The following is a 72,089-nucleotide window of genomic DNA, read 5'->3' as shown; positions in this document are numbered from 1 at the left end:
TTTTTGGTTGATTTATATTGATTTTGTCGTAGATGGAGATATTACATGCATATTTCTACAGTAATAATACGTAGATAAGACATTGAAAATTATGCATGTTTTGAACCGTTTTTGTGGAATAACAATTTTCTGGAGATGCTTAACTGATTATTATGGTTATCACTAGCTTGATCTAAATAAATGCTTTAATTTGATATGTCATTCATGCATATCCGGTTTTGGAGACCAAAGTTATAGCTGTTTTAAGATTGTAACAGAGGTTAACTATAACAGATATTGTATAATTAATGCATAAGTACAGTAAGTTGTTGTACTCGTGAGGCTTTGCCGATGATCTGTTGAAATACGGCGCCCACGGGGTGCATTGCACGTAAAGTATGCAGATCGATTTGGATTCGCTATCCAATAAATAAAGTTGGTGGATGCGATCGAAATGATTTATATGATCGTTCGCATGTCTTTCCACGGGGAAACCTAGAATCCTAGGCGACGACTGTGGTTAGATTTCCTTGTATGTTGGGTCTTTTGCACGCCAGCAAGAGACTATACCAGGGCTTGCTCTTTTGGTAGTCTGGTTGGTCTGGAAGCGGACGGCTGGTGGTCCGGAGCAGACGGGTTGGTCTGAAGCGGATAGTTGCTGGTCTGGAAGCAGACGGTCGGAGGTCCGGAGCAGACAACGGGGAAAACTACAAGTAGAGCAGAGCCAATGGGTGTGGTCGTGGGAGCCTGACTGCAGAAGGACCCATACATATGGTCGAAGAACCAGACGTAGTTTCCGGTACTGAACAGAGGTTCCTGGTTGCAGTACGGTAACAGACGTGGTTGCGGTACTGAACAGACGTGGTTGCAGTACGGAATCAGACGTGCTTGGTTGCAGTACTGAACAGATGTCAGTGGTTGCAGTACGGACTCAGACGTGGTCGTGGTACTGAACAGATGTGGTTGCAGTACTGAACAGATGTCAGTGGTTGCAGTACGGACTCAGACGTGGTCGTGGTACTGAACAGACGTGGTTGCAGTACTGAACAGATGTCGGTGGTTGCAGTACGGACTCAGACGTGGTCGTGGTACTGAACAGACGTGGTTGCAGTGCTGAACAGACGTTGTTGCAGTACGGTATCAGACGTGGTCGTGTACTGAACAGACGTGGTTGCAGTACGGAAATTCAGACGTGGTTGCAGTACGGAGCAGACGTGGTTGCTGTACTGAACAGACGTAGTAGCTGGTCGTAAGCAGACGACAGAGGAAATTACCATAGTCCATACCTATGGTCGAGAGAGCTTAACTACAGGAATCAGATGCATATGGTCGTAGGAGCTTAACTACAGGAATCAGATGCATATGGTCGTAGGAAATTAACTACAGGAATCAGATGCATATGGTCGGGTGAGCTGTTGGAGCTGACAACAAAGAGTGTAGCCGTCTGGAGGTTGCCTGGTTGTGGTACTGACAGGATCGAGGCGTGTGCAAGTGTCAACTGCGGCAGTATATCTCTGCCAAACGGATCCACGACTAAAAGTTTGGAAATCGACGTGGCGACACACCCGCCGGCGGCAGGCATCCTGACAAGAGCGAGCTGCCGGCGGACCGAACCCACGCCGCCGCCCAGCGGTTCCGTCACAATATTTACAAGAATAAATAATCAGTATCACTTTTGTTGGTATTATTTTTATCATTGCCATCATCATTACTATTGATATTAAGCGTTTGTTTCCTCATTTAAATTGCAAATTATGAACATCCTTACTTAAGGTTCACAAATAGTTTCTCTTTCAGGATACAACATTTCTGCTGTTTTGAAACAATCTAAAAGTGAGTGAAAGAAAACACGAAAGGGAGAAGGAGGATAGGAAGTGGTAAAAAAGCCATCCTAACATTTTATTTTGAACTCACCTTTTTTGACATCCGTGAACTTGGCAGTCATCTTGCGTTGGTACACTTGTGGATGTGGACGGCGCAATTACGGGTTCGCTCGTTGACTTTCCGTAAGACAGTGCTAAAAAGAAGAGAAGATGGCCAGCATTACATATCGTAGTTAAGGGGCTACATGCCGCAAGTCTCCCCTCTCCCCCCCCCCCTCCCAAACGAAAAAAAGGCCCAGATTAATCGATGATTTATCATAACCTAATTATAAATACGATAGCCAAATGACCCACCAATGTAAAGCTGGGCATATCCTACTTCTGAAATTACTTAGATTATTCCTCAGCCATCCCGAAATCTTAGATCAAGCTCAAAAGCATTATTTGTTGTTCCCTCTGTCTTTACAAAGTCATGTGGTGAGCGTGCTTTTACTCATGCCTCTGCTGTCCTCTGGAATGCTTTACCTAATTCAATGAGATATCAAAGTGATTTATGTACATTCAGGAGATCCCTCAAAACATATCTTTTCAATGCATAAAAAAACTAACTTTGAACTTATGGTCCAATCTAAATATCTCGATTACTTTATTCTTATATACCTTTCACTATTTCTTCTTTAAGCACATAGGGACATGCTTTGCTATGTGTGATGCGCTATACAAGAATTGAGCATTATTATTATTATTATTATTCATGCATGAGTGAGCAAAAAAAATTGAAGGATACAAAAACTAATTTGATGGGAGTATCTGAATTTGAGAAAGAAAATCACATGCCTAAAAGGTTCAATTATGCTCTATCTTAAAGGGAAATGAAACCTTTGACACAAGTAGGTCTGTGCCGAAACAGAAAAATCAAAGAATAAGTTCAAAGAAACTTTGAAAAAATCTGAAAAATAATGAGAAAGTTATGAGCATTTGAATATTGCATATTGCAATCACTAATGCCATAGAGATCCTTCCATTGGCAATGTGACAAGGATGTGTGATGTCATATGTGAACGACTTTCCCTCTGTTGGACTACCCGCGTCGTTTGATGGGGAAATACCCACAACATTTCCTCTTGTTTCTTTTTATATGGTGATACAAACTTTTTGTAGATGGTGTATTCTTTGAAAATCTGTATTACTTGCATTCTTACTGACAGAAGCAGTTTAAGTGAAATGTATACCAAAGTAGTGGGGAAAGTTGTTCACAAGTGACATCACACACTTTTGTCGCATTGCCAATATGAGTATGTTCATAGCATTAGTGATCGCATTAGTCAAATGCTCATATATTTCTCATTATCTGTCCAAGTTTTCTTAACCTTTCGTTGAGCTGTTTCTTTATTTTTTCTGTTTTCACACAAGCTTTCTTGTTCCAAAGGTTTCATTCTCCTTTAATCACAGACAATGGGCAAGACAATACAATGCTTGTATTTCCATAATTTTCTTAAATAAATGCGTTTTCACTGGTTTCACACAAGGTAATAATGCGTGAACGATCGTAGAAAAAGAAAAAAAAAACGAAAAAAAAACGTGTCAAGTGAGTCAGGAATCTAGCCCGTAAAACCTCTTCATCTATGAAATTATTAAAATTCAAGTCTTATTTCAAATAACCAGAACTTATTTTATTTACAGACCATTTTCTGTAATTGAGTTATCAAATTATAAAGCAGTTATTGAACTTTTTGAAAATGTGGTTTTCTTTTTAAAACCCATATGAAGCCCGCCACGTGATTTTTTGTATCTCCTCTTGAAATTGTGTTGGCTTACTCATGCGTGAATGAAAAATGAGCGTAGTAATTTCCGATAAAAGAGGAGATTTCAAGATTGACAATGAAAGGTCATCGTCTATTGTAAAACTTATGATAAATCATAGATAACTCTCGGTTTCGTTTTTTGGTGGGATGCTTGTATATGTATACATGATATATATATATATATATATATATATATATATATATATATTTATTTATATTGTCACGAAATGGGTTTTATTTCGTGTTAGGAAATTATTTTTGGTTGATTTATAATGATTTTGTAGTAGCTGGCGATATTACATGCATGTTTCTACACTAATAATGATATAGACAAGACATGTTATGCATGTTTTGAACCGTTTTTGTGGAATAACAATCTTGGAGATGTTTAACTGATTATTATGGTTATCACTAGCTTGATCTTAATGAAAGCTTTAATTTGATATGTCATTCATGCATATCCGGTTTTGGAGACCAAAGTTATAGCTGTTTTAAGATTGTAACAGAGTTCAACTATAACAGATGTTGCATAATTATTGCATAAGTACAGTAAGTTGGTGCACTCGTGAGGCTTTGCCGATGATCTGTTGAAATACTTTTTTTTCGTTTGCATCTGTAACGGAAAGATTCAATATGCATTTCGTGTGCAAGGTTCTGGTTGCTATTATGGTAACAGCGATATACCCGATTGAGGACGACTTTTTAAAGCAACATTTGACTCCTCCTAGAGCTCGAGAGGCCGCCCAGGGGCCCACTTCCATTGATCAATGGATACCAGGAGCGACAACGCGTAAAAGGGGACAGAGTGGACAAGTACGTTACGTATAGTCCTGTGTAACATTACAAGGGTGTCAAAATTATGTTTAAAATGCTGAAAAAGGGATACTGACATATCCAATACTTGTAGTGTGTCACAATCCAAATACTTAAGAGATGAATTTTCATAATTTGGAAAAGACTTATTTCCATTATTTAGGGTGCTTTTCGAAACCCCATGGTCGCGCCTGGTATCCAGTCATCCATGGAAAAGGTTACCCCGGAATTCGAATCTAATCCCCATTTGTGGGGAAAGTAAAACATAATGCCCATTATATCGTGTGCTAGAGGCATATCGTTTGTGTAGAAGGCGTAAACAATAGAACAAAAGAAACCCGTTAGCTCAAACCATGGACCCTAGGGTCCATGCTCAAACGTATTGTATATGCTGTGTACAGAAATGGTTTCGGCTCGAGGGGTTGATCTGACCCATGAAATCAATTGCCAGTGATCCACCAATAATCCACATTAAATTCAATATCTATTCGATGGACTGTAATGATATATATCTAAGCCTTCATTCAGTAAGTTTTTCATTATTGAATATGTACTCGATTTGTTTGAAAAACAACTTTCTTATCCATGTCATAATCTATTTTAGGTCCAGCATTTCGAATATCTCCAGCCATCAGTCGTAATATACCTGTATGCATGGTGCGGGTGTCGCGGGAAAGGATTTGCACACGAAAAGCAGATGTAGGGCCTGTAAACCCCATGTAACACAAAGCTTAGCATTGATTGTACAGCAGTTTTCTACGGTTGATTCTATTGACTATAATGTACAATCAATCTTAAAAATCAAGTGTATGATTAAGCGTTATCTATTGTGTTAGGGGACCCTAATATTAGCGTCGGTGAAGATTACGCAAAGGTCCCAACTTAGTGTTGCGTGTGCGATGTCACCACTATGTTTATCCCTTAGCTACGACGGGCTTCTACAGAAGCCGATATTTTTTTGGTCTAATTTGATGAAGTTTTCAGCTTTTTCGTAATTGTTATGTACTAAAACCTCTGCCACTATTTCCTTTATAAACCTATTTCGATAACAGAATGAAAAAATATACAGCAATGTGGGGAAAAATCCCGAAAATAGGAAATCATTTCAACTTTACCAGATTTTGTCGTTGGAGTCAGACGGGGACGAATAAATTTCGTGACGAGCACGTACGCGCCCGCAAAAAGCCTGATCACGTGATTTGTTCTGACACGTGATTTGATCCATATCGTACACTAACATCTTTTCTGCAAGATCGTCACGTAATAAGCTCCGCGTTTATCCACCATTTTCGTCTTATTATTTATTTCATCAAGGATATTTCACTCTAGAGTGATATGTCCTCGGTTTTATCGATCGACTGTACTTTCAGAAAAACAAAAAAGCTTGTACAAGAGTAATGTTTTGGCACTTTGAGCTGATCTCGGTGCACTTTTGAACTTTTTCACACCCCATAGTATAATCATCTCTCTTCTAATTATTATTTTTGTCTACTATTCTGTTTGAAAAAAATAAAAGAACGTAGTTTAGCGCACCATTCATCTTATGCTCTTTTCAAAAGGGAAACGTCCATGTATTTCATGATATCCACACTACCCGAACAAAAGAATGTCAGGGAGGCCACTCAAACAAATTCCTTCTGAAAAGAGCAGGATACAGATGATCAACGACCCGAACAAAAGGAAGATTAGTGTTTATCGAGAGGATGACTTATTGGGTTACACTTCGTATTTCCGAAGTTTCGTAATTCCGAAGGTTCGTAATTCCGAAACACGTAAATTGCCTATACCTCGATGTTCGTTAATCCGAAAACGAAAAAGGGTTCGTTAATCCGAACATTTGTGGCGTAATTCCGACGATTCGTTATTCCGAAGGTTCGATAATCCGAAAACGAAATAAGGTTCGTTGTTCCGAAGGTTCGTTAATCCGAAAACGAAATAAGGTTCGTTGTTCCGAAGGTTCGTTAAACCGAAAACGAAAAAAAGGTTCGTTGATCCGAAAACGAAATAAGGTTCGTTTTTCCGAAGGTTCGTTAATCCGAAAACGAAATAAGGTTCGTTAATCCGAAAACAAAATAAGGTTCGTTTTTCCGAAGGTTCGTTAATCCGAAAACGAAATAAGGTTCGTTAATCCGAAAACAAAATAAGGTTCGTTAATCCGAAAAATGAAAACCGTGAAAGCAGAGGCAAGGGGAGGGGGCGGGGGACACTGTTGCCGTTCAATTATCATATGAGGATGGGAAGGCAAGGGCGGCCGAACGAATTTTCGTTGGGGGTAAAGCCAAAAAATGAAACTCATACGTCAAAATTGGGACTGTGGTGATATTTTCACCTTAAGATTATCATCTGCTTGAAGTCATTGTCTGTTTGATAGTGATTAAGTAGAGAATAACTTTTTGGAAGTGACTTCTTATTATGGCAAAATGTATATTTAGGCTTTATTTTTCGGGAGAGAGTATAATGAGCGAGCGGCTTGGTAAAACAAATTCAAAGGTGAAGTTGTATAACGTTTTTTGTGGTCAGTTATTCTTAAAATGGCATTATTGCGAAGTGTTGCGAGCGTGAATCACAAGCTAAACTTTAGGTTATTTCAATAAAAAATGAAAATTAGTTTTTAAAAATCCGAGCAGATTTCTGCTGTCATTAAAAAGAAAAACATGTGCATCTAACTAAAGAATTAACACGAGCGCAAAACGCGAGCTTAAACATACTGACCAGAAAAGGAACCTGTTAAAGAAAGCATTTAGTGACCTCTCTAGGATGCATATTTCACCAATCGAATGAGAGTGCGAAGCGCAAGCTGAAAATTTTCAATATTCCAGCCTGAAAACTTAACTTAACTTGTATACTTTAAAAAGAGTATTTTATTTCGAAAAAACATGAAAAACGGCATATTTATTTTTGAAAAAGGAACTTTCCCATTTTGGAAAATATTAATTCCCTTGTTTTTTATTCCATTTTTGATGCCCCCTGCCTCCCTCCCGGCGGATCCAACTTTCGTCAAATAGAGGGGGGGGGGGGGTAGCCATATTTTCCTTGATCGGCAGTTTAAAGTTGATTTTTGTTTGTTTCTTTGAAAGGGTAGTCCTAACAGTCAATAATTAGCTTTATCCTTATAAAATAAAGTAAATATGTAATAACATGATAAACCCTTTTTAAATAATGCGAGCGCGAGCTATATTTTTGTTAATATGATGGGCAATATGTTTGTGATCTTCAAAGCGAGATGCCTATGTAACTAAATTTAGATAATAACTGCTAGCAAGAAGCGCGAACAGAATTTTTAAATATATAAGCTCTGATCTGATCTAAAGGGGACATTTTAATAACTTTTTGCAGTTAGCCATGAAGACGATGCGTGTTTTAGCCAATGGCGGCGGAACGTATTTTTTGGGGGGTTGGGGGCAAAGTAAAAAAAGGGGCCAATAGGGGCAATTTGGTGCAAACGGATATTTTCACCATGAGATTATCATCTGTGTAAAGAAGTTGTGTGTTTTTGTAGTAACTAAATTGAACACAATTTTTTAAGTGATCACTAAACATGCTAAAATTATATATTTACGTTTCATTTCTGCGAGCGTAGAGAGCAAGCGGTTTGGGGGAAAAAGTCAAATCTGAAGATGTAAACTTCACCTTTTTGGTCAATACTGTGAAAAGGGCATCCTTGTGAGATGTTGCGAGCGAATCACGTGCTCAAATTTTTGGAAATTTCATGTGGGCCTAGAATGATGATATTGATATAGATATCATTTACCCAGGGAAGCCACTTCAGTTCTGAAAACTATTCTCCCAGCTATTATTTTTTTTTTTACAAGAATGCTATAGAATGTCCGATTTTCAGGTTGGAAAATCGGAAAAATTTGGCTCACGTTTCTTACTCGCATCAAGTATTGTTTATTGAGGAACTCATTCTATTCCTGGTTACTAAAAAGAAGTATGAAATGTCCAGTTTTCAGGTTGGAATATCACAAATTTTAAGCTTGCGGTTCGCGCTCTCATTATTTAGTTCGTGAGATATATATTCTATTCATGAGTCACTAAATGCAGTCCTTAAAAGATTACTTTCTGAAGCCTGTTGCATAAAACTTTTTACCTGAGAAAACTCTGGTAAAAACTGAAAACTAAGGTTAGTCTGATTTCCGCCAATTACTTTAGCACAGGGCAAAAACTCCTGTAAAAACAACCTGAGTTTTCTCAGGTAAAAAGTTTCATGCAACGGGCCCCAGGTCAGTATATAAACAAATTACAACTCGCCCTCGCATTAATTCTTTAGAAAGATACACATCTTTCTCACGATTACAAAAAATGCTCCGAATGCTCACTTCACGTCTTGTTACATGAAATGTCTACTAGTTTCAGCTTGCGATTCGCGCTTTCAACATCTCACAAGGATCATTACATCCCCTCCAATACAAATCTTATTATCTAGAGGTTGCTCGCACGCTTCCAACACACTTGATCCCCTGCATCTTTAATTAAACCATTTGCTTATAGGCAGCAATTGCTCAGATAAAATCGAAATTAGCCTATGCTTGATTAGGGCGCCATTCTTAATGAAATACATGCTTTGGCCCCAACACACGCATGTATCATCGATCGTTATTACTATCATTGCATAATATCGTGTAATCTTGTAATGACAACATCGTTTTTGTTACCAAAATGAATTATTTTCATTTTCGGAAATACGAACCTTATTTAATTTTCGGATTAACGAACCTTATTTCGTTTTCGGATTAACGAACCTTATTTCGTTTTCGGATTAACGAACCTACAGAATTACGAACCTTATTCGGTTTTCGGATTAACGAACCTTCGGAATTACTAACCTTATTTTGTTTTCGGATTAACGAACCTTCGGAATTACGAACCTTATTTCGTTTTCGGATTGACGAACCTTCGGAATTACGAACCTTATTTCGTTTTCGGATTGACGAACCTTCGGAATTACGAACCTTCGGAAATACGAACCTTCAGAATAACCGAACCTTCGGAATAACAAAGCTTCAGAATTACGAATGTATGCGGACTTATTGAATGCTTTTCGTATTTAGCAATAAAAAAACTTTTTAGGAATCCTTTTTTTTTCATTTCGCCCAACATACCGGAACTAAAAACAACAAACTTTGTCTCATTTACCAACAACACGTAGGTGCTTATGACATCCGTCAGTGATTCATATTAATTGCATAAAAGCGCTTCCCCTTGGTGATGATGCATATAAGGATGAAAGAAGAACCATTTAGGGAAATTATATAAAAAAAAAGTTCAGATGTCCCGGAGAACAAAGAGAATGAGAGACAGAGATAAAAGGGTTAATAGACCAGCACGCTTTTGCTATAAAAATTCCGTGAATATCCACAAAAACAACATGACTTTATGTTTGGTTATAGATTACTAAAAATAAATCCAACAAAGTTTGTTTGTCGCAACTCGGTCCTCAGACCCTTGTCAAACTGATGACTTTTTATTAATATTCTTGTTTGACCTACCCCCCCCCCCCCCAGATAGAAATGTTCTGACCTGCACTCTAATATTGCTTGCTTGTCTCCTCTCTCCGATTTGCTGCTTCTTTTTTGCCAATTTCTTCTTATTTAACCGGTAAATAGCGTGGTAGAAAATATTCATTTAGAAAAAAAATCCGCCCCACCCGTTTTTGTTCCCGTTACTGAAAAACAACAACATTTGGGTCGCTTACCTTGTTTAGCATCAAAACCAAAATATCTGATTTCCTATATAAAAAACAGGGGCCGCTGAGCGTTTTTGATAATGGAGGGGTTGGGCTGATAGTTGGAGGGAGTGAACCAGCCAAAATAAATATTACAAATTTATATAGACTTCGGATTTGTGTACATGTTTGCTGAAGGGGAGAGGACTGAAACTTCCTACCAACTCCGCCGACTCTGTACTCTATTAGATTGAACGATTGCAACGAAAGTGGCAAAAATGAATTTAAACTATTATGATTGTTTCAATGATTTATTTATTACCATGATTACTTCATGTGTTTTGGTTGTGAAATCAAGCAGACACATCACAAATAAAACAAAACGAAAGAACAAATAAAAAAAAAAAATAACTGCGGATGTTATAATGTATTCAAGAAAAAAATAATTTCTCTTACTTTTGGTAGTTGCTAGCATGGCTCTTTTTGAGGGAAAAGTAAGATAAAGAAATAAACGTATAAAGTGACAAAGAGAGAGTCGGGAAGTGTGATTTCAGACTTACAATTTTAGTCACTCTTACTGGTGTAACTCTTTGAAATATTTTCAGGATATTACAAATCGAATACTGATGCGCAAACTTAAGGAAGAAAATTATTTTTCTATCACAATAGCTACGTGGCAAGTCGAATTAAATGAGACATACATGTATAATTTACGAAAAAAAATCTTTAAAAAATGACTTTTAGTGAAAGATTGAGGCCTCTGTATTGCATAACCCTAAGCCCCAATTTCACAAAAATAGATTAGTCGTGCATTTTTATACGATGATCATTATCATAATCTCTTTTGCGATAAATACCTAACCACGTTATTGAAAATGGAAGATGATATAGAATTTATTGTGAAAAGACAGTTACAATAGCTGTTTTACAAGGTTTTTCGGGACTTTATTTGAGAATCTGGGAGAACAACCTCCCCCCTCCCCCTAAATTTTCGACATGACGGCCACGATGCAATATGATGAGAGGCTCACAAATGCAACAATCTCCGATCAATACAAGTAGGCGAAATCGAGGCATACTCTCGGAACGATTTCCGATGAAGAGAGAAAGAGAGAGAGAGAGGGGGGGGGAATTAGATGTAAAATGACAGGTACTGAGAATAAAACAATCAGAGAGAATGGATAGAAGGGGATGGGGCGGGTATATACCTCACTATCCAAATCGGGGTTAAGGAAGACGATACAGATATAATTTAAATGAGAAGAACTAAGAGGGAAAAAGGTGTAGATGTGAGGGGATATAGGAATACTATAGATATAGGAAAGGGAATGAAAGCGGTAGATAAAACATTCAGTTACAGGTTAGAAACCAGGGAAAGGGAAAACGAAAAAAAATCCCTTAGTACCGTTTTTAAATGCATGTAGCCTACACTTTTTTACAAATACGCAATAAGAAAAAAATACCATCCGCCAGTAACATAGAATGATTTCAGTAGCTTTCCAGTGTTATTGGAAATGTGTAAACAAATTTTCTATAAAACGGGCCCCTGATGCACTTTGAAGCCCCCCCCACCCCCGCTTTTTTTCATTCTCTCATCTTATTGCTATTATTTTGTCTTCTTTATATTTCAAAGGAAATAAACAGGAAATAAAGCAGTTTAGAACACCGTTTATCCTCTGCTCTTTCGAAAATGAAAACGTCCTTGACGTTCTTGATCTCGGCACTCCCTAAACAAAAGAAAGTCATGGCGGACGCTCAAACAAATCCCTTATAAAAAGACCAGGGAACAAATATAGCCAACGCCCTGAATAAAGTGAAGATTGCTGATTTCGTCAGGATGACTACTGCTTTTCGTATTTAGCAGTACAAAAAAGCTCTGAGGAATACTGCTTTTTATATTACGACAGTAACATTTCAACAATGTCTATTCGTTAATTGACAAAACATGCAGGCGCTTAAAGGACAAGTCCGCCTCAACAAAAAGTTGATTTGAATAAAAAGAGACAAATTCAACAAGCATATCACTGAAAATTTCATCAAAATCGGATGTAAAAGTTATGGCATTTTAAAGTTTCGCTTATTTTCCAAAAAATAGTTATGTGAACGAGCCAGTTACATCCAAATGAGAGAGTTGATGACATCACTCACTCACTATTTCTTTTGTATTTTATCATATGAACTATTTTTATTTTCTCGTCATTGTCATGTGAAATGAAGTCTCATTCCTCCCTGAACACGTGGAATTCCATTATTTTAACGTTTTGTGTCTCAGGCAAAGAGGTCCTTATCGTCAAATTCGTAAAAATTGAAATATGGTACAAAAAAAAAAAATAGTGAGTGAGTGACATCATCGACTCTCTCATTTGGATGTTACTGGCTCGTTCATATAACTATTTTGTTTAAAATAAGCGAAACTTTGAAATGTCATAACTTTCTTATTTCACATCCGATTTTGATGAAATTTTCAGCATTGTGCTTGTCTGATTTTTTTCTATTGATTCAAATCAACGTTTTTCTGAGATGGACTTGACCTTAAAGAAATGGCGAGAACGCTTTTTTCTTGAGCATTACAGCACTATATCCCCCCAAAAATACTTAGCGTTTTTGTATACGTTTCTTGAAGGGGTGGGGGTGGACTGTCGCCTCCTAGCTACTCCAACACATCTGTACTGTTTTAATTGAACGATTAAAAAGATATAGACAAAACGGGATACAAACCTTTCATGATTTATTTATTGATTTCGGTTTCGGTTGTAAAAAACCAAACGGTTAAAAAATGAATAAAATGGAGGAACATGATAAAACACTTAATTTAGATGTTACAATTTCATTAGATGAAAATAATTTACTTTCTGTCATTGTGACGAACAGTAGTCGGTAGCATGGTTATTTTGGAGGGAAAAAAGAGGATAAAGACAAATGAAACGTACAAGGAGACGAGGAGAGCGTTGAGAGGTATGATTTCAGATCCACGATATAATTTGGGCCTTATTTGCACCCTTCACTCTTTGAAATTGCCACGGAAAACATATCGAATACTGGTATGTAATCTTCAGGAACATTATTTTTTTAATTTTATAACATATCATAATTTATGAAAAGAAGATTCCAAAGACGATATTTAGTGAAACGTTGAGGCCACCGTCTTGAAGCCCCCCAAAATTACAAAATAGTTTCGGACTTTCGTTGTGCGGTGTTAAATAGTCATCATCGAACTTGCAAGGGAAAATTCGCGCTTTTTTATTCAATCTGGAAAATAAAGGAACTTGGTATGATGTGATTTCACCAAAAACGAATTATCGTTGTAATTACACACTTTGCAAATGATCTCTCTACAAGGAGGTAAAGGGACAGTTCATATGTAGCGGGTCAATAGGCAATGGAAAAAGCACTAGAGCAGACAACAAAGCGGTATCGATCGAACCCGACCTGTCCGCGCGTGCTGATTGCCCTTACGCATTTTTGTACACAGTGCCTATTGACTTGGGGAAAAGCGAAGATTTTACAAAATAACACGACTTTTTCCTCACAAATTTCTGAACTATTCTGTTGATTTGAGAAGCAAAACCTGTATTTCTAAAAAAAAATGTCTGATCTTTCATCTTTCCATTTACTGAAAATCCTGAAAATACATCAGTTTGGGGCAATTAGAAATAGATTGGGAAAACACCGCCACAGATCCAAATACCAGCAATGTACCAAAACGGCTCCGCCGCAGGGAGAGGTATCGGGATTCGCGGGTAAACACAAAAATGGTTAAGCTGCGTCGAAACGGTTCCTACTACTAGGAGGTTCCGACTACACCCAGCAGATTGCACGACTTGTATCTTGACCAGTATATATTACTTTACTGGGAACGCGCAATGGTGGATCCAAGGATTATCATCTCATCCTTGTTTACATTGAGGTAAATTTATACGTTTTATATGGTGAGGGTTTTAGAGATCCGATTTGAACCAAAATGAAAAGAATATCCTCATTTATTGTTGTTAACGCATCAACAAATTAATCCCCCCCCCCCATTTCTATGAACATCCTGTCATAAATTGAAAAGCGGATATGATCAAAGGAGATCAAAGGTGTGGGCGGGGAGCAAAGCCCTCCCAGACTGTTGACAGTAACAAACGAACCACATAAAAATCGATGAGCACAACCAATTTTGCTGGTGTTCGCTATTTGCACGTCTACTTTGAATGATCTTGGTTATACTACTATTCGTTTCAACGTACTTTTCATTCCCTTGATTAGAGTTTGAAATATCTGACCGCACGTTTGTTTTAACATTATGAGAATCGCAAATGCCCTTGATATTCATGATTCTGTTTTATTTTAAAGGTCAAGTCCACCTCAGAAAAATGTTGATTTGTATCAACATAGAAATATCAGACAAGCACGATGCTGAAAGTTTCATCAAAATAGAATGTAAAAAAAGAAAGTTATGACATTTATTAGTTTCGCTTATTTTTATCAAAATAGTTAACTGAACGAGCCAGTGACATCAACATGAGAGAATCGATGATGTCACTCACTATTTTTTTTTTATTGTTTCAATTATACAATATTTCTAATTTTACGAATTTGACGGGTAGGACCACCTTGCCTGAAGCAAAAACTGTTAAAATAATGGAATTCCACGTGCTCAGGGAGGAATGAAACTTCATTTCACATGACAATGACGAGAAAATAAAATATGTTATGTTTCGTATAATGAAATACAAACAAAATAGTGAGTGAGTGATGTCATCAGTTCCTTATTTGCATACCGACCGAGATATGCATATAACTGCTCTCTAAAATGAAGCGAAACTTTAAGCTGCCATACATTTCTTATTTTACATCGCGATTTTAATAAAATTTTCAGTATTATGCTTGTTTAATTTTTGTCTTTTTAACCAAATCAAGTTTTCGTTGGGGTGAACTTGTCCTTTAAGTTTGTCATTATTTTTTTTTATTGATATGAGATGTTTTCAATTGGTGGTGGGTGGACCTCTGTTAATAACTTGTCAATTTTGATTTAAAGAAAAAAAATCAACTCTGCTTATTAATTTCTTTAATCTATGTTAATTCTTTTATTTGTTGTTGATATGCCTTTCTTTCTTCTTTCCTAATTCCACCCTGCGCAACCCGTTAAAACTCAATGAAGAATATTTCAAATGTTTTCTAGTTCTTACACTGTTCATAAGGAGATGGATTAAGTGTATAGTTCACGCTGAAGGGAGAGGAATGGGTACGTATGGAGAAAAAAAAAATTATCCCAGAATTGATTTCCATTACATTGAATCACATTTGTGTCCTATCTTTTTAATACAAGTTTGTATGATACATGTATGTTTCCCACGTAAGGCGTGAGGAAAAAGTTTACCTCATGCATTAAATTAGATCAATTGATTAGATTCATTGCCGTAAACGAAAAAATAATAAGTTCGATGTTCCAGTCAGGGCGACCAGTTTTCACAAAATTAAATATGGGTCAATCGACAAAGCACTATGTACCATGGGATCGACTGAGCCAAGCCAAAATATCAACAAAACAGGCTACACAATGTTAGACTTGCCAACAAAATATGTTGAGAAAGGGGAAGGAAGGGTAAGCGGAAGAAAGAAAAGAGAAAGAAATGAGGAAGCAAGAAACGAATAGAGAGGGAAAAAAAACTGATGAAAAATGAAAAGGACAGAAAGTTTGAATAAAAGGATGAAAGAAAGAATAAAAAACAGATTACGGTTCCTGTCATTACTTGAAATGAATAAAGAAAGAATTAAAATAAAGGAATGGAAGATTAATAAATGTGTGAAAGAAAAAAAAACATGAGAGAAAAGTAAGATAATTGGAGGAAAAGAGAAAGAAGGAAAGAAAGAAAAATAATTCCTTCATTATTTTAAAGAAGCAAAGACAAAAGAAAAACAGGAAGGAAGCAAGGAAGGAAGAAAGGGAAAGAAGGAATAAGGGAAAATAATGAAAAGGAAAACAGAAATTAAAGAATGAAAGAAGGATGAAAGAAAAGAAAACAAATAACATCTAAAATCAAAAGTTTAATGTACAATAGATTCCGATCACGCTATTTTAAAAACATAATGGTCTATCACAAGATAACCAAAGTACATGCACATGTAAACATAATGCAAGGGTACCCTAAGAAGAGTGCGGGCACGGCCAATATTATAGAGCGCATACATCCGTAATTCAGAAGCTTCGTTATTCCGAAGGTTCGGATATTCCGAAGGTTTGTTAATCCAAAAACGAAATAAGGTTCGTTGTTCCGAAGGTTCGTTTATCCGAAAACGATATGAGGTTCGTTGTTCATTTCGTTTTTGCACTAACGAACCTTCGGAATTACGACTCTCATTTCGTTTTCGTATTAACGAACCTTCGGAATTACGCCACAAATGTTCAGATTAACGAACCCTTTGTCGTTTTCGGATTAACGAACATCGAGGTATAGGCAATATACGTGTTTCGGATTTACAAACCTTCGGAATTACGAAGTGTAACCATTATAGAGCATGCGGGAAACTACAGGCGCTGCTAAACACCCTAGTCTGATACCCTTGAATACCCTTGGTTAGACGCGAAAGCACCCTAGTGTGTTTGCGTGCTCGGGCGTGACGTTTACTGCAGCCGGCACTGTATAATGACACAATACTACGTTCATTGAGATTTGACCTTGATCATGTGACCTAAAACTTGTCAGTGATACTTGATTAGCCCTATATCTACATTTTATACACTATATCTTTAAACGTTGAAAGTTAAGGCAGCAATCTAATAATTACCTCTAAAATGGCAAAAGTTTAATGACTTTAAGTGACCTATGACTTTGGTCATGTAACTTGAAATTCGCATGAGATTTTTAGTAATAATTGATGTTCAAGTTTTATGAACTAGACTAATAAACTTTCAAAGTTAAGATGGTAATTCAACAAATACCCCCAACTTGGTCAAAGTTAATTGACCTTTGACCTTGGTCATGTGAAACTCGGACGGGATGTTCAAAGATACTTAATTATTCTTATGTCCAAGTTTCATGAATCAGATTTATAAATTTTCAAATTTATGATAATTCAACAGATACCCCAACACGGCCAAAGTTCATTGACCTTTGACGTTGGTCATGTGACCTGAAATTGCACAGGATGTTTAGTGATACTTGATTACTCTTTTGTCCAAATTTCATGAATCAGATCCATAAAATAATATTTAAAGTTATGATGGTAATTCAACAGATATCCTCAATATGGCCAAAATTCTTTGACCCTAATTGACCCTTGACCTAGGTGATGTTACGTAAAACTCAATTGGATCTTTAGTAATACTTGATTAATCTTATCCAGTCAAGGAAACTCCCGCTTTTGTGAGAGCGACAGAATCTCGAATAAAAGGGATTTGTGGTCTCATGACGTAATCTTTTAGGATCTCACCAAATACCTTTCCTGTACAAAGTGAATGGTTTCTTTTTGACATACCCTCACTAAAAAAATCATATAAAAAAGCATAACGGTGGCGGATTTTTATTTTCAAATATGTATAAAAGAAAACTAAATTTCTCATCTATATTCGAAAAAAGAGAAGTTTATGATGAAAAAATGCAAGCAAAAGTTCTCGTAAGAGGACGATAGTCTCTGCGTTCAGCCTTTGTGCCGCGATACTCCGCTGCATGTTGTAGCCGAACGTGTGGTGTGTGTGTGTGTACTGCGTGTACAAAGTGTGCATAGAGCTATGGTACTACCATGGACCTTCCATGATCATGCTGAAAGTTATTTTGGGTACGGCATTACGTAATATCTGATAAGAAAGACTTGGAAAATATATTTGTTCTCATGGTAATTACTCTAACCAGCTCTCCGGCGGTTAGTGCTATCATATCATGGGCTAAATGGAAAATGGACATGCAGTTCTCGATAATGTTCATAATCTAAACCATTGATCTCACACCTGTTCACTGCTAGCATGGATCATGTCGAATGGAGAATGGTCATGATCATAATGACATGACATCATGATATCGCTTTTAACTCATCTGGGCTGGACGTTTGGGGGAAGTTTGGACATGGATCGAGCTGACAGGCAGACTTTTATAATGCACTTGATTCGGTGACCGCTAGCCCCAATACTTTGCATTATGTTTGTTTTGAAGGTGAATACAGTATACTTTTTTTCCAATTCGTTTGCTTCGTGAACCAGCCAATGATTGTTCTAGGACAGACCTGTATTCGGCATGTTTTGAAATTGCATAACGACTTAATTTCCATGACTTCCGCCGGCACTAGTAGTGGAAATACTATTATTTGTATTGATCATGGATTGTGCCCTTGTGCAGCAGATCATAAGCTGAAGATGAATGCTCAGGAATTTACATGAAAGTTGGATATTACGGATATACATGACGGTGGATCCAAAAATATGGTCTAATTACGGCACATTTAACGTCCGGATTAAGGGTAAGTGATGAACGAAAATCAAATTGAATGCTTGCTTAATAAGAGAGAGAGAAAGAGAGAAACACAAGTTTTACAAATAAGAATGTCCCGAACAATGCACGGTTGTATACACGCGTACACATTTTCACCGCTCTTACCGAGTGTTTCGCACACATACATAAGGGTCTGAAAACAGCCGAGAAAGACTACACAGGGCGAAGTTTTCCAGCGGTGATTCACGCTTCGGTGAACGCAACTATCTCGAAAAAGAGACTTTTCAAACGATCTTGGAAAATCGGGAGTTTCCCTGACTGTTATATGTAAGGTTCATGAACTAGGTTCATATATGTTCGAAGTTATGATGACCTTTCAAAAACTTAACCTTAGGTTAAGATTTTGATGTTGATACCCCCAACAAGATCAAGTTCATTGACCCTAAATGACCTTTGACAATGGTCATGTGACCTGAAACTCAAGCAGAAGGTTGAATAATACTTGATTAACCTTTGGCCAAGTTTCATGGACTGGGTCTATATACTTTCTAGGTTATGCTTTCATTTCAAAAACTTAACCTTCGGTTAAGTTTTGGTGTTGACGCCGCCGCCTCAGTCGGAAAAGCAGCGACTATAGTCTTACTCTGTTCTGCAGTCTCATTCTGCTATGCAGGTGAGACAAAATCTATCACAAAAGTTGATATTTTACTCGCTCGCTCGCTCACAATTCATTTCATCCGATCTACCATATCTAGCTCCTTCAAAATTTATTCAATACACCACTGCAATTGAAAGACATAAATCCTTTCCTGTTTGTCCTGTCAAGCAAGCAATTGAACTTGGTCAATGAATCAATAACCCCTTGAAAATAGGATTTATGTTTTTAAAGGTACCATAACATAATTTGCTCTACATAATAAAATACAATTTGAATAATTACGAGTTCTCCAAACCAATAATGCAAATCTTCTTGCTTGGGTTGACAAAATGTCTTCTCCAATTTTTTTTTTTACTTAGGAAGGAAAATTGGAAGGCTAAACAAATATTTTAGTGAAAAAACAACATAATAATTCAAATAAATGAATACATTTGTAAATGAGATTTAAGAGTATGATTCGAAAAACATGGCAAAGATAATGAAAAGGTTGAAAGGTCTGCTGATTAGCAAGACGTCTGATTATCAAATTTCTCATTCTGCAATTTTGGCGAAAACCTCTTTTTGAACCCCCGACAAAAACGTCCCGTGTTTGCTTAAGCATGAATTTTTTTTTGAATGGCACTTCGAAGACAGGATTTGAGAGCATCTATTAACATCAAATTATGGATATCATGATTTGAAACAAATATTTTATGGACTTTTAAAAACTGTCTCGTTTTGTTTAATACACACTGTATAGGCCCTACCAATAGTCTCTACAATGTAAATGGGGACAGATTCCTTTGTAAGAATTTGGATTTGGTTGACTATGAAATCCATATTATCATCATGTATGATAAAATATTATCTGAACACATATTTTTTTATAAGGATAAACATATTCATTATAAACGCATGGCCTTATTATATATCAATGGAAAGGTAATGATGTGGGGATTATATTATCATTTAGTCATTTGAAAATATTGAAAATGACACATAAGATCGAAATCGCCTATTAAAAAGCGCTTAAATGCCTTTCCGAAAGATGCCTCGCATCGGTCTCTGAATTGACTCGAATTTGATGACGTGTATGTCTCTACGAGAGACGTGATTGGCTCTCACACGTCAAGCATGCAAAATGTACTGTGAATGCCAGTGCCCGTGCGATTTGAATGGGGACAAATAATTTTCACAAGAACGTAGAAATTGGGATGCGGTGATTCTCAGAGTATGGTGGTCTGTACAGATTAACTATTCTGAGTTTGCATGAACCAAAGGTAATGTTATTTACAGCAAATTCAAATAACTTCGTTTCGCCAGCCTTTACCTCATGAACATCGATGGTATCTTTGTAAAGGAGATCTTTTCCTCCTCCTCGACGACACGCCCGTGGAGGATGGTTGAATTTGTAACCTGAAGGGACGACGTCATTAATGACTGCTGCGTCGTTCTCGGTAAGCCATGTTTCGGTTATCACGTATAGATCGGCTTTACTGTCACGAACATAGACCAGTACTGCTGCTGACTTATTTCTTAATGACCTGAAATTGGCAGTGCAAAGTGTGAGTGACTCCTGTCCAGCAGAATTGATGTGTGATCGCAGTATCTCTACATGATTGCTGATACCTCTGCTATGACATCCTGAGTGTTCGATAGGCTGGTTATGCCTCGGCATAAATTCGACAACAGGAATATGGTATTCTGCAATGCCTGCTTCTGTTGCAGAAAGAGCAAGTGACTGTTGTGTATCATGGTCATAATGTGATGTCTGGAGAGGTGATGTACATGTTACTCTTTGTCTGCTGACCCCTCCGGTTCCTCTACGAGTTGTCCTCCGACGATTAAGTCAAAGGGACTTGATGATAGAATAAACATCGCGCGGTATCTTCTGGATAGAAATAGACTCTCACGACTGAGTGCGTACAGATTCTTTACTAACATTAGCAGTCGACCCAGGATTCCTATGAATATCTCCAGCTTTCAGTACTTCAATCTGGAAGGAAGCATAGCTATTGGAATTGTACAGAATTCTTCTCTTAAGAAAGTGCTTCCTAATGAGGGGCTGCTGAACAAAGTTAGGATTTAATGATAGATAATTTTATATCAAAATACTGCAATCCAAATACTGCAATTTCCCCATAAATGACGTATTGATAAGTTATATCTCGTTAGTATATAGGGATAATTTGCATTCAATACTTCGTTCATAGACCACAATTACTTGTAGTTTGATGCTTATTTTGGTAAAAAAGTGGTTTTTCCTGATATTATATATATATATATATATAATATATATAATTGGTGATGCCGAAAAACTGTCTCTGTCGAGAATCGAACCCGGGCCCCCAGCTTTGAACGCCGGTGCCTTAACAACTAGACCACAGACACGGGTTAGTGGACAGTGCAACCCTGATCCAATTGACCGTCAGATAGACAGAATTAAGGTTAAGGCACCGGCGTTCAAAGCTGGGGGCCCGGGTTCGATTCCTGGAAGAGACCTTTTTTCGGCATCACCAATTTTTCCAAAGGGTAGATAGCTCTGGGGAACCTTGATTTAAGGTACGCCTACCATTGTTCTCTTCATCCATTTCTTTGCACAATTTTTTTGAAATAAAAGAGTTGCCAAAGCTGTTGTACATGTATAACTTCTCACACATTTGTATGCTTTCTCCCATACGTGTACTGTATCAAAGCACTAGCTTTGTATCAAAGCAATAGCTTTGATCCAGCTGAGGCATGGCGGCTTGTCATTGTTCAAAACCTAACTTCACCCGACAAAATAAATTATAATTGGTATGGTGTCGGAAATCTGTCTATCTGACGGTCAATTGGATCAGGGTTGCACTATCCACTAACCCGTCTCTGTGGTCTAGTGGTTAAGGCACCGGCGCTCAAAGCTGGGGCCCGGATTCGATACCCGGCAGAGACATTTTTCCGGCATTACCAATTTTTCCAAAGGGTAGATAGCTCTTGGGAACCTTGATTTAAGCTACGCCTACCATTGTTCTCTTCCTCCATTTCTTTACACTATATATATATGTATATATATATACATATATATATATATATACAGTGCGTCCCAGAATAAACGAAACCGAGATTTAGCGATCATTTATCATAACTTAATCATAAATAGAATAGACAAATGACCTACCAATTTAAAGCTTAGAATCTCCTCTTTCATCTGATATTACTTAGGTTATTTCTTATTCACGCATGAGTGAGCAAAAACAATTTGAAGAAAGGATACCAAAAACTCATTTGGCGGGGGTTATCTGGGTTTCAAAAAGAAAACCACATTTCTGAAAAGTTCAATATCTGCTCTTTAATTTGGTACCAAAATTACAAAAAATGGTCAAGAAATAAAAAGTTCTGTTCATTTGAAATAAGGCTTGTATTTCCAAAATTTCATGAGATAAACGCGTTTTCACCGGTTTCCCACAGAAGCTTTCGCATGGGGAACAAAAGATTTAATGCATGGCTGATCGTCAACAAAACAGAGTGTCGAGAGAGTTTGAAAGCCATCCTGGAGAACCTCTTCATTTTTATGAAATTATTGAAATTCAAGCCTTATTTCAAATGACCAGAACTGACCATTTTCTGTAATTGAGGTATCAAATTAAAGAGGAGATATTGAACTTTTTAAAAATGTGGTTTTCTTTTTGAAACCCAGATACCCCACCCCAAATGAGTTTTTGATGTCCTTTTTTTTTTTTCTCGCGCAACGTCATGGAGGACGGCCGCAACCCGTTGTCTTCTGACTAGAAAATTTCGCCTAGGACCCAAATTCAGGATGTAATACACCTCAAACTTTGGAAACTAATCTAGTATGAGTGACTCTGCAAAGCATAATCCAGGACGTGACCCATATTTTCTTCGTCAAAAGAGAAAAAAAGGTGATAAAAGTGACTCAAATAGGGACTCAACTACTCGACCACGTGCACCCGCACCGCAACACACAGACGCCCCATCTACAGGCAGCATTACACCAGAAAACACCGCAGAAAAGGCGACGTTTGCTCATCCCATAACTTCACACACAGATACGCAAGAATCAAACATGGCGGACAAAAACGAACCGGTGAGTCATGCTGAATTTCTAAAGGTCACAAACACAATTATTGACAAAATTGATAATATGAACTCGAATGTTTCTTCTCTGAGAAAGGAGATCATAGACATCAAGAAATCAATAGCTGATTTAGAGAAATTTGCTACTGACTCTTCTGATAGGCTAACAAAAATTGAAAATGAATCATTGCCAAGCATGCGAAAGGAAACACAAAGAGTAGAGTCTGACTTGAATGTGAAGCTTAGTGCACTTGAAATCTACGATAGAAAAATGAATCTGTTGCTATATGGGGCAAAACGAGAAACTGATGAGAACATTGTCCATGTGGTGGGAAAGGTCTTCAAAGAAATGGGTATCCAGCAAGATATACTCCTCAGTAATGCTCACCGCCTACCCCGCCGTGCTCAAGGCGGCACCCAACAATCGCCAGAACCAGTCATCATCAGATTTGTCTCGATGATGGATCGAAACAAGGTCTTGAACGCCTACCAGCAGAGGACATCAAGAAGAGGAGACAAGACCCCTACGCAGTCACAACAATTCCCATGGAGATTCGTCGTAGATTTACCTCCTCAATTGAAAAAGCATCGATACCTACTCGAGAAAGAGGCCTACAGAATCCGTAAAGAGGAAAATAAGTCGACTAGAATCAGGCTGATTGGAGTCAAGTTGTATCTACAAACCAGAGAAAGGGGCTCAATCCACTCAGAATGGAAAACTGTGAATGGCTAGCTTTGCAGATTTACTCATCATCAAGTTTGGATCATTATACTTTTGACTTTCGGACTTTCCTGAAAAAAAAGAATCATCCCAAGCGGTTTATATTACCTTCATTTAACTTTGGACTACATCTATTCCATTTATAGTGCTTGGTTTTCATTTTTTGAGTTCTTAATACATTGCTTTTTCCATGTCATACTAAAGAAAGTAAGCACATGTTTTCAGATTTTTGCCTAAATGAACTGATGGGCAATGGAATGTTTTTGTTGTTGTTTATTACATGAAACAAAATGAATAGGCCTATTTTCCAGTACAAGATAACAATTTACCTGGATGATAACAAAACGTTTTGAAAAAATAGAAAAGAACTTGCAGGGGGTTTTTGTGCCAAAATGGAAAGGGCATAGAGAATACTTTAGTTTTTTATGAGACCCGGTATTAAAATTTAAAAAATCCTTTCTGCTTCTTTTGTACTGCTCAAATAAAGAAAATTGAGTGTTTTTATGTCATGGTTTTTATTCATAGCATGGATGATAAAGACTTAGTTGCTGCCTTTATACATGTAATATATATTTTTTATGCATCTCCAAAAAATAGAGATATCAAATAAGGAGGTGGTTAACCTTTGAAGGAAATTTTAATTTCATGTTTTTAAGGCCTTTAGAGTTGGTTAAACCTTTCAACATGTTCAAGACCTAATGATTTAAGGTTTTCAGTTATGTATTTGATATGAAAAAAATGTGGCTGTACTTTAAAATTTCTTTTATTTTTTTTTCTTTGTTTGTTTTTTTTTGTTATTATTGGGTACTTTGTAATAATATGAAAGAAGACAAAGGAAGGAAAGTAATATAAAAGAAAGAACGTGAATAACGTGTAGCTCAAGTAAACTGGTATAGTTTTCACCAATGTTATTTGTATATCTATGGAAAAGTAGTAAGTATGCGAGAAAATAAGGAATAAGTACATGTACCAACGGTTTCAGAAAGTTTGTTTTATTTATTGGATGATATTTTTAAAATGCTGTTAAAAAACAAAGGACTTTCATCTATATGCAAGGCTGTGCATTCAATTGACTAAATAATCTTTATAATTTTGATAATGCAGAATGAGCCGTGGCATTAACAACGCATACTTCTTTCACTTAGATACTGGTTGTTTTATGTAGATTATTTCTGGTTGCCTTGCGCACGAAATTTTTGCACGAAATGTACATAGACATTTTTACAGTGCCTAAAAAGTAGTGGATTTCAGTTTCTATTCTTGGCATAATATGGAAGGCCTGGATAAGGACCTAGGCGCGATGGTATGCGCCATGTCTTTCTTGTTCGTTTCGCGTGAAATTATGTTTAGTGTTGTCTTGTTTGTGTGTCAAGTGTTTATGTTTGTTTATGTTTGTTGTTTTGTGTTTGTGTTGTCAGTGTTAACAAAAAATAAAAAAGCCTCCACAGGAATTGTTATTCATAACTTAATGCTAGATTCAATGTATGATGGGTAGTTTCAGTATAATTTCTTTGAACTGTCGAGGTTTAGGAAATAGTAAAAAAAGAAATGATGTCTTAGAATATATTAAGGCAAAAAAGTTTCATATCTGCTGCTTGCAGGACACTCACTTTGTAAGTGAAGACGAAGTTTCAATAAAACGTATTTGGGGAGATAATTGTTTTTTTAGTCATAAAACGTCTAATGCTAGGGGTGTAGCCATTCTCTTTGCGGAGGGTGTTATTTTTAATATAAATCAAATTAAAAGGTCAACCGAAGGGAATTTTGTTGCTTTAGATCTCCAGATATATGATTATAATATAACATTGATATCTCTATACGGCCCTAACCAAGACAATGTTAACTTTTATTCAGATGTTGAAAATATTGCATTAGAATTTGAAAACCCTTTAACAATTTTTTGTGGTGATTGGAATTTGGTCCAAAATTTTGATAAAGACACATTTAATTATGTCCGTTTGAATAATCCAAACGCAAAGAAAAGAGTTGATGAAATGAAAACTAACTTAAGTTTGGTGGATCCATGGAGAGAATTACATGAACATGAAAAGATATTTACATGGCGCCAACCCACTCCATTTAAGGCAGCCAGATTGGATTATTTTCTTGTATCTCATGAATTAATGTCTCTTGTCAACAGAATAGAAATTCTACCGGATATAGAACTGATCATTCGTTGGTGAAGTTATCATTGAATCTAAATCATTGTAAGACAGGACCGAGTTACTGGAAATTTAACAATTCATTGTTAAAAGATGATATTTATATAGAACTGATTAAAGGTGTTATTCAACAAACAATTGATACCTACTCAACTCGACCGGTAAGATCCGGTGGAAATGTAGTCGATGGTCAAAATCCTTTGTATGAGTTTAATGTAAGTGATCAGCTGTTTTTTGATACGCTGTTAACAGTTGTTAGAGGTGAAACAATTTCATATGCTGCAGCAAAAAAGAAAAAAACCGTTAATCTAGAAAATGATTTAGAGAAAGAAATTGTAAATTTAGAAAAGAATCTGGTTTTAAATACAAGTATAGAAAGGGGGTTAACTGTTTTGAATGAGAAGAAAGCTCAGTTAGAGTCATTGAGAAAAGAAAATAATGAAGAAATAAAGATGAGATCCAGAACTAAATGGATGGAGTTCGGAGAGAAACCATCCAAATATTTCTTAAATTTAGAAAAGAAAAATGTTGTTAATAAAAGAATATGCAAATTGATTACCAATGAAAATAAGGAAGTAACAACACATGAGGATATTACATCAGAAATTGTTTCTTTTTATTCACAACTATATGAAAGGCACCCTGTTATAAATACTGATTTAAATGCAATGATAAACAATGATGAACTAAATAAATTAACAAATGCTATGTCACGGAATTTAGAAGGAGAGCTCTCCATCGACGAGGTTTATTACGCCCTAACAAATATGAAAAACAATAAATCTCCTGGTCTAGATGGATTCACTGTTGAATTTTTTAAACATTTTTGGAAGGAAATCCATATATTTTTAGTTAGATATTTAAACTCTTCATTTTTATCTGGTATGCCTTACATACAGAAGTTGGGAGTTATTACTTTAATCCCAAAAGGAAATAAAGATAGACACTATTTAAAAAATTGGAGACCCATATCATTATTAAATGTCGTATACAAAATAGGATCTACTTGTATAGCTAATAGATTGAAGAATGTACTCCCTCTTCTTATTCATGAAAATCAGAAAGGGTTTATGTCCGGACGCTTTATCGGAGAAAACATCCGCTTGTTATATGATATATTATTATATACTGAAATAACGCGTAGCACGATATTCCCGGTTTATTGTTACTTATAGATTTTGAGAAGGCATTCGATTCAATTTCTCATGACTTTATTCGCAATGTACTACACTTCTTTAAATTCGGTCCGACCATTGTTAAATGGTTTGATGTGTTTTATGAAAATGCTCAATCTTGTGTTTTAATCAATGGACACCTGTCTCCCAGATTTTCAATAGAGCGAGGCTGTCGCCAAGGAGATCCATTGTCTCCATATATTTTTCTATTATGTGCTGAAATACTTGGCGTTTTGTTTCGACAATCAATGTCAATAGATGGTTTGAGGATGCCCTCTGGTAAATGTCATAAAATATTACAGTATGCAGATGACACTCTTCTGACATTAAACGGTTCAGAAAGAGAATTGAGTAGTGCTTTTGACATCTTGGAAAAATATAAAACAATTTCAGGTTTGACTGTTAATATAACAAAGACACATGCAATATGGATTGGAGGATACAAGAACAAGAAAGACTGTATTCTTGCCAACAGGAATTTGAATTGGGTATTTGATGAATACTTCAGATATTTAGGTATAGATTTTTGTACAGATCTTCAGAAAATGACAGTGCATAATTACAATGAAAAGTTTAAAGAAATCAAAAGTCAAATGACTTCATGGTTGAGACGTTACCTGACGGTCCTTGGAAGAGTTACGGTTGTCAAGTCATTGTTTGTGTCTAAATTGAACTACTTAATTCTTTCTCTCCCGAATCCAAGTGAGTTATTTCTAAAAGATGTAAATTCCCAATTTCATAGATTCATATGGGGAGAGAAACCAGATAAAGTAAGTAGAAATCAAATGTCTCAGAGTTATTCTGAAGGTGGAGTAAAAATGATAGACATAAATCTGCATTGCCAGTCATTGAAAATTTCTTGGATGAAAAAAATGATAAACGGTTCCATTGACGGTAATATTATTTGTCTTCTCCACTCTTTTTTGCATAAAACTAAAAACTTGGATCTTTATATGGGAAATAGCTATTTTTTTAGACTGGCACACGAAATTAAAAATACTTTTTGGAAAGAAATGTTCTTAGCGTATAGCACACTGTTATCTATGCACTGTAATGATATACCTTGCCAACCCTTATGGAACAATGATTTTATCAAAATAGGTAATAGCTCAATTCACAGTAGATCTCTAAATAATAGGGGTGTTCGTTTTGTTAATGATATTTTAGATGTACATGGCAATTTCCTCTCTTTGAATGACCTTCAGGAAAAATACAATGTTCAAATAAATTTTCTTTTTTACCGTGGATTATGTGATGCTATAAGAGACGGTTTTAGCAATGGCACACACTTTAGCAAGTTCCAAGAACCTATTATCCCTGATACAATAGCACTTGTTATGAAATATGATAAAGGTTGTTCACACATCTATACGATTCTTAAAAAGAAAAGAAAAGTGGAGTGTAAAAGTTTTCTTAAGTGGAAGTGTATATTCGATATGAATGACAAGCAATGGCAGTCGTATTGCTCTATTGGATTCAGTTGTACTACCGATGTGAATTTACGTTGGTTTCAGTTCAAAATAATGCAACGCATTTTATATACAAATGAAATATTGTTTAAAATTAATTTAGCTCAACAAAAAGAATGTACTTTTTGTAATGTACACCGTGAAACAGTCACTCATCTACTTTGTGAATGTACATGTATTAAACATATATGGGACAAGTTTGAACAATGGATATTTCTTAAAACTGGAAATAGAATATTTTTCTCTAATAAAGAAAAATTATTTGGCTTAAGAGGTTCAAGTAATCATGCATTAAATTGTTTATTGATAGTGATACGGCAAATGATTTACACTTCCAGAGTAAAACATCAATTACCTGTTTTTGATAATATCAAATTTGCACTTCAGAACTATTTCAAGAATGAAAAATATATCGCAGAGTCAAATTGTAAAATGGTAAAGTTTACAAAGAAATGGTTTCAATTACGTGCCATGTTTACATGAGGTGATCTGTTCAGTTCCCTTTCCATGTACAATTATACATATGAATATTATTGTTCATTTACTCCTCGCTTGTTTCTTAAATTGTTTACTATTATGTGAACCTGACAGTTCAATTTATATATTTGTTGCAATTACTGTTGTACTGTATTTCGTTGTTATTAATTTGATTTGTCATTGAGATGATATCTTGTTATGTTTGAATAATAATAAAATCCCTGTGGAGGGGAAACAAATTGAAAAAAAAAAAAAAACAGAGTGTCGAGAGAGTTTGAAAGCCATCCTCGAGAACCTCTTCATTTTTATGAAATTATTGAAATTCAAGCCTTATTTCAAATGACCAGAACTGACCATTTTCTGTAATTGAGGTATCAAATTAAAGAGGAGATATTGAACTTTTTAAAAATGTGGTTTTCTTTTTGAAACCCAGATACCCCACCCCAAATGAGTTTTTGATATCCTTTCTTCAAATTGCATTTGCTCACTCATGCGTGAATGAGAAATAATCTAAGTAATATCAGATGAAAGAAAAGATTCTAAGCTTTAAATTGGTAGGTCATTTGTCTATTTTATTTATGATTAAGTAATGATAAATGATCGCTAAATCTCGGTTTCGTTTATTCTGGGACGCACTGTATATATATCTATATATGTAATATTAGGGAAAGCTACTTGAAAGATTATCCTCCTTTTCACAGTATTACCTACACAAGATCTACTACTACTTCATTTGAATTGCAGCGTGCATTTACTTGTTTAATACGTATGTAGTTAATCCTTTGAATAATATGTTTAGCTAATATTTTTTAAATCTTGGCACAAAATAATAATAAGAAATCTATGGAAATTCGTATCTTTGCAAATATTAAGAAGCTTGGCTCTATTCAAATTATAATATAACGTTATCGGAGCATCACAGTTATATTTGATTTAAGGCGACTGGTAAAATACACTACGCAATTGCAATTGTGCAATTGCCGAGATCACGTTTTTAGGTACCACAGCGGCAATTTTGCCAAGAAAGTCCAGTTAGCAGATTGCTTATTATGACTCCAAAACTTTATTAATTTCAACGGGATTCATCTCACACCTGAAGGTATGTTTTTGAAGTATTTACTCAAAGTTCTAGGATGAAATATGGGATAAATGGTTATTTATTAGGTTTCTTGTGACACGTATCAGGTTACAACAATCCGCTTATTTCAATGTAAAATGTATCGTACGTTGATATTGTAAAGATAGAGCCGTAGAGGTTCACGCAGTGGACATTGAAAGTGAAAGTGATTTGTTTGAAACATTTGGGCTGAAAAGAGTAGTGACGAAAGCCAGATACTATTATTAACTTGAGCTAAATATTTGAATATTCAAACATTTAGAAATGAGTTTATATGCATTCATTACTGGAAAAGAGGAAGTATATTTTTTGGTTGAACTTCCATAGTGAACGCTTTACGCACAATGTCCACCGCGGAGTGATATTTTTCCTCGAAATTTAGTGTGATACGCCTCCGTATAGACTTCAATTCTAGGCGCTTTATACAAATTTGTTATAGATGCAATTATGCATTATTTAAACACATACATTTAGATTTTGGCTAAAAGAAATAGAAAAGAAGCAAATTGATCATTTTTTTTATCTTAACAGTTTATCAGCCAAACCATATTGTTTTAAAGATGCATCTTTAGCATGTAAACATATGCAAGTTTTAAATATACTAAATTTGCAGTTTGGAAGTAGGTGGAGTATTGTTAGAAATACATTTAAAAGTGGTATAAGAGAAATTGAGTATTAGTGTTTATAACATAATTTCATTGTATTCACTCTATTTGGAGAAGCTTAAAGAGAAAAATATGAAATGTTTACAAAAATAAGAATGAAAATGAAACTTATTGTTATTTACAACAAAGTAAATGGATTTAATGAGCATACATGCTTACACAGTTAATACTCTACAAGAGTAACTCAGTGTAACACTTCACAAGAGCATGTTTTCTTATGAATGCTTTCTTGTATTGTTTACTTATTACAGGGTTAATCAACTCAGTTGTTGAATGGTCTTGAAACTACAAGAGATTAAAGAAGGCAACATGAATCTCGTTACACGCCTGTTCAAAGGTCATTTCATTGCAACAACGAGAATTTGAGATGTGGAAGTATGGTGATTGAGTGACTGAGTCCATAACACCTTCACTATTCTCTCCACCATGGAAATCTTCAAAGATCATAAAACTAATATTGTATTTATGAAAAAAACAAGGTTATGCCTCTTCTATCCTTGAATAAAAATGGGTGTCGTAGGATTTATTTAAGAGACACAAGGCTACATGAAGATATCCATGAAAATGGCTTGCAAAAAAAGCTTGGCGTTCTGGTCCCACCCCTGCGCCTAGCCCATGATTTACGGTTTGAAATATCTTGCGTTAATAAATGCTTTCACAACAATTCTATCGAAAGTGACAAAAACAATTGCGAGAACTTAAATAAGAATTTCATACCTACCTTCTGAATGCTTGTTGAATGCCTTCACGATATGACCTACATTTGCTGCACAGAGATTAATGCAAGTTCCCTTGTCCTTCTTTTCTTCCAGGATACGTCTCATGTGAATCATCCCTTTCTTGCCGAATTCGGTACACCGTGTGCAGGGAATCCCGATAGAATATTCAATTCCTCTTGCCCATAGCCTTTGGAGGTCTTCCAATGATTCATGTAGATGGTTAATAACCTGAATGATAAAGTTTGCTAATTAGTGTTACCAACAGTTGGTATAGAAAATCAATAAATGTAGTCATTGTACCGACGAGCAAAAAGGGTTTTCGTGCACTGGGCACCACTTTTGGGGCTCAAAACATGAAGAATAGGGGATAGAAAGAAAAAAAAGATATAATGGATAGGAAGACAACTAGACAAGTACATGTATATGTTAATGGCATAAGAGGTGTGGAAAAAAAGATAATTCACGTTGCTATATACAAAAAAAAAGTTCTCTCGCACTTCGAGCTCGCATAGGTTTAAAATATCCAGTTTTGGATTCAATTTAAAGAACATATGAAAGTTCGCATATCGAATTTCATTATTACGTGTTTAATTTACACCTTCATAAAAAATGCTAAGAAAAATTTTACGTCTTAAGGTTCGAATATCAAATATATACATATTACATTTAGTACCAGTTGAATGAGACGCACTTTTAGCTCTAGCCCCGAGAGCTGTTTTTCCCTAGATACGTAACTGCTCTGTGACGAGGGTTTTTTTAACAAACTGAAAGTAAAAACACATCTCAAAATATAGGATGTCTTTATCAAAAGTTTGTGAACCGATAAAGCAGTTCTGTCGGAGAGGTTTAAAAATTGCAAATAAGTCATTTGTCCATTGTTTTATGAAGAAACCGGTGTTATTATTCACCCCACCCCCCTTTTTACAAAGATTTCGCGTTTGTTCTATTTCCTGAAGATCATTTGACGATATCTTTCATTTACTCCTGAAATTTTCTGTACGTCCTCGATCAAACATGTTTTAATCTCATCAATGGCCGCGAAACCAGAATTCGAAAATTGATTTGTTAGCCTATCTTTCCTGGTTAATTTCCAATTCGTCCAATTGCAAACGCATCTATTATCGTTTTGTCTACTATCAGTTCGTCCACTATCCACATGGTCTAATTACTAAATCGTCCACCCACCATTTTGTCTAATGACCAGTTAGATTAATAGCCATTTAAGTCCTTATACCATTTGGTCTAATTGGAATCAGTGTATTTTGTGCTAAATGAATGAACATGAAATTGATAATAGACCAACTGGTTTTGAGACAAATTGGTCATAGACAAATGGTGATTACACGAAGTGATGATTGGACCAAATGATTGATAATAATAAGAAGAAGAATCATAGGCATTTATATAGCGCGTCTATCTACAAATATTATATTCCGAGGCGCACAAGAAAACAGAGAGTTTGGATGAGTGTTAAAAAGCTAATACCTAATACTGTTTAGAAAAATAAATACTTCAGCTTAAATTTTAAGGTCTCCAGTGATGGTACACGGCAAATTATTCTAGAGAGAATAGTCCAAGAGCATTAGGTTTAACATGCAAATTTATGGTAACAAGCTGATTTTCTAAGGATAGGTCCAGAAAATTGTCTAGAATAACATACTACAAGTCCCCATTATTCATCCGTGGAGGTTTTCCGTAATCCAAGATGGCGTCCAAAATGGCCGCCATTCACTGAGAATGGACATAACTCACTCATTATTCACACTAAATACCGCATTTCTGTGCATATTTATTGGTTAAAAGAGGTAAAAATCTAGGGATACAGGTTACAGTAAAAAAAAATCAGCAGACTAGGTACCTAAAAATCCAAAATGGCTGCCAAAGCCCAAAAATCCACCATTCATTTATTACTTCCTTTAATATCTTTAATTTTGTTTCTATTTAAATTTATTTGAATTTAGTGGTTTTAATGGTCAAGACATAGATTGGAACAAGTTACAGGGACATTAAATGGTCAAGTATGTCCAAGATGGCTTCCAAAAATGGAGGCTAAAATGGTTGTTTTTACTTACGAATGGACATACATGTAGTTCATTTGATATCTGCCTGAGATATATGATTTTGGGTGTCTAAACCATGGTTTTAAAAGTCAAATTCTACATTTTGGACACGTTAAAAGGACATTAAATGGTCAAGTATGTCAAAAAATCCAAGATGGCTTCCAAAAAGGAGTCTCAATTGACTGGTGTTACTGAAAAAATGTCATACCTCTTTAAAAATCCACCTGAGAGGTATGATTGTGGTGTCTTTACTATGACTTTAAGTGTCGAGATAATACGTAAGCACAGGTAAAAAGGACAATCAGACGTCTAGTATTTCCAAAAATCGAAGTCGGCTTCAAAAAATGGAGTCTAAAATGGTTGTTCTTACTTACGAATGTACATGGTTCATTTGATATATGCCTGAGATATATGATATTTGGTGTCTAAACCATGGTTTGAAAGGTCAAATAATACATTTAGACACGTTAAAAGAAAATTTATTGGTCAAGTATGTGCAAAAATCCAAGATGTTCTCCAAAAAAGGAGTCTAAATTGACTGCTGTAAACTGAAAAATTGTCAAACTTCATTTAAAAATCCACCAGAGAGATATAATTTTGGTGTCTTTACTATGACTCTTAGTGTTGAAATAATAAATAAGCACACGTAGGAATGACAATCAGACGTCATGTATGTCTAAAATTCGAAGACTGCTTCCAAAATGGAGTCTTAAATGGCTGCTGTTACATACAAATTCACATAGGTCATTCAATATCTGCATGGGAGATAAGATGTTGGTGTCTAAACCATGGTTCGTAGGGTCAAATAAAAACATTGGGACAACTTAAAAGGACAGCCAGTGGTAAAGTATGTCCAAAATATGGAGTCTAAAATGGCTGATGTTTCTTATAAAATAACATAGTTAATTTGATTTCCGCCTGAGAGATAGTAATTTGGTCTCTATACTATAGTTTTAAGTGTCAAATAATACTTTGGGACAGCTTATGATGAAATGCAATTGTCAATTTGCTTCATAATCCAATATGGCTTCTAGTATGGCATTTAACTCTCATCGCTTAAAAATAGTCATACGCAATATTCACATGTGAGAAATAAATTTTGTTTCTGCACTATGATTTGAAAATTCAAATATATATTAAGTACAAGTCGATCGCAAGAATGTTCAGTTTTCCACTATATGTGCTATTTGGTTCCTAAATTGAGCAATAATGCCTGCTATTACCTACTCCTAAATCGTTAAGATTACTTTTCCCAAATGTATTTAAGCGTAGACACCACAATTATTCCTCACATGAGGATATTGTATGAGTTATAATTTCCTTGATTAAGTCATTTACACGCCATTTTGTGAGCCATTTTGGATTTTAAGGAAAACCGGACAACTGCATTATAATAAATAATATAGGATTTGTATAGCGCATGTATCCACCTTGCTAGGTGCTCAAGGCGCTCCTTTATCACCCCGGCTAAGCTAGTCTACCGATTCTGGTGCGCACAGCTTTTTGAGGAATTATTTCCTGCCGGTACCCATTTAGGTCACCTGGGTCGTGTGCAGCACAGTAAACCAAAAACTTCTTGCTCAAGGAAAACACGCCATGGCTAGGATTCGAACCCACGACCATCTGTTTGATAGGCGAGAGTCAGAACCTCTAGATCACGACGCGCCCTTATAATTGTTTACAATCCCAAAATATTATTTGACCATTTAAACCAGGGATTAGACACCAAAATCATATATATCAGGCAAATATTTAGTTCTCAAAAGTCATTTATTATTATTATTATTTGTTTTGGGAGAGGAAAAGCAAACTGAATCACTGTGATCCAAAAGTCTCTCCTCCAGATATAACTGATTTATACTCCTTTTTGGAAGTTATCTTGGATTTCTGAACATACTGGACCATTGGCCTATGGTCTAGACACCAAAAAATATTTTCTAGGTAAATATCAAACAAACTGTCGATTTTTAAATAACAGTAACCAATCATTTATACCCATTTTTTCAAGCAATCTTGCAGTGTTGGGCATAATTGACCACTGTCTCTCCTTTAAAATAGACCACATGTATGCAGACATTAAATGAACTTGGTCAATTTGTATTTTTGTAAGAGCAGCCATTTTAGACTCAATTTTTAGAAGTCGTCTTCGATTTTTTAGACATACCGAACCTCTCTGACTGTCCTCTTTACTTGTGCTTATTATTATTCAACACTTAAAACAATTGTTTAGACACAACAATTATATCTCTCATGTGGATTTTTTTAATGAAGTATGTCAACTTTTCAGTTAGAGCGGTCAATTTATACTCCATTTTTGGGAAGCCACCTTGGATTTTTGGAGATACCTGACCACTGAAGGTTCTTTTAACTTGTCACAATGTATTAATTGACCTTTCAAACCATGGTTTAGACACCAAAATAATATATTATAGGAAAATATTGAATAAGCTATGTTCTTTCGTAAGTAAAAACAGCAATTTTAGACTCTATTTTTGGAAGCCATCTTGGATTCTTGGACATATTTGACCACTAAATGTCCTTGTAACTTGTCCCAATGTATTACCTGACCTTTAAAACCGTTAAAGGGGTGGTCCAGACTTAAATTATTTATAGCATAATAAATAGAGTAGAATTCACTGAGCAAAATGCCGAAAATTTCGTCAAAATCGGACAAGAAATAGCAAAGTTATTGAATTCTAAAGTTTTTAAATATTTTGTAAAACAGTCGTCATGAATATTCGTTAGGTGGGCTGATGATGTCACGTCTCCACTTGTTCTTTTGTATATTATTATATGAAATTAGGTTTATTCGATTTTTTTTCCTCCAAGAACTGGAAAAATTGGATTGACAACTGATAGTGCATTAGAGGTTTATTGCTGCAACTTATTTCATTATAAGAGAGACTTTTATTCACACAAGTGTGAAATAATGAAAAAACTAATTTTTTCCCTCTTTAAACCATGAAATATGCACCGAAATTTGGTGTTTAGTGTGCATAATGAGCGAGTTATGTCCATTAGTTTTAAATGGCGGCCATTTTGGACGCCATCTTTGACTTCGGAAAACCCCGACGGAGGATTTATGGAGACTTTTAGTATGTTATTCTAGACATTTTTCTGGACCTATCCTGAAAAAAAAATCAGCTTGTTACCAGAAATTTCCTTTCTTAAGCCTTGTTTGGCCTAATGCTCTTGGCCTAGAAGGTGCTGTGGAAGAGAAAGCTCTCGCACCATATGCTACACATGTCATTGGAGTCTTAAGAAATTGCTGGTGTCAGTGATGGTCCTAGGCAACGAGCTGGTGTCTCATGCATGGTTTTTAGTCGAAATGTTGATGGATGGAATGGCATTTAACTAAAATGGAAGTAGACAGTGTGGTGAGAGGACGAGTTGGCAGTAGACGAATTTGCAATTTACCCATTTAGTACTGCGGTACGGAAAGGTTTTTTTTGCCTAATTTGTAGATTTCAGAAAGGCATATATGCCCTTCTGAAATCTAAAAATTAGGCCAAAAAATGACTTGTATTTTGTTCAGAGTTTTTGCCTCAATTTTTATCTAACCAAAAAAACCATATTAAGCTCTTGCCTACAATTGTTGGCAGTCCAGCACGCAACTTTGTTCAATTCGATTAAATTCAATTCAGCATTTATATCAAATTCATTAAAAATACAAGTTCATATCATGATCATTACAAACAAAGAGACAATAAGAATTAAAACATATCATTGAAACATAAATAAATACAGACGAAAGTGATAATTAAAGTATTATTGCCAAATCATTGAAACAATATAAAAACAAGAGGAAAGATAAATGAGTGGGTAACATGAGTGTATTAAAAAGCCAGAGAAAGGCTTGTTAAAACGCACATACCCAAAATAAATAAATTCTTAAAATAATCGTAATATATGGATGCGGCAAGTCGCAAAATAAAACCAGAAACATAAAAAACATCAACAACAATATATGAAGCAAAACTAATGGAAATTATTTGTCATTGAAATGGCCACTGCCGCCACGTTGACGAGGTACTGGAGTTATGAATACTATTATGAATATTCATGAAGTGCATTCTTCAATGGAACAAACCCTATTCTGTCGCTGGCCTAAAAATATTTTAAAAAGCAATGTAGGTACTGGGGTGGGGTGAGGGAAGGGGGAGAAGTGTTCTATGGGGACATGTAACGTGTTCAAAATATGACAATAAAATTGCAAGTTCATCTTAACCCCCCCCCCCCCCGTTCTTCAAAATCTTTATATGTTCCATGTTATTGTTATGTTCTAGGTAATTGGGTTCATACGACTCTAAACTTTATGACGTTCATGGGTGAGTGATTCTCATTGTCATTATTTCAAAACAAATCATGTATGTTGACTATCCAACTGGAATGGTAAAAAGTTATTTGGGAAAACACCCTTTCAGTGCATAATGCTCACCATTATTTGTGTACTTATATGAATAAGTGATGGGTCATACTTACGTCCTCATTCAGGCTGACCATTACTTTCGGGCGTGCGCCTTCTTCACTGTCAGGCGCTATTGTATATATTGTGACCTAAAATGCACAAACAAAATAGCCAATGGCACAGGTCATGTTGCTGATATGTTTTCCGTGCATGTCGATCTCTAGGGCCTTCGATATGATTTCCTAATGCATTCTTACTCGAGGATGATTTTATTGTAGAAAATTAACAAAAGTTTAATCAAAGGCTTAAAATATTATATTAATTCTAGGACCCATATAAGGAGCCACTAAAATGTAAGTGTAATTTATGGAAATTAATCAATAATTATCTCTATACCCTTTTTACTCTTACTTGAAATAGTATCCAAATTATTCAACAAATATTAGTTTGAATGTTTACAGTAAATCATTATAGTCATATCCCTACTTATTCTTCAGTTTTATTTTATATGAAATCAGGTTGATTGGAATAACATACCCCCAAGATCTTAAAAAGACAGAAAAAAGATGATTGGCATCTGATTTAATGCAGTAAATATTTATTGTTGCTACTTAATATTATGTTATAAGCACGACTTAAATTAAATTATAATATTTGATTTGATTTATTTATTTCCGTTTCACAACTGCACATAATTATGAGAAATATAACATTACAAGGTCGAAAATACTTCAAGACATAATATAAAATGTACAACAAAATCGTAAGTTTAAGGAACAAAATTCAATGAATAAAGTTACTTCAGATGAAATTTGTATTTAAAAGTAAAATGGGGGTCTCATCGAGAATCAAAGCTTGTACGAAAGGCAAGCCCCTACGTTTCATTTCATAATTATAACAACGAAATATTGGGCCGTATTAATAAAACAAATTGTTGTTAAAAAAAATGAATACAAATAATTTTTTGTATAATTTACCACAACGTAACTGATGGATCGTGTGAGAAAATATTTTGTTTTACAATATTACAGGGGGGGGGGTGAGGTGGAGAATAGGGACAGAGGAGTGCAGTGTAAACTCAGAAGAAAGAAGTCGGGCAACAAGAGCAGGTACTTTTGTTAATTGCAATTTTAAGAAGAAAAAAACATAGGACATAATAACATCAGTGCAAATTATGTGCATATGTCTCGTTTTTTTTTTTTATCTTAATACAATTTGTTTCAGTAAACATTACTCTGAGGGAACACAGCATTACTGATCGTGTACACTTTCGTTCAGCGTGAATATATATACAGTGCGTCCCACAAAAAAACGAAACCGAGATTTAGCGATGATTTATCATAACTTAATCATGAACGCAATACACAAATGACCTACCAATGGTAAAGCTTAGAATCTCCTCTTTCATCTGGACTTATTTAGATTATTCCTCATTCACGCATAAGTGAGCAAAAAAAAATGAAGAAAGGATACAAAAAATCATTTGGCTCGGATATCTGAATTTCAAAAATAAAATCACATGCCTTATAAGTTCAATATCACAGAAAACCGTCAAGAAGTAAAAAAGTTCTGTTCCCTCGAAACAATGCTTGTATTTCCATTATTTTAATAAAAAGACGTGTTTTTACCAGTTTCCCGCAGAAGCTATCGCACGGTTAACAAAAGACTTAATTTACACTGTAAAACGTAGTGTTTAGCTTTTGAACACTTTCTTAAACACTTATCTGTAATACTTTATAAACACATAAACACGCTTATTTATTATTGATAAACACTTCGCTAGAACACTTTCATAAACACTTAAACACGTTCATAAACACACCACCAGAACACGTTCATAAACACTTAAACACGTTTATAAACACTTCACCAGAACACTTTCATAAACACTTAAACACGTTCATAAACACTTCAGCAGAACACTTTTATGAACAACACATCTAAACACATGTTTAGATTATAAACATCATGTTTAATCTTTAAAAACGTCAGTGTATTTATTTTATAAATGGTTTGACACGTTTATTGTGAAACACTTTTTTGTAACAGTTTGTAAACGTTTAAACATGTTTATGACTTTAAAAATAAACACTTCTGGTATAAAGTGTTTACAATACAAGAAATGTAAATCTGAAACAGAACATTCCAAAATTGTGAAATCCTTGCAAGCTTTATAAACAGATTACATATATACATGGTGTGCCAAAACAAAAACTACTTGATCAAAACCAAGATTTTGGCTAATTTTCTTTCTGAGTTGACATAAATCTTCACACTTGAATCATTAAAGAAAAAAACATATATAAATGGAATATTGAGAAACATTATTAAGAAAGGGCACTGCAAGGATGTAAGGTCCACTGTAGGAAAGTTTACAATTCAGTATTTTCCTGAGTCTTAAAGTAAAATTTTCTTGAATCTCAGAATTGCTATTGATAGCTCACTGTCGAGATGAATTATAAGTCAACCAACAGAGTTCAAGGCCCATATACTTTTCAATATCTTTTGCTTTAGCAACAGTCAGAAGGTGCCATGTCATAAACTTTTCCAACTGTTGTAATTCTCCATGTACTGTAAATATCATGACAATAGCTGTAAAGCTTGTATGCTGATTGGTTGCCTCCATGGAAGTTACAATAATAGGGAATGTTACAACAATGTAATGGTAAATTTTTATGAAGTTCTCATATTGTGTAACATTGAAAATAATTGTAGAGCACTTAGATCAATTTGTTTGCTTAAGCCCTATATAAATATTCCATATTGTATTGTACTTTATTGAAATAAATCATTTAAATCAAAATGATTCCAATCATGCATCACAAAAGTTATTTTACTTTGTTCTTGAATACATGCAAATCAAATTTCCTTTGATAATATTAATGAAATGGGGGAAAAAATTCTATGTACAAGGGAATTGCAACGATTTGCATAGTGAGAACATGTGAAAGCCAAAATATGGAAAATGACAATTCAAAATCTTTCCAATCACCGACGTGCATCACGCAGTATATGTTACCTTGTTCTTGAAAACATGAAACTTAAATTTCATTTGATAATATTAATGAAATGGGGAAAAACATTTCAATGTACAAGGGCATTGCAAGGATTAGCATAATGAGAACATTTGAAAGCCAAAATATGGAAAATCACAATTCAAAATTTTCCTTAATGTCTCTGAGCAACACAGTACCTGATCAAAAAACTAGTGCTTTTTTCATCAAAATTTGAAGTTTGCCAATGGAATCATCATTTGCTCCATTTAATTTATTTAAAACAACACTGATCTCTCCATGGCTTTTCTTGCATGTGATGGAAATTAAGCTACTTGAAAACATTATACTGGGGATTATCAAAATTTACTCTTGGTACCCTCCATTGAAATGTGTACAAGAGTTTAAGGTTTGCACTTGATTACACTTAGTGCTTGCCCTTCTACACTTTACACTATATTAGTTGGACCAAGTATTTTGCATACTGAAGAGAACAATGTAGAAAGAACAGCTTCAATACTCCTAGAAATTAAATGAGACTTTTGATTATGTGCACATAACACTTTCACTTGTTGATAATGAACATGGGCTTAAATCTTAGGTTTTGACTTGACCAATTGATTAATCACACTATAAAATACATGTACATTCAATACTGACAATGTAAATCTTTTAAATGCAATATGAATTAGGCATGAAATGTAAAATGCACACATGGATTTTTACAAAGGGACCATTAAGTGTCCACAGCTTATAAGCTCTTGTCACACTACAGCGGTTCATTCATTCAATTTCCATCCCCCCACCCCCATTCCTTTACTGCTGATGTTCGGTGGTTTTCGTCAACAGATGGACATGTGTATGCACAAAACTGTAACTTTCTGTAAAACAGAAACCACCGAACGTTGGTGGAAAAGGAAAAACAAAAACACTGCCATCATCTGTGATAAATTCTTTTCATCCGATGAAAACAAAATCTAACAGATTAACGTCTGTGGAAAAAAAAGAAAAGGGAACAAATGAGGAACGAATGTACACAGAATGAAGCTGGGTGACTGTTAAGTGTACATGTGTTTTTCAAGAAGCAATCAAATGAGAATGTGGGGGGGGGGGGGTGGGGCGGCGTGACTAGTATCTTTTTATTGACAAGGTTGTGCCTCAGCTACCTCCAAATTGCAGTCTGAAGAACTGCCTGCAAGGGCAAAATATAGGGTCTTGAAATGATTTCATAAATGATTGTCTTGTGTGTGTATGTGTGTGTGCATATGTGTTTTGGGTGTTTTTTGAAGGTTGACCGAGGCACAACCTTGTCACAGAAGATCCTAGTGCCCCCCCCCCCCATATGACTTGGGACCATTTCCTCTCAATTCCCTATTTTCAGGAAGATTCCACACAAATCCTTTATACTGATTAGATGGTAAAATATAGGAATAATTTCCATTCTTTCACTAGTTGCAAATACATCTTCGGATATTCGAGGTTGAAGACATAGTATGCAGCGCTAAGCTGCATGAATGCCTTGGTGAGATATGTAACTTTGCAATCAATTGCGACCTCATCAGAAACGATGAAACATCCAGTCACATCTTCCTCTCCAGTAACAAAGATGACCAGTCGAGGCAGCTCTTTCTTGCCACTTGTCATGTGGGCTTCCACATCCTCATCCGGAACTTCCTGTGTTTATGGATAGAGAGAGAGAGAGATTAAAAAACAAACAAAAAGTCTCAAATTCTTAACAAACTGACTTGAAGAATGTTTGATAGCCAAAAATGAAATCTGAATATATCAGCGAACTGTCTATTATCCAATGAATAATCTATCATACATTTTAGGTTTGTTCCATTTACCTTAAACCTAATTTTGATACCAACTGAGATGGGGAAAATGGGGGGGGGGTATAGATATCATCAAAGTGTCCAGCATATGCTTGTCAAAACTACCCAGTAAGTCCACCAAGTTTGCGTTTATGTACTCAAATTCAGTTCAAGTTCAAGATGCTTTGTCATTTGGACCTGAATGGAAAAAAAATACATGCATACTTTGAGATTTCGATACTTATGAATAATAATTAATGGACCTGTTTGAGATAGTCAAACTATTAAGAAGGTTTTCACCTGGTGTCAGTCATTTGATCCCACCTCGTTCATAGATTATACCAAGAAACCCAATAATCAGTTGTTTATAACATAATAGAAAACTACTGTCATTGTAAAAATAATAAGATAAGAAATCTGCCACACCATCTTAAAAGATAAAACTTATTATTTTTGTGATATTCCACATGAGTGTATAGCCTTTGATCTTCTGACCTAAAAATTGAATGAGGTTATTACCTCTCCAGTAAACATGCATATTCAGTGTTGTTTAACCCTAACAAAAGTGATCAGTAAATTCACATCCACAAAAATGAGAATAAACAGAATGGTACACGTACCAATACCAATGGCCAGCTGGCTACAGGGTGTAGGAGCTTTTAATTTCTGTAATGGGGAAAGAAATCCACACGTACCTTTTTGATTGAGATGACAGCTTCAGTTTTACTCCCTTTTCCCCTGTCAAATGCCGTCTTTTTTGTATGTACTGGATAAGGGGAAGCAATTCCAGTGGTCCCTGCAGTAGATTGAAACAATAATAAAATTATAATGCTTATGACATATAGAATATGATTCTAAACAATAACACTACCTGCATGCTGGAGACACTACAACACCAGTAGACAATGGTAGATATGGGTTGATTGCATGTGTTGTGACTCAAACATGTTTGGTATATATATATATATATATATATATATAAGCATCTTGGTTTTCCACGTATTGGCAATATTAAGACATCAGGAATGCGAAACAAATTCACGAGTAATGCAGTTTTTGTAATTTTGCAGTTTTTCTTCCCTGAAGAAGGCAGAGGTCTACCGAAAATTTGGAGAGTGAATAAAGAACTTAATTGTTGGCATTACAAAAAGTGCATTACTCGTGAATTTGTTTCGCATTCCTGATATATATATATATATATATATATATATATAAAAGAGAAAACATCATGGTCTTGTGCCATTTCCTATTTTTACACACAATTTGTTCAAAGTTGGGTTCTATTTTTTTTTAAATTGTTATAGTTTGCAGCCCAATTTCTTTCTGATTCCATGGGTCCCCCCCTCCTCCAAAAAAAGAGAGAGAGAGAGAAGAAAGAAATAACACCGAGTACAATTTTTAACTCTTTGAAATGGACTCCAACAAGATTCAAACTCACAACTCACAATCTTCAACTTCTTGGCAGACATTCTACATAACCACTAGTTGGGGAAAAAAGACATAAAAATGAGCTCCATGGGGCACCACCTGAGGAAGGCAATCAATGCATTTGACACAATTTTCCTAAAGTCATTTATGTACATCATTACAGTGAAGTCCCCCCCCCCTTGTTTTCTTTTTAACCCCAAAGATGGCTTCCACCAAGTTTGGTTGAGATCTACCCACATGTTCTGGAGAAGATGAAAATATAAAATGGTTTTTGCACAACGCACTATGGATGATAAACTGATAAATGGGATGTGATACCCATATCTCACATGAGTCTTTGACTCAGGTAAGGTTTATAAAACAAATCTACAAGGTATTCCATTCCAACTGAAACCTCAACATTAATGCCATACCAAAATATACCTGGAGTCTGTTGCATACAAATTAAATTTGAAGACAAACGATTTATGCAGTGACTTTTGATATAAATCAGACATAAGTTTTTATGCAACAGGCCTCATCAGACACAAAATAAGTAGGCTTACCTCTTTGCTGCCAGTACTCTTGAGTTCTTCGATGGCTCTCATGAACTTTTGAAGACAAGATTCCAGTTCCTCTAATAAGACACGTCCTCTTAAGAGCTGAAAGTCATGGAGAATCTAAAAAAAAGAAAGAAAACAACAAAATTTATGTTATGTGAACATCTACTTAACCGATTGCTACCTTTGATTAGAGAATTGATTCACTTCCACATGGAATGGACATTAATGCCATGACAAAATAATGTTTTTTGCATTAATATGTCTTATTTATTGAAGGAAACCTTCGATAACAAGCTTTGCTTTCCAGAAGGTTCCTATTTAATTTCAAAATGTTATATTATATTTTGCTTTACTTTGTAACTTTGTTAAAATTTTGGAATGAATAAATTCGTTATCAATCAATCAATGTTAGGTTGGCCAAATTACAAAAATAACAAGTTCTAAAATGGAAAAAAGTGCCCCCAGCCAGCCAAGCCAGGTATCTGTATATAATTGCTATTAATTAATGATAAAGATTATTCATGCCATCCTTGAAACTACAGGGTTCTCACAAAAAAAGAAACATAGGCATGACTGAAATAAACCATTAGTAAAACGAAAATACCCATATTTGCACAAAATTATTAATTTTAAAGACGCATTATGAACAGCAATTGTGGCATGCATGTACTTTGTTTCCATTACTTTTAATGTGAATAACGTTTTATGTGGAAAATTACAAAGAATTCACATCGAGTATCCCCCGAAAAAAAAATGCTCACTTAGCCATCAAAGGATGACTTTTATTTTCAGCAATGCAAATGATGCTGAAATTTGCAAGATTACTGAATGCCAGCTGCAGCTAATTACCTTTGTCATAATGCATAAATACATGTAATCCTCAAGTACAAACTTAAGGCCATTTCACATGATTACTTTCTTCAAGTAAACTAGTCTTACCATTCTTCCATCACTGTAGCATGGGATTCGCTTCAATATGGGCTCTACTTGGGCATCAGGAAGAGACATTATCCATTTCTGATTCGTTGCAAATGTCTTTTCCAGCAGAAGATGGATATGTCCCAAGCACCTTTTTTCTGCAGGCTTGGTCCACTCTTTTGAAAGTTCCTTGAGACACTGATCTGCACTGTCATCTGTCAGTGCTTTCTGAAAGAGAGATAGAGTAGGCTAATAATACAGTAATAATATCATTATTTTTTATGTATGTAGTCCTGTTCATGAATTATACTCAGATCAAAGTACTTTAGTACTGGGGGGATGAAAAGGGGGAAAAAACGCCCTGAACATTTCTCTGTAACACTAAAACAGCCGGGTCTTTTTGGACCCATCTCACGGCCGAAAGGGAGGCAGAATCCCCCCCCCCCCACCAAGATCTCTTGAACAGGGCAAGCAGTCTTAACATAATCTCCTATTTTAGACCCTTAACAGCAATTTTAATATCTTGCATGGTAATGCACACCATATATGAGGATTGCCAATGCTATCCTGTTTTGGATACCCTAAACACGGTAGGTGCATTACATGTTTTGTGTTTGCTGATGATGTACACTGCTCAATGTAGAGGGGGGAGGGATTGAGAGGAATGAAACCTACCTTGAGCCATTTGAGCACATCGTGCTCGTTTTGCCATTCCAGCCTGATCATTCACATTGGTTTTCTTTACCTTTCCTTGATCTGGTTCTGTTTTTGGATTCGTCTTCTTTTTCTGTTGCCATCTGATGTGCCGTATTTTCTGAGACATTTTGTGAAGAAGGACTATATCATATAAGAGAAATTGAAGAAAAACAAGTGGGTAAAGATATCTTATTGGGTATTATTTACAGGTCATGAAAGGAGGCCTACAATTTCAGTCAAATCCATGACTTAAAGGTTATTGTAGTAATTAAAATGACGACCATGGTCGTTGTTCCTTGGTCTAATAATCCTGAGAATTCAATTATCTGATATGTGAACGCTGATCTAGGCTTAACAATAATTTTTGATAATTGAGTAACCCAATTATTGCCCCAAAATGGAAGCTTTGGGGAAAGGTAGCTTTGGTTGAAAGTGTTGTAAAAATGCCTTGACCGCCATAAAATTTTGTTTTAGGTCACGAAATAAAGTTTATATCATTTTCTTTGAATTATGGAATTGTCATTTTTCATTTCCTTGTGTATGATATGGGAAAAAATCTTTCAGATGTTTAAAAAAAAATAGTATCTTTGAACTTTTGAAGATAAAATTTCCATCCCGTGACCACAACTCATCATTACCATGATTACCTTCAAGTTCTGTGTTAAATTTCATTGCTCGTGTTACCTCTCTAAACTGTACTCTAACTTCAGCACTCACACTGAAAATATCTAAATGTGATAGTGCAGACATTGTTTGCAAGTTTAGACAGCTAATTCTGACACCAAAGGGTATGATCTTGATACCAGCCCAGCTCCAAATTTGGCTTCATTAGCCCTAACCCATAAGAACGTTGGAGCTGTAACCTTGGAAAATGGAGCTGAGCTGGTATCGAGATCCCACCTACAATTACAAACCTCAAATCGCCCAATGCAGTCATGGATACATACCCACTGGCGTTCCCCTTTACGTCTTATTGTAGCAATGTAGGGTAGACTAATCAGCCTACTAGCTAGGTTAAAGCCACTAAAAGTAACAGTTAGAATTACATCTCTAAGCTAGCATTAGCTCTACTGAAATAACTACTCTGGCCCGCGGCCGACACGTAGACCTAATGATAATGATGTAGGCCTCGATCTAGCTCCCTGGTTTACGTTTCATAACAAAAATTTTTCGTAACAAAATTTATCGAGACTGGGTAGAACTTAGAACATTTCGTTTTTTGAGGTTCCAGTCTATGCCCAGATGTCAGGAAAACTGCCACTCGTTAGAGTCGTGGTAAGCGCATAATTTCTATTTTCACAATTGAATTCATTTGGAGGAATATTTAGACCATATGCACGCTAACGTTAGTCCCGTGAGTATGGTCAAATACACGGTAAGCCCCTGGGCTCCCGCCCGCTGCGCGGGCGGGAGCTCCCCGCGTTACTAGTACTGACAGCTCAAAACTCAATACATAAATGCTTCTCTTTACAGTTTAACATTTGAAGAATATTCGTAAAAATTATGAGTCCATGTACTATTGGTAATATTTTTGACTTGTTGATCAAATTCATAAACTTACATTAAAAGATTGACAGGATTTCCCACAGATTACACCAGAACTCCTGCTCACACTTTTAGACAGTCGATGTCGAATTCGGCGTTTTTGCAAAATGAAATTTCTGATAAATTCAAAGCATGCGCGCGCATATCAACGCGCATGCGCCCCAAAAAACGATCATGCGTCGATCATAACCAAGTGTTTATGCTAGAAGTGTTTATTTAACTGATGTAATAAACATTATCGCGTTAAACGTAAAATTTCATAAAATGAATTGTTATTAATAAAACACGTTATAGATTAAAAGCACCATAGTCATATAATAACCTTAATATGTGTATAACATAAAAGCTTTCAATAAATTTTGGAATTTGGAAACATGCTTATTTATCAATGACCACACCGCCGATGAATAAACACCTAAACGGCACCTAAACCCCTAAACGTATGAGAAAACGGTCCGCTTTCCGTTAAACAACGTGTAATTATAAACGCAAGCCTAAACACACCAGTGACATAATAAACACGTCATGTGTTCTGTTTTTTACAGTGTATGGCTGATCGCCAACAAAACCAAGTGTCGAGTGAGTTTGAACGCTAACCTGGAAAACCTCTTCATTTTATGTAATTATTGAAATTCAAGCCTTATTTCAAATAACCGAAACCTTGTTATTTTTGACCATTTTCTGGAAATGAGGTATCAAATTAAAGAGCAGTAATTGAGCATTTTAAAATCGTGGTTTTCTTTTTGAAACCCAGATACAGCCCGCCAAGTGAATTGTTGATGTCCTCTCTTAAAACTACTTTTGCTCACTCATGTCTGAATTAGAAATAATCTAAGTAATTTCAGATGAAAGAAATGATTCTAAACTTTACAATGGTAGGTAATTTTTCTATTGTATTTGTTATTAAGTTATGCTAAATCATCGAAAAATCTCGGTTTTGTTTTGTGTGTAGAACATCATTTCCATATGTAAATCATGTTCAGTATACTGCGTTAATTTACATGTATATAATTATCTACATCAAATTGGCATAACAATTTTGTTCAGTACTCGACTGTTATAAATATCATTCCCCTTATTGATTACAATCTGACAAATTAAGATCCATATCAGTAAACCTTATCAATATCATGATTTATTAAAATTTTACAACTGTTCACTAAGAAACTGGGCAATGGCGTTATATACATTATGAATTGTATCATTTTTAGTAGTTTACAGAAAAAAATAAGTAATCTCTCTTTGTACTTTACTGAGTCGTTTTGTTAAATTGCCTGATAAGGTAGACAAAAAAGAACACAAATGTATCTAAATTTGAAATAATTATGATTTCATGTAATAACGTAAGGAAACGGAAAGTGACAATGTGACATCATCGGCCCATATAATGAATATCTATGATGACGGGCATTTAACTCGTTTCAAATACCCTTTATAATTATTTTCTTCTTTTTCTTTCTCTCTTTTTGACTTTGCCGCTCTTCTTTTTTTGTTGCAACTTTATATATAACAGGCATACGTTCTAAGAATACACACAGAGAAATGTTTACTTAATATTTCATTATGTAAACTTTCTTTTGTAAAATTTTGCTCAATATATGTAAAAATCGTTGCAAATTAATTTCCTTAGGTAAAATTTAACAAGTATATGTAAAAATTACATTTCACATGTCCTGTGAAATGTAAAATTTTAATGTTTACTTAATACTTCATTACGTAAAATTCATTTTGTAAATGTTTTGCTTAAAAATATGTAATAAGTGTCACAATGTAATTTCATTAGGTAATATTTAAGAAATATTTGTAAAAATTACATTTCACATGTAATGTAAAATGTAAAATTTTAAAGTATACTTAATATTTCATTATGTAAACTTCCCTTTGTAAATGTTTTGCTTAAAAAATATGTAACAAGTGTCACAATGTAATTTTATTAGGTAATATTTAGAAAAATTTGTAAAAATTACATTTCACATGTCTTGTAAAACGTAAATATGTAACAAATGTTACAATGCAATTTCATAAAGTAATATTTAAGAAATATTTGTAAAAATTACATTTCACATGTCTTGTAAAATGTAGAATTTTAAAGTATATTTCAGTATGCTTCCTTTTGTAAATGTTTTAGTTGTTGCAATGTAATTTCATTATGTAATAACGGTAAGAATTACATTCTTCATGCCTTGCCAAAATGTAAAATTCTGATGTTTACTGAATATTTCATTATTTAAACTTCCTTTTGCAAGGTTTTTGGTTAAGTGTTGCACATAATTATATAAAATTTAATTATGTAGGCCTAATATCAATGAATAATAATAATAACATTTTATTTTTGGGGCAGCCAGTGTAGCCACTTCAATAAACTATTAGTGAGCCATAACATAGACTGGCAGAAGGTCCCATTTTTGTAATAATATTTCTTTATGCACTTCTCAGTTTTTGTATTTTTGGCTATTATGTAAAAAATTATGAAAGGCCTAATTCTTCTTAAAGGGGAATCCAACCCAAATAAAAACTTGTTTTTATAAGGAAAAGAAAAATCAGACTAGTTGATAGGTGAAAATTTGAACAATATTCGACAAACAACAAGAAAGTTATGAATTTTTAAAAGTTGTAAATATTGGTAATCACTATACCCATGGAGACTTCAAATTGGCCGCATATGGGATGTCATAGTGATGTAAGGCAAGGACTACTCTTCCATGTACTCCAATACATATTATGGCTAAAATGTAATTTTTCCCAAAAGTTTTATTTCAAATTATATTTTTCTTTCATGAGGACATAAAACAATATACTACCTGGGTTATATTTAGATTACTGCCCCCAGGGGAATGGGTACTTAGGAGAAAACCACAAATCCCTGATAATAAAGTACATGGCCTATGGGAAAGTTGTCCTTGCCCCTTGTAATAATTTACTTACACAGTTGCCAATTTGAAATCTACATAGTATTAGTGATCTCAATTTTAAAGCAGCTATAACTTTCTCATTGCTTGTCCGATTTCTTTCAAACTTTCACCATTCTGTTTAATTTATTTTTCTCCTTCCCAACATAACATTTTATGGCCAAGGCTGGATTCCCCTTTAAGGATTACATATTTGCATTCTTTAATCTAAATTTCGTTAAGCACAACAAACTCCAGTTGTCAAACCATCAAATTGCAAAATGTTGTAAGTCCATGTGTAAATCACTTGACATTTTTAGGCTATATTAGGCTTCACGGTGCATCAAGGTGGATAGGCCTTAAATTTATGCGTGCTTATTAATAAAAAACAACAGGAGAAAAAGGTGTTAGCTCTGAAATATATGCCCTATATGACCGATCTTTTATGCAGCTGCATAATATAAAAATAGCACTCTCACTTGATTGCTTTCCCCACCCGCCCCCCCCCCCCCACCCCCACCAATTAACAAAAGTAACGCGATGTTTTAGCCCGGTGTTTCACATTTTCTTTTTACATTTCTTTCTACCGTTTGAAAAATGGCGACGGTCATCATGCGATTGAGCACATGTACCGGTACTGACGGTACATGTGCATAGACCACACAGTGCAGCGAGCGTGGCCACGTGCAATACGTACGAGAGCTAGCTACCGGCGGCCGGCGCGGGCCAGCGCCACCGGTACCGTACCCCAGACCCAGCGCTCGCAAGATCTTGAAGTTATAAGAGTGACTGACCAGAATCAGAATGGCGACCTGGCAAATCTTATTAAAAGAATGGGACCATGAAGACGAGTGAAGACATGAAGGTGAGTTTGGTTTTTTTTTTCTTTGTAGCGTTTTACCTTGGTCTTTATAAATGTTAAACTTGAATGGCTGAAAATCAATTGGCCGACTCACAATCTACCGTTGTTCGTAGATTCTAGCCTAGGCCTACGACGTCATTGAAGTTAACGGTACCGTTCGCCCGTGACAACCTGCCCTGCCGGCACCGAGGGCCATCCTTGGCTTAGCCAGGCAGCTTTCGGGCCTAGGGCTATAGGCGCATGCCATTGATGCCCAGGCCGGGGGGCGCGTTTCCGTTTTACACCCTGGCGAAGGCATTCTCCGCAAAAATAGCTAAAAGGCGTCTAGTGAAGATTCTACGTTTGTTTACATTATCAGCTGGGCGCGCGATGCAAAAGTCCGCACTACTGATCTAGAGATCAGTGGTCCGCACCGAAGATAACAACAGAGCATGTTCAAATCATAGAGCCTTATGTTCAAATGCATCTGTATTCAGGTTCAACACGAATGTTCGCCTTGATCATTTACCTTTGCCGAATTGCAGGTAATTTGCACCCGATGGACCTATTAATTTGCACCCGATGGACCTATTAATTACAACGTAGTGGTATAGTTCTGTGGTAATATGCCCCCTCACTATCATGGAAGAAGATGATATTCACCGTTGTATATCACTGCATTCTATGAGTATTTGTAAAATAGACCTATGAAGTTTATTTTTTGAAAAACAATCATTATAGCCTATAGGGTATACGTAAGACAATGTTTGTTGATCACTGCATTTTTAATGTAAGATTAAGATTCATACAAGCTTGATGAATAAAATATGTTCAAACAATTTATTCATATATTATCCATTCACTTGTTGGCAAGAAATTTTTATGTTATTTTTTTTAAACTTTGTTTGATGTAAAGTACATACTTCGTACCTTAATTTGACGATGGTATTTGGGGCCGTGTATTAGTGATAAAAGAAATATAAAAACTCAATAAATAGAGTAAAATTCGCAGAGCAAAATGCTGAAAAATTGATCAATTTGGATAACAAATAACGAAGTTATTGAATTCTAAGGGTTTGCATCATTCCTGTGAAACAATTCTAGGCATGTCTTCATGAATATTCATTAGATGGGCTGATGATGTCATATTTTGTATTTTATTTCATGAAATTAGGTTTATTCAATTGTTTTTTCTACCAAGAACTAAAACAATTGGATTGACAACTAAGTGCATTATTTATTTATTGCCGCAACTTATTTCATCATAATGGAGACAAATCATTTACAGATTTATGAAAAAAAAAATATATATATATAATTTCATGTATAATAACATAAGTAAAAGGAAAGTGGGGATGTGACATCATCAGCCCACCTTGATGATGTGCATAACTGTTTTCACAAAATATTAATAAACTTTTAAAACTTGTCCGATTCTGATAAAATTGTCAGCATTTTGCTCTGTGAATTTTACTCTATTTATTAAGATTTTCAGCCTGGACGATTCCTTTAAGGGGAAACTAACTGGACAAATTATACTTTGTTGATTATAAATTGCTACAAGTAGTTTTTACTTTGTTTTCCAAATTATAACTATAATTAGTTGTAGTAGTAATATTAGTAGTCGCCGCATCGTCGTCGTAGTAGTAATAATAGTGGTACATTTAGTAGTTAATGTAGTTATACATTTATTATTGCTATATGATAAATTATTATTATTATCACATTTTTATCATGGTTAGTAGTAGTAGTAGTAGAAGAAGTATAGCATACTTTATTTTCATTAGCATCATTTTGAAACTGTTATTATAAATTGCATAGTTTGTTGTCAATATTATCATCATTATTATCACGATTATTAGGCCTATTATATTAGCGTCATTGTCATGAACAGTATTAGTAGTTATACTGTTATTAATTATTACCGTTCTTGTTGTTCCTGTTTCTTCTCCTCCGGCCTTCTTCTCAGTCTTTTTTTCCCTTCTTCTTCTTGTTCCTCTTCTTCTCAGTCTTCTTGTTCTTGTTTTCTTCTTTTTCTTCTGTTTTTTTTCTTATCATCATCACTTTTATTATGTATCATTATTTTATTATTATTATTATGTATTATTATTATTATTATAATTATTATTATCATAATTAGTAGTAGTAGTAGTAGTAGTAGTAGTAGTAGTAGTAGTAGTAGTAGTAGTACGTAGTAGTAGCAGCAGCAGTAGCAGCGGCAGTAGTAGTATCAACAGTAGTACTCAGTAGTAGTAGTATCGGTGGTAATATAATTCATAGTAACTTATAATCATTTTGAAAGAATTATAGTTCGAAACAACTGGACTTCTTTCTACATGCTGTATATTATCTTTCGTTTGGTACTATTGTTGCTATTCTTGTCTTATCATTATTCTGCTTACAAAATTAATTTTGGCTATCGCCCGAATTCTAAGTTTCTCACCTCCCACAGTACACAAACGGCACTGCAAGATATGTTTAGATTTAATTCATATGAAAGCTCTGTGTACATATGAAGTTATGTGGCCGTGTAGCCACTGAGATTGCATGTGGTTGTGTGTGGGGAAACTCGCCAGTGTCGGACTCTCAATAACCAGCGACGGGTGTAGACTCTTAACTAGTCGCTTTTTAGCTATATTTGCAGTTTCATTCTAGGATTCTACTAGATCTAGATTATAGATCTAGGCCTAGGTCATTTGGGGTCATTAAACATAAAATATGCTGACTTTTTTAAAATGTTATAACTTAAGCAATATATGGACCTAAATCATGAACCTGGACATAGGGGTAACCAAGTATTACTGATCATCCTGCATGAGTTTCCAGGTCACACGATTAAGGTCAAAGGTAATTCAGGGTCAATTTATTTTTTTATGTTCATTCCTTTAAAAGTATAAGGGCATATTTCATGAGGCTTCAAATAGGTAATTAAGTATAGCTGATAATCTTGTATGAGTGTTAGGTCACATGATCAAGGTCAAAGATCATTAAGGGTCAAACTTCGTCCATGTTTGGGTGACATCACTGAAATCTTATTCTTAATCAAATATAACATTTTTTTTTGAAGAATATTATGCAGGTAGGCCCTATATCCCTTTCACATAAATCAAGTATCAGCAAATGGACAAATGTGATCTCAGGTGAAAGTCAACATGCTATAATCATTATCAACTGCATGTGTATTTTTTTCCTCTCTGTTTTACATGTAGTTGTTTTCAAAGTCAGCACTGCTGCAATAATGAATTATGTGATCCAGGCGAAACTGCCAGAGGGGATCCACTTGTTTATCATAAATGTGAAGTACTTTACATTTAAGCTTATTATTAATATCTTTTCAAATATTTGTTTCTCCACAAACAGTAAATGGAATTGATGATGATAGTTTCTGGCTGTCGGAGAGCGAGGAAATTAAAGAGCTTATTCCAAAGATGGGACCTAGGCTTAAATTCATCAAAAAATTCTAGGTATGACTATTTTGTATTCTAGTTGTAAAGCCTGTGTAAAGTTTTGGTAAATCCACCAAAATGCACCTATCATTATTCCAATTCATTGCTTGCTAATATGAATGGATATGCCCTATAACAGTTATGAGGTGGAGGATATGAAATGAAAATGTATTTTATAGGATAAATTTTGCGATTTACATGAAAATTTAATTTGATCGGGTGTCCAATCAAAATAAAATATCTGCATGTTTTTGTTTTTTTTTCAAATAAAACCTATTCCAGAGCATGGAATGGGTTGAAACTTTCTGGATATATTCTTCGTCAGTTATTCAGTTATTCAGAATATCTAATATTTAAATTAGATAAATGCTCATAGACATTTTTTTTAATTTAAAAACAAGCATCGCCGAGAGAAGGAGCTGATATCCAAAATTTGAACATTTGAAATTTTCTCAGAAGGGTGGTTGGAAAAATATCTAGCGGTCTCTATGCTTCAATAAGACTTTTATATCGAATTATATTTGACTATAAACCACATTGTTGACCCTTTACCAAAGCTATACACAGGCTTTAATCATCATTGATATTCAAAATTCTAAAGAAAGAAATGTAATATGATGGGTAATTTTGAAACATTGCCTACCAGGTACATGTTTGTATTTTTTTCATTTGATTACAACTTTGCTGATATTCCTGAACTGTTGAATTCGAATTTTAGAGTAAAAAGTATGTTTCAACCTAGAAAAATATGATGAGACCTTGATATTAAGAAAATAAATAAAACAAAAAAGAAAACAGATTAAAATATGAATAAAAATTAAATAAAGACTACAAATTAACTACAAATGATACATGTAGTAAGATTTTAATAAATAACAGGAAATGGGAAAATTAATTTCTGAAAAAGAAATATCAATAGTTCATTATCACTTTTAACAGTTAAGTTTATCCATATGTAGAATATATATTTTTTCAACTGACAAAACTGCTTTCAAATAATTCTTGCCTCATCCCAAATGTCTTGAAATATGACACCGAGAGAGCAAAGGCCCATTTTCTTTATAAATATGTCTGATATAGTGATTAGATTTGATTTATGCTTATTTCAGATGTAAGTCATGGCATGTCACAGAAAATTCCAGATTTCTTTGTAGAGAAGTTGTAATGAACATATTGCAGCTTTATTATTTTACCTTAAAAAAGTTCAATGCAAGTTGGTTAATTAATTTTAAGAACTTAATTTCTTTTCTATCTGATGTTTTATTGTCAAGGGATGTTATTTCTTAAAATAAACACCAAATAATGTACATGGTTTCTTTGTCAAATATTTGACTTATTTATGCATTTTAATTTTCTATGCATGTTCACATAGTCAAATGTTGCCCCTCCCGTCTACATTTGGAAGGTAGTAATACACTAATTTAGCTAAAATGATTTGGGAAATATCTTGACACAATTAGATTTTTTTCAAAGGCAGTTTGACTATTTATTACACCTGTATCATTTTATGTCACAATGGTTATGATTTTTTGCATGGTAATTTACAATGTCAACTATAATATTTTAGGCCTCAGGTATTTAGGTTGGTTTTTAAAATAAAAAAATGAATTAATTGGGTTTTGTAGTTTACATAATGATTTGAATAATTGTGAAATTAACTTTTAGGTAAAAATTACATAAAAGTTATGAAGTTCCAATTTAATATCACTTTACATAATTTCTGTAAAAAAATAATATTTACACAATGAATTGGGTTTTGTAGTTTACATAATGATTTACATAATATTTGTGAAATTTGCTTTTAGGTAAATATTTCATTTAAGTTAAGAAGTTCCTATTTACCATCACTTTTTTACATAATTTCTGTAAAACATTCAAGTTAGGTAATATTTACACAATAAAGTGGGTTTTGTAGTTTACATAATGATTTACATAATATTTGTGAACTTTGCTTTTAGGTAAAAATTACACAGAAGTTATGGAGTTCCTATTTTACATCACTTTTTACATTTTTTCTGTAAACATTTCTCTGTGTGTACTAACAAACGTTGTGTTCTATTGCTATATCCTTTCCTCTTTCTAAGCATGACATTTCTATTTCCTCAGGCTTAAAAAAATAATTTGCTTTGTATATACATATATACAAAGATCCTGGCTAAGGCAGCTAAGAGGGTTGAGACATCAACATTAGCGGATTTCCTTCGGCCCAAGCAGCAGAAGCAGGTTTCAGGAAGGATTCCGTTAGTCGTCACTAACCATCCCACTAGTGAACGCCCTGCCAAGTCCGTGAGGGATAACTTTCACATCTTGACCGAGCATCCTGCCACTACGGAAATTTTCTCCGAACCCCCACTGACTTAGTTCCGGAAGGACAAGAACCTTCCCTTTTCTATCTTCGGTTGTTTTTATTCACATTGTATTTTGCTTTAAACTACCACAACCGACGCAGGACCTTCATTTACATATATATATATATATATATAATACATATATATATATTAGAGTGAAATACTTCACTTTAAGAGGGTAAAATTTTATCAAGAATAATATATTCATTAAAATAACCTTGATCTGATTAGGCTCCTCATTATGAATATCGTTGGTCATCTCCATTCTATGGTCACTATCTATATAGAACAACATTTGCCTGCAGTGAAAAGTTGGAATAAGGGACGGTTCTCTCTCCATTGACCACTTTGCCATTCGAACGTACAGCTGGTGCAAAATGCCATCTATTAAACGACAAATTCAGATGTTAACAAAGTTTAGCAAGCTTTTTACTTTGAAAATGAAAATATGTCACTGTACATAATTCGCCCTCGATACAAAAAATACAATTAGACTCATGAAAAAAGTATACTGTCTTTCAGTGTAGTAAAATAACGCGAAATCGTCATTACGGTGTAGCGTTAATTTCGGTGAAAGTTACGTAATCTTCGCACACCGAATTCGCATAGCGGCAGCATGGTCGAGTGATTATTGTAGCCTGTTATTAGTCGTTTCGCGAGTATTTGACACACAAGCTTGCACCGTGCAATGATGCACACAGCACCCGCGCTCTTGACCGAAGAGACGACCCAACATGCCAAAATGAACTTACACACAAACCAATGCCTATACCTCGGCTATCTTTCCTTGTATGCACACACACGGTCATGCACACACCAAACCCCATCTTCCTGGTATACACATGATACATGTAATGAATGATAAGAAAGAATTGAGATGAAGGGAAATTGTTCTCTGACCATCGACGTGATCATTGTGAATGTAGCTGGCCTACAAACATGCATGCTAACTGACCACGGGACCATACAGCCAGTACCAAATTATTCACCGTTTCCCCCTTTCTGAACTATTGGACAAGTCATGTAAGTTTTATAATTTCATCACGTTCATCTGTTTTGTAAGTGATGATCCTGATCCTTCACTGTGTCGGTGAACTGCATCAAGGACTTATCATTTTTAAATAGTTTTTACTTGTTTTTATTGTACATGTCAATTATGTTCCCCGTTGCTATCACCTCTGAATTTTAATACTATAACGAACCTTCAAGTACGACGTTGTGAGCATTGAACAGTACACAACGTGTAGAATGAAAGTTCACATATCGGATACAAAAGTTTACGTGAATGACGGCTGTCATAAACGCCTATCAGTCGTTTTATTCAGCTCGGCAAAACTGATGTACACGTTCTTTTTGGTAATTTATAACAAAATGCCACGGTAAAAAAAATTCGGCGCGGATAGATCGAATGATAATAAAGTTGAAAAACAAAGTATCGTACTTTGCAGAAATCCTTTTGTTTTGGAACAAATCGCCGGGAAGGGAATAAAGGGGGGGGGGGAGAGAGCTCGTGGAATCGTTCGCTCTCGCTTGTTTCTCATAGGTTTGCGTGCAAATCTCCGTGAACCGCTGGCAATGTGCAGCGCTCTCGCTGTTATCGATTCACTGTGGTGACCTCATTTTATTACATGTTTGCGTAATGACGATTTCGCGTGATTTTACTACACTGTCTTTAGACAAATACAGATGTTGACGAATTCAACATTTCATATCATCAAATGAACAAACGTTTCATGTAACATATTTTAATTTATAAGAAACGTCACTAAATCTAGAATAAAAAAGTACCAGAAATTCATCGAATTGATTAACTGAATTTACAGCTCTATTTTAGAGACAACGCCAAGAAGTGTTGTCAGATGATATTCTCATTTATTTCGTTTGCGATCGGATAGGTATGATTCATATCATGTTTAAATACTACCTAAGGTACCTATGCAGACATTAATATAATTAACCTGGTAAGAAGTGGTTGAAGTCTATGACAAATTCGATCTCATCATCCCTCTCAAATCGTTGTATCTCATCAAGTGTAGGGGAAGATCGGCATGGAACAAAGAACCTTCTCTCCTGCAATTATTATAAGGCAGTGACTAAGGTATAACATGAATTATATCAATGTAGCATAAGATAGTACGCATTCCAGAAATGAAATCACATTCTAAATAAAACTATAATTATATGATTATAACAATAAGGTACTAATCAGAGCTCTGTAGAACTCGATTTTTTACGTATAAAAAGGCAGTTAAAACAAAATAAAAACAGTGGCATTCGTTTTTAAACGTGAGCGAGCAATAGTGACAACCCATTACATACCAATTCTTTAATAAAATATATTCAAAGAATCACCAATGTTTTTATAATCACAATTTACGCAAGTACAAAATTAAATTGTGTCACTGGATGTGGTTTTTAATATCATACATAGTTGGAACACATACAAAGTACAATCTTATCTCGATAACACCAACATAATTACCGCACCATTAGGCGTACGTTATAGATGGGAATGAAGCTTAGTACAAGTGGAAGGCTTCTGCATCACCTCTTAGTTGCGGTAGGATAATATAACACATTATGGGGGTTCCTGTGCATCATCATAATATATTTTTAATCAATTTTTTGTATTGCCTGAAGTATGTAGTTAATGAATCCTGATGTTCCCTTTGCCAAATCATGGTCTACGGTGTTCAAAATTCATATCTTTGGCGGCCATCTTGAATTTTAATATGAATATCAATTACTTTCATATTTTTTTCACATACGCATTTTACTATAATGTGGATATTAGAAATCGGTTGAAATTGTTTTCTTGGGAGTCATGTTTTTGGTCCAAAATTTGCATGTGCATTGATATTTATCTGCTTAAGAACTAATGCAAAATATCAGCATTCGACACGAAAGAGGATAAACCAATTATATTGAAACGCTTTCATGACAGTATGAATGTCTTAATTTGCTTTAAATGGCAAATACCATGTATTTGTGACTCGATTATTGCGAGAAAGTGACACCAAAGAGCAACCTCTGTATTCTTAGTCACAACCGCAAGAGCCTTTGGAAGGTCTCTTTGTCTAACTTGACTATAAGACATCATGCTTTTTGGAGACCCCAATGTGGCAAGATGGTGTTTCAGCTATGTAGAAAAACAACGTTTATTTCATTTAAATCATTTGGAGACAAAATAGGCTTTTCTCTAACAGCGACATTATAAAGAAGTGAGGGCACAGCATAGCCTACACCCACCCCCTCTTTACGGGGCCGTTGAAGTCCCCCATTCCTTTTTCGCACTTTGACGATTTCTTGGAAAATTCACCATGGAGCCCCATTAAGGGAAATAGGCGTTTTTCCTTGCAGTCAGGTCACTTTTATGTTTGTTTCAACCACTTAGAGTTGAAAGAGTAGACAGGGAAGTGCTGGCACAGCGAAGCCTTAACCCTCAGGGTTCTGTCGAAGTTACCAACCCCTTTTACGCATTTTACCTATTTATGGGAAAATGTGCCATTATGGAGCTTCCATTGAGGCATAAAGCGTTTCTGCCATGTAGTAAATCCAATCTTATTGTTTTGAATATACGTGGAGACAAAAGAGTAGATTATCTTCTAACTGATGCTAAGAAGTGCCCTCATACCAGTAATACATACCCTTCTATCGTTACGCACGTTATATGCATTTCTGCGTGTTGGGCACATCAACAAACGCGATGCAAGGTAAAACAGATAGATGTCAATGAAAATGAAAATTTTGGATCAAAATTTTGCGATTAATTTTTATTTTGTTTTACATATATTAACCTGATTATCTAGAAAACAATATCAACCGATTTCGACTATCCAAATCATAGTAGCATGCGTATACATTTAAGAATGTCCTATTGTCAGATTCTGGGCAAAAAAGTATGAAAATAATTGATTTTCATTAAGAACCCAAGAGGTTAGCAATTATCAAAGTTATCAATTTTGAACCTCTTGGGAGACGATTTGGCAAAGTGAACATCAAGTTTCATTAACTAGACACTTCAAGCAATACCCCAAACATCGATTAAAAATAAAGTTTTCAAAAAAATTGGTAAATCTGAGTTTGCCAATTAATCTTTCCCAACTCCGAATTTTACACAATGCATATTTGATATCATCCAAACGTTATGCAATTTTCTTCAAAATAATACTCTACATGATATGGTCATGGTTCACATGGAGGTGCTGGGACTTGAAATGTGGGGAAAAGTCAAAATTCAAAAGTTGCAAAATTACATAATAATAATGATAGCCACTGTTCCTTTGTTTTCATGTGGTGATGACTAAGTTTCTCATCGATTTCTTGTGTGTTCATGCATCTTTACATCGACATTAACATGGAATCAAACACGCCTCTGCACAAGCAAACACATCACAAAGAAACAAACATGTATTGGTAATTCCAACCACGACTCAAACCATGTTATCTCACAGATCTGCATGTTAATGTTGATGTTAAAGTGCATAAAAACAAAAGACACCACTGAGAAACTCACTTATGACCACGGAAGAAAAAGAACAGTGACTTTCAATATTGTGTCATTTTGCAACTTTTGAATTTTGTCCTTGCCCCATATTTCAAGGCACTGCACCTCCAAAGAACGATATTATGCTTGACAGGAAAAATATCAAATAAAGTTTTGAAAATTTTTGAAGCAAGAAATCTCCCAAACCAATGATATGCAAACTTCATGGCCTAATTTGCATATGTAAACAATAATGTATATTCCTCGAATGTTGTATGTATCTTGTGCGTTACTTGAACAATGTATTTTTAAAGTTGCATAAGAACAAGCCTGATTTGGCTAAGATATTCTTCCTTGACTTCATGCTATATGTTGAATGTGTAAAGAAATTGTGAAATATGGCCATTTTGTAGTGACGTCATATATTACGTCAGGGGGGGGGGGAGACCACAGATAAAACCCAGCAGCAATGCAATTTGTAAACCTCAGGATCCATGCCCCAGCTATGGGGTCATTTGCCTGTCCGGCTTTCGGTTGAATAAATCTCCTCGGCTGCCGGACTAATATAAGTAATTTTGAGATGTACGTATTTTACTTTTAAATCCTATTTCTGTGCATAATACAGAAGGGAAATCATCCAAACAAGGATAATTAAGCAATAACACCTCACCACGTTCTCTCGACCTGGAATCTCGCAGATAAGATCAAACTTCTTCATCATATCAATAATGCCATCGGGTTGAGCATGCTGTCCTTTAGTTTTCTCCAATACAGCTTTGACGATGGAAATGTTGAGTATTCCATTGTTCTTCAGTTCCTTGTAATGTTTTCCCAGGCTAGTTTGCTGCAAAACAATGTAAGTTATTGTCATTGTCAATTATCATTTTACTTTAAGGTTTCCAATATGAGCATTATTCATAAAAAAATCGGCATGTACTATCATTTTAGGTCTAATTTAAAATCCGGATAAAAGTGGTGGCAGAACTACGGAAATTTAATTGTGGCATGAATCTCTACCACTAAGGAATCAACATATTAGCCTATAATGCTCTCAAATCATTCTGAACTGTCTGAGAAGGACTGCTGTAACCGTTAAAGAATTAGGAACGAGCACAGTAATCATACTAGAAGCATAAAAAGTATTGGATATTTTAACGTGTATGACTTCCCACAACATTTGTACAGAGTTAGACCGTGACCAAAGTTATACTCGACTTCAGAATACGGGCCATCGGGTCAACCTAGATCAATGACTCTTGACTGGGATGAAAGTGGTTTAGATGATATTCAGAAGGAATGCTGTATATCACGCTGGTTAGTGTAAATGAATAAAACATTTTTTCTTTAGTGCATGTGTTACTTTATCATTATTTTAATTTTGCGCCGAGTCACATGGTGTGACTAGGCGCAAACTTAAAATAATGGTAAAGTAATAATAACTTATCTAAACAATGATTACACTATCGATTTCACTTTCTTCAGCCCCCCCCCCTCTCTCTCTCATCTTAAATTTGTCTGTAAACTAAAGAAAATGAACATGAAACCATTAGCTCATTGTCGATCACTGTTATGATGTTAGCGATGATGGCGTTCAGATACTGTGGCTTGATAACGATGAGCTCACATCCTCGGTGATATATGATATGGCCTGTATCGTGAAAGAACTGCAAAATTCTATTCTGCTCTTCCTTGTCTTCGATTTTCCATTGATTCATTTTTGAGCGTGCCTATTAGAAAAGAAAATAACAAATCTCTCCAGTAGAAATAAATATGCATAAAATTTGTAGAGGGGGATGTAAATTTTTCGGAGCTTTTTTTTTATTTTTGTAATGATCATTGAATCACAACTCATTGTTTTATTCTGATTTTTTAATATTTCAGGGGATAAATATGAGTAATTGCAATAGATTAATTGACTTTATTTAACGTCCTTCACATATGAGCATAATACAAACACAATATAACATCTTCAGAAAATTAACATGGTATATAAATCAGATAAAGCATCCTTCATCTTAATCAAGTAATATAGTGATTGAAATATCAAAGAGAGTTAATATTGTGAAACGTGAGAGAACTTGCATGAAAAAGCAACGCTCGTTCAGTCTGCAGGACCCCCAACATATGATGTCTTAATATGAAGAGTTATAATCCACAAGGAGCTTAATCCACTTTTGCTATTCAGTAAATCAAGTTTTTTAATTCACCATTTCTTCATCGGCATGGATGGGCCTAGATTTTTCCTTCGAAACATAGGCTGAAGTATATAAGGCAATTTTTTTAACGCTGCAACATGAATGTTCCAACATGAAATGCATTAGATTTAGAATCACAAATTTTATGAATTAAATGTTTAAATAAAGGATTTGTATGGGAGTAATAACAAACTTGACTGATCAACCTAATTCCTCGTGTTTTTTTATGTGATTTATTTTGTCAATTAAGCTTTTATTGCAGCTGCCTCAGGCCAATATCCTACTAGTAAAATGTGATACAAAGAGGAATATAATTATTTTCATAAGATCACGAATTGGTTATTTTTTTTTTACAATACCGGTTTTTCGAGAGGATAGTTTACATATATAATAAATTTGACATTTTCATGGTAATTCATGACCAATTAGATTCCGAGAAATATTGTAGAATAAGCTTACTGCATATTGACATTGTTTATTATTCCATAGGCAGATATATCAAAGAGTCACTGAAAGGCATAACAATGGTTTTGTTTACATTGAGGGATAGCAAGTCTGAACTGAATGCAATTCTCTATTCATATTGGTTAGTGAGTTTGGGTTACGGTGTGACAAAATAAAGTTAGATAGAGACATCCGCGAATAAAATAAATGACAGGCAAATTTGATGAATTATTAAAATCATTTGATATATACTATGAATAGCAGTGGGCCCAAAAATGACCCTTGCGGTGAAATGCAAGAAATAATGTTTAATTTCTGATATATGACCTTCTACTGATCGAACTGTTTTATGTTAGTTAAATAACTCGCGTACCGTTCCAAAGCATTTGCACCCACACAATAACCATGTTAGTGTAAACACTTATAAACCAAATGCTCAAGATTGATCGTATCAAAGGGCTTGGAAGGGTCAAGGCGTACACCTACACTGTACATTGAATTATCAATAGTATTTGCTACCTGATCAATAAAAGAAAGCAAAGCATCAACTTGTGTACCATTCCACAATGGATAAAGTTTTGAAAGCTAGTCGAGGTAGCCCGTTGTCTATATAATTTTTAAGAAAAATTTGTGAGAAAAAAAATGGACCAAACGCCCGATCTTAGGAATGCTGCTGCGTCGTCTGAAAATCTTACAAAAAATTATCATTATTCAAAGAGCCCTTAAAAAATGTTAGTGAGCAATGGAAAGCTCGAAATCACTTAAGACGATCTCCGTACAATATGTCAAAACTGGCAAATATGCCAACCTTGATTTAAAGTTAGAAAAAATAAATGCAAGACAGAGAAAAAAGTTTAACTTTTCTACTTAAATTACAAAAAATACTAAATCTAACCTCTTCCACAGTCATAATATTTTGGTCACTTTCTTCTAATTCGCAAAGGAATGTATTCCACATTATTGGAAAGCTGACTTCCATGTAGTCTGATGTAGAGATGATTCCATCTATATGATGTCGAAGGCCATTCACCTGATTATTTTATGAAAAATGACACAATTTAGTAATTTCTATTATTTTTTTGTAAGGGAAAATGGTTTGTCAGTGCATTATTCATCAAAAATCACACGGAAATCGAGAGAGAGAAAGCAAAACAGAATGAAAAATTTAAGATGAAGATGATGGGGCATAAGCAATGCACCCTGCCACTTGTACTCTTGTGTCACCTTTAAAGCTTCTGTATAGTTTTGGTAAATCCACCAAAATGCACCTATCACTATTCCAATTCATTGCTAGCTAATATGAATGGATATGCCCTATGACAGTTATGATGTGGAGGATATGAAATGAAAATGTGTTTTACAGGATAAATTTTGCCATTTTTACATGGAAATTTAACTTGATCGGGTCACCCGATCAAATTAAAATATGTGTTTTTGTCTTTCAATTAAATCCTATTCCAAATCATGGAATGGGCTGAAACTTTCAAGATATGTTCTTTGTCTGTAACTTTTGGATATCTAATCACTAAATCTATAAGATAAATGCTTGAATGCCCATTTTTTAATTTAAAACTAGCATCGCCGAGAGAGGGAGCTACATATCCAAGATTTGAATATTTGAAATTTTCTCAGTGAAGTGCAGTTGGAAAAATATCTAACGGTCTCTACGCTTCAGTAAGACTGTCATATTAGATGATATTCGATTATCAATCACATTATTGACCCTTTACCAAAGCTATACACAGGCTTTAACCTCTGTCAGCCAAAATGTCAATTACTCACTTTGTTCGCTTTCTTGCCTACATTGCTTTCTGTCCATAATTGCATACATTTAAATAACATATCCAAGTTACAAATTTCTATCATCCAATTAATTTTCAATAAATTTCTCGTAAAATGTTATTTTTGGCCTCCAACGTTTACTCATGTAATCACGTCAAGGCGCGCTGTCATGTTTAGAGTAATTTCGTAAAAAACGCGTCCTCTAATTTACAAAGTAAAAGTGTCTACGCCTTGTTATTTTTTTTACGCCGGTAAATAACGAAGAATGACAGTTTTAAAATACATGAAATGTGTCTTTACGCACTTTTTTCAAGATGTTAAGAAAGTGAAAGCGCTTGTTAGTAAGACTTATCATGAAGACTTACACAAAAATGCACTGAATCGCAAAAAGATCGCAATATATGTGTGCAAGAAAACATGCTAGTTCGAAATTTTCACCGTTTTTATACACTTTCCTGTATTAATTTCAATATCGCTAAGTGGCAAGCTATAGAGCATTTTAATCTTCGATCGCCAATTGAAAATTCTTGCATTTTCGTAAAACGAGAGAAATTCCGGCGGAGTTCGATAGAACCTTGTGCTATTTCAGATTCGATTATGTGCCCGGCGGTTGGCTGTGTAGTACCGTGCAAAGGTGTTAGTCTGTTCGCAATGACAATTTACAATTATTTTCGCAACGTTACTTGATGATTCATATTTTGCTTGTAGCATTTCACCGAATTGTTGGGTAACGCACAAACGTGATAGCCCATCATTACGTGATTGCGAAGGTAAACGTTGCAACCCAATTTAAAAGGCTTATTATAATCACTCGCGTCGCGTCGCGTTCGAAATCACTCGGGTTTGGGTTTTTTGCCGATTTTTGTTTCTTAATTCGGTGCCAATTTTTCTATTGGTGCCTTAAATGGGACAAACACGCTGGGAAAATAAAATGAAATTAAAATTCGAGTCTCGTTTTAAGCCAGCAGGTGCCTTAAATGAAATGTACTCGACTACTGTTTTAACATAACAAACAAGCAAATCAGCCATGTTGCTCAACAAAATTAGAATAGACCCGGACTTCTACTGTGTCTTATACGATTATTCCGAGTGGGAACTTGCCATATCTGCCACATCGATATTACATCGTATCATTGCCATATGCGGACATGCCTGCATGCAATGGCCCAAAGGCGGACCCGGCCGCGGTCGGAAATTTATCACAATTCCGTTTACATCAACATGCCACATCTTATTGAGTTAAGCAGCAGCTCTCGTTCACAACGTTCACAACACCCTGGACATCAGCTCAAGTACATCCAGCTTTTTTGTAGAGTGAACTGCTACATGTACAGTATGTTCCCAAGAACCATCCATATTTGGAATACTCTCCCAAACGCTGATGTAACTTCGACCTCAATAGCTGGCTTCCGGGGAGCAACATTGACTATCATTCAGCAAATGTTGCCTCCCCTTAAGATGCTGTAAGCAGGACACACACGCACCACCCGCACACTGCACCTAGCACACTGTATATAGTGCACTAATAATACCACCACATGATCACTACATCACCTGAGGCAATGGCAGCACATGACACAACACAACCCTCTCCAGGACAGCGTGTACGCTTTTGGGAGAGTACTTCTTCAAGGTTCAAGAGGGAAGAAAGGTGCCATAAATATATACCGAAGGGTATTCGTGGTGACGCAGTTACAGAAGGGGCTCATGTGAAAGTACTATGGGCTATTTAACGCATCTTTTTCGAACGCTACTCTAAATTCTTAAGGATTAACTTCTTTCTTCAAGAAGACCAAACCAATCAGGAAATTATATCTGATGTTAACGAAAAGTAGAAAATGGTATGGATGCCTGGAAAGGAATTCAAAGAGTCCTAGCCAGACATAAGACGAAATTCGGCGGACTTTTCCAAAATCAAGCTTAAGATGATGCTGATGGTGACGAATATATGGAAGGGACTGAAGAAAGCAATAACTGGGACCAGCACATAGTGGATCTCCTTATAAATCACAAATCCAAATTATAATAATAATAATTAACGTATATAGCGTTTAATAGCGTTTAATAAAACAGTTTAAGCGTTTAATGCAACAGTTTCCAAGCGCATTGGAAAGAAAAAAAAAGAAGTAGCATAATACAGTGAGAGAGAACATGATATGGGATTAAGAGGACGGCTTAATGATGTAAGATTGCACTTTGTTAATCATATTTCAAAATACCTAAATTTTTACATAATCTTGGACTCATGGCGTATAAAATTATGTTATACAAATAATAACAATGAAGACGTAATGCTCTTATCATATGTATTTTGTAGATTAGTTTTTTTTTATTTGATACTTTATTTATTTACTTTTATTTCAACAGGGTAGCCCCATCCGTAATTTACATACTGTTATACAAGTGAGTGCTGCATAATATAAAACAGAATTACAAACATAATATAAAAATAAACGAAAGATAGTAAAAGAAAAATAAACAAAGTCAATTGCAATCTCTGCCAGTCAAACCTATCAAGAAAATCATATAAAAACCAAAATTTTGAAAAAAAAAATCATTGCATGTATAAAAAAAAGGGGTTAACATAAAGGAAAATCATAATGAATATAAAAAAAGCCTAATAAATAATGTTTGGTATAATTTAAATTGAACATTTTGCTTAAAATAATAACACATCTGATACATGAACATCACACTGAATACATCGTGTTTTTCATATAATTGTATTTTACCAGAGTATATCAGATTTTCATCGCAAACCTGCGTGAGAATTTGTCTACCCCTGTGTCATGACAAAAAAAAACAGAAACAGCACCCCTAAATATGTGGATGGAATGTTGAAATGATGAGAAAAAAATTAATTTGTCGGCAAAACGGATTTTCATGCGTTTGTTTGACGAGCTTTAATGTCGGCATGGCGTTAGTATGGCGTCCTAGTGGTTGAAGTTGCAGTATGACGGGATGCTGAAATGGCGCTAGGGCAGAACGCTGAGATGGTGATATGACAGAATGATGGGTTGGGGATATGACTGAATGATGGGTTGGTGATATGACGGGATGGTGAAATGGTGGTATGAAGAAATGACGGTATGATGTCATGACAGAATGGCGTTATGACGGAATGATGGTTTTGTGATACGACGGGATGGTGAAATGGTGGTATGAAGGAATGATGGGTTGGTGATATGCTGGGATGGTGAAATGGTGGTATGACAAAATGATGGGTTGGTGATATGACGGGATAGTCAAATGATGGTATGATGAAATGTTGGGTTGGTGATATGAAGGTATGGTCAAATGGTGGTATGACGAAATGACGGTATGCTGGAAAGGCGGAATGGTAAAATGACGGATGCTGAAATGGCGGTATAACGAAATGATGGGTTGGTGATCTGACGGGATGGTGGAATTGTGGTATGACGAAATGACGGTATGATGTAATGTCGGAATGGCGGAATGGTAAAATGACGGAAAGCTGAAATGGCGGTATGACGGAATGATGGGTTGGTGATATGACGGGATGGTGAAATGGTGGCATGTCGGAATGATGGGTTGGTGATATGACGGGATGGTGAAATGAAAGTATAACGAATTGATGGGTTGGTGATATGACGGGATGGTGAAATGGTGGTATGACGAAATGACGGTATGATGGAATGGCGGATTGGTAAAATGACGGAATGCTGAAATGGCGGTATAACGAAATAATGGGCTGGTGATATGTCGGGATGGTGAAATGGTGGCATGTCGGAATGATGGGTTGGTGATATGACGGGATGGTGAAATGAAAGTATGACGAATTGATGGGTTGGTGATATGAAGATATGGTCAAATGGTGGTATGACGAAATGACGGTATGATGGAATGGCGCAATGGTAAAATGACGGAATGCTGAAATGGCGGTATAACGAAATGATGGGTTGGTGATCTGACGGGATGGTGGAATTGTGGTATGACGAAATGACGGTATGATGTCATGACGGAATGGCGGAATGGTAAAATGACGGAATGCTGAAATGGCGGTATGACGGAATGATGGGTTGGTGATATGACGGGATGGTGAAATGGTGGCATGTCGGAATGATGGGTCGGTGATATGTCGGGATGGTGAAATGGTGGCATGTCGGAATGATGGGTTGGTGATATGACGGGATGGTGAAATGAAAGTATAACGAATTGATGGGTTGATGATATGACGGGATGGTAAAATGGGGGTATGACAAAATGATGGGTTGGTGATATGACGGGAAGGTGAAATGGTAATATGACGAAATGACGGTATGATGTCATGACGGAATGACGGGTTGATGTAGCGTCGGTATGACGGGTTGGGGGAAATGGCGGTATGATGAAATTACAACATGATGGGATAGTGAAGTGGCGGAATGTTAGAATGACAGGATGCTGTAATGGCGGTGTGACGGAAAGGTGGTATGACGAAATGATGGTATGATGTCACGACGGAATGGCAGAGTGGTTAAATGACGGAATGCTGAAATGGCGGTATGAAGGAATGATGGTTTGGTGATCTGAAGGGATGGTGAAGTGGTGGTATGACGATATAACGGTATAATGTCCTGACGGAACGGCGGAGTGGTAAAATTATGAAATGCTGAAATCGCGGTATGACGGAATGATGGTTTGAAGATATGACTGGATGGTGAAGTGGTGGTATGAAGGAATGATGGGTTGGTGATATGACGGGGTGGTGGAATGGTGATATGACGGCATGATGTCATGACAGAATGGTAAAATGATGGAATGATGGGTTAGTGATATGACGGAATGGTGTAATGGGAGTATGACGAAATGATGGGTTGGTGATATGACGGGATGGTGAAATGGTTATATAACGAAATGACGGTATGATGTCATGACGGAATGACGAGCCGATGTATTGTCGTAATGACGGGATGGGGGAAATGGCGGTATGATGAAATTACAACATGAGGGGATGGTGAAATGGCGGAATGTTAAAATGGCAGGATGCTGAAATGGCGGTATGACGGAATGGTGGTATGACGAAATGATGGTCTGACAGAAATATTGGTTGGTGATATGAACGGATGACGGGATGGTGAAATGGTGGTATGACGGCAAATATACTAATCTCCATTGTTCTAATCAAATATCGAATTTTAGAATGAAAAAAAATGAAGTTAAAGACGTATAAGAATCGTTGATTATTAGTCAAAATATACCATCTGCTCGTTTTATCGATCTACAGTGCGTATCAAAAAGAAAATCACATATAATCTTGGCTTTGGGTCTCATCTATCCACTAAAAGTAAAAGTTTTGACAGAATGTTATACTTGAATGAGCACTGTCTATTTTTGTAAAGCTCTCAGAAATCTCTTTGCGCAGAAATCTTCGTTTTCACGCTGTGTCAAGGGGAAAGGGCGAAATCAAATTCAAAATTCCACCTTCACCTTGGGAAACATTTCTTAAACATTTCTCTTGCACTTTTGGTCATTTGAAATAAAACGGATACATTCAAGCATTTCCTCCAATTTTGTAACCCAAATTAAAATTCCAACACTGAGTA

General features: G+C 35.3%; 2 protein-coding genes and 1 pseudogene across 3 annotated transcripts; all 3 read right to left on the bottom strand.

Annotated features, from left to right (window-relative positions):
* Positions 1-20,322: 20,322 nt before the first annotated feature.
* Positions 20,323-21,216, bottom strand: LOC121417651 (annotated as a pseudogene).
* A 21,135-nt stretch (positions 21,217-42,351) lies between these two features.
* Positions 42,352-46,124, bottom strand: LOC121416570. Of its 2 annotated transcripts, XM_041610063.1 has the most exons (4): positions 45,894-46,124; positions 44,958-45,071; positions 43,680-43,780; positions 42,352-42,844 (listed from the first exon to the last, which is right to left on the bottom strand). In XM_041610063.1, the coding sequence occupies exons 1-4, from the start codon at positions 45,960-45,962 to the stop codon at positions 42,811-42,813; spliced, it is 318 nt and encodes a 105-aa protein (XP_041465997.1). In that variant the 5' UTR covers positions 45,963-46,124; the 3' UTR covers positions 42,352-42,810. The 2 variants fall into 2 exon arrangements, with proteins under 2 accessions (XP_041465997.1, XP_041465996.1); XM_041610062.1 differs by lacking the exon at positions 42,352-42,844 and having other exon boundaries at positions 43,517-43,780.
* On the bottom strand, positions 46,084-65,787 carry LOC121417650. The gene is made up of 7 exons (XM_041611387.1): positions 65,657-65,787; positions 63,667-63,849; positions 62,793-62,966; positions 59,595-59,706; positions 57,854-58,020; positions 46,548-46,686; positions 46,084-46,100 (listed from the first exon to the last, which is right to left on the bottom strand). The coding sequence occupies exons 1-7, from the start codon at positions 65,738-65,740 to the stop codon at positions 46,084-46,086; spliced, it is 876 nt and encodes a 291-aa protein (XP_041467321.1). The 5' UTR covers positions 65,741-65,787.
* Positions 65,788-72,089: the final 6,302 nt, after the last annotated feature.

The sequence above is a fragment of the Lytechinus variegatus genome, chromosome 6, assembly GCF_018143015.1.
Source record: "Lytechinus variegatus isolate NC3 chromosome 6, Lvar_3.0, whole genome shotgun sequence".
NCBI classification, from domain to species: Eukaryota; Metazoa; Echinodermata; class Echinoidea; order Temnopleuroida; family Toxopneustidae; genus Lytechinus; species Lytechinus variegatus.
Note: the sequence above shows the minus strand (reverse complement) of the source record. Positions and strands in the feature narration are given on the sequence as shown.

Coding starts and splice junctions, on each gene's coding strand:
- LOC121417650 (XM_041611387.1), bottom strand. CDS start 65,740: ATGGAAGTCAGCTTTCCAATAATGTGGAATACATTCCTTTGCGAATTA. Junction 63,850..65,656: donor ATATTATGACTGTGGAAGAG/GTTAGATTTAGT, acceptor CTTTTCTAATAG/GCACGCTCAAAAATGAATCA. Junction 46,687..57,853: donor AGGAGCCTAATCAGATCAAG/GTTATTTTAATG, acceptor AAAATGTCTCAG/AAAATACGGCACATCAGATG.
- LOC121416570 (XM_041610062.1), bottom strand. CDS start 45,962: ATGTCTCTTCCTGATGCCCAAGTAGAGCCCATATTGAAGCGAATCCCA. Junction 45,072..45,893: donor GCTACAGTGATGGAAGAATG/GTAAGACTAGTT, acceptor TCTTTTTTTTAG/ATTCTCCATGACTTTCAGCT. Junction 43,781..44,957: donor AGAGTACTGGCAGCAAAGAG/GTAAGCCTACTT, acceptor AATCTACTGCAG/GGACCACTGGAATTGCTTCC.